Source organism: Glandiceps talaboti, chromosome 22 (genome assembly GCF_964340395.1).
Source record: "Glandiceps talaboti chromosome 22, keGlaTala1.1, whole genome shotgun sequence".
Lineage (NCBI taxonomy): Eukaryota > Metazoa > Hemichordata > Enteropneusta > Spengelidae > Glandiceps > Glandiceps talaboti.
The window spans coordinates 16,178,490-16,237,821 of NC_135570.1; the positions used below are offsets into that span (position 1 = coordinate 16,178,490).

At 36.5% G+C, this 59,332-nt stretch overlaps 2 protein-coding genes and 1 long non-coding RNA gene across 3 annotated transcripts; 1 reads left to right on the plus strand and 2 right to left on the minus strand.

Moving 5' to 3' along the window:
• Window positions 1-4,949: 4,949 nt before the first annotated feature.
• On the plus strand, window positions 4,950-8,746 carry LOC144452091 (fatty acid hydroxylase domain-containing protein 2-like). Its single transcript, XM_078143104.1, has 5 exons — window positions 4,950-5,055; window positions 5,694-5,815; window positions 6,391-6,596; window positions 7,780-8,052; window positions 8,563-8,746. The coding sequence occupies exons 1-5, from the start codon at window positions 4,950-4,952 to the stop codon at window positions 8,726-8,728; spliced, it is 873 nt and encodes a 290-aa protein (XP_077999230.1). The 3' UTR covers window positions 8,729-8,746.
• A 2,625-nt stretch (window positions 8,747-11,371) lies between these two features.
• Window positions 11,372-43,965, minus strand: LOC144452111 (ATP-binding cassette sub-family C member 5-like). The gene is made up of 23 exons (XM_078143128.1): window positions 43,819-43,965; window positions 39,952-40,099; window positions 39,485-39,715; window positions 37,661-37,834; window positions 36,052-36,199; window positions 32,892-33,040; window positions 32,426-32,533; window positions 30,997-31,230; window positions 30,071-30,340; window positions 29,481-29,684; window positions 28,806-29,205; window positions 28,268-28,455; window positions 27,376-27,525; window positions 26,200-26,329; window positions 25,599-25,881; window positions 24,520-24,706; window positions 23,936-24,025; window positions 23,619-23,808; window positions 22,805-22,964; window positions 22,344-22,422; window positions 13,930-14,043; window positions 13,016-13,180; window positions 11,372-11,611 (listed from the first exon to the last, which is right to left on the minus strand). Exons 1-23 carry the CDS (start codon window positions 43,872-43,874, stop codon window positions 11,510-11,512), a joined length of 3,960 nt encoding a protein of 1,319 aa, XP_077999254.1. The 5' UTR covers window positions 43,875-43,965; the 3' UTR covers window positions 11,372-11,509.
• Window positions 43,966-45,430: 1,465 nt separating this feature from the next.
• Window positions 45,431-50,298, minus strand: LOC144452092 (uncharacterized). Its single transcript, XR_013482332.1, has 2 exons — window positions 50,273-50,298; window positions 45,431-45,691 (listed from the first exon to the last, which is right to left on the minus strand). It is a non-coding gene; the product is annotated as an uncharacterized LOC144452092 (long non-coding RNA).
• Window positions 50,299-59,332: the final 9,034 nt, after the last annotated feature.

A 59,332-nucleotide genomic window follows, 5' to 3' on the forward strand; every position in this document is an offset into this window, starting at 1 on the left:
ACTTGTAGATGGAGTAGGCCAAAGAAGCGACTGGATTATGGCAATGTCCCTTTGCTTCCTGTTTCTTGCAGAAGTTTCCCATGTCGATAGATAGATAGATAGATAGATAGATAGATAGATAGATAGATAGATAGATAGATAGATAGATAGATAGATAGATAGATAGATAGATAGATAGATAGATAGAATAAGATAGATAGATAGATTGATGGATGGATGGATGGATGGATGGATGGATGGATGGATGGATTGATTGATTGATTGATTGATTGATTGATTGATTGATTGATTGATTGATTGATTGATTGATTGATTGATTGATTGATTGATTGATCGATCGATCGATCGATCGTTTATTTGGCAAATAAATGTAAACATATAAAATGCAACGTATCTTTGCCAGAATAACTCGACAACTTATTTCCATTGTGGTTCTCTTTGTATATACATAAAAAACGCACGAAGGGGTTATTGTAACGATGGAATACACTTCACAAATATTAATGATATTGACGATAGAAAATTGTCAAGACTGCAAATGAATGAATGAGACAGAAATTAAGAGTATTGGGTAAAGGAACTTAAATTATTTCAAACTCACAACCCGGAGAAGTGCGAATTTGTGATTGCTTCGGAAATATTGATGGATTGTGTTTTTAATTCCTTTCATTTCCATTAAAATAACAAAGTTACCATGAATCTGTAATTTCAGATTTGAAATTATTTGTTCAAGCATTCGAGCATATTATTATGAACAATACCGCGTCATAGATATACATATTCATTTGGTACATGTAGTCGGAAATCAAACAATGCATGATTTAATCTACAAATTGAGTTGGTTAGAATCATGCAGGGCTGGAGGTTTTGCTACGCGTATCGCATATCTTAATTCTGTTGTGTCATGAATTCGGTTTACTACGGAAGAGCGCAAACTGACGGAGACAGCTAGGCCTGGACACGGAGCTTCGATATTCTCCGAGGCTACTTATAAAATGGTTAGTTTAAGGTTGTATGTAGTCTGTGTTATTCCCCACAAAGTTCGAGAATCTCGGTACCGGGCCTGTTGTTAAATTGGAAAGAGTTTGTGGAGAGAATGAGATCTGTGGGGAGAATTAACGATTAATATTAGAGGTCGGTGTGGCAGTGAGTGACCATACAGTAGTGAATACAGCGACGATCCCTATTTGTTACAGTTGTACCACAACTCTGCGGTTAATAAGGTTGCACATATGTTTTTGGCCCGTGGGGGGGGGGGGGGGGGGCAACTGCCATAGACGACAATATTATTTCACAAATCGAATTGTAACTAAATGGAATTCCCTGCCAAATCATGTTGTGACCGCACCCTCTGTACACTCATTTGAACAGCGCCTGGATAAGTTCTGGTCTACCCAGGAAATCAAGTATGACTACAAAGAGAAAATCACTACAAGTACAATTGGAATACCAGGACTTCAACAACCAGATCTGGACATAGAGGCCTAGAGGCCTGCGCCCAGTATACAACCTAAATCAAATCAAAAATCAAATCAATATGGGATGGGTCCGCTGGAATGGTGTAGATTTTTGTGTTCATAGGGTGGTTTGAGAAAGGGTATACATTTTTTTACTTTCTGGGCTCAACGTGGAAGATTTTGGAAAAACCTGCTGAACTGGACCTACAGATTTTACTTCAATTTTGGCTCAGAATATTTTGATAATTTTCAAAATTATGCTTTCAATTGTTAAAAGTGTTTTATCTATTCCATTGTACGAAATTCACCCATATATAGTATCTAAATTTACAGTTGGTATGAGGAAGGGTCTCGTTTCATAGGTCTGTTGTATTAGATTCAATCCAACAGTTTGAGCCTAGAGGTCTCAGCGGAACACGTACACCCACGCGTATCATTAGTAGATTTGGCCCCCGAGGTTTGGCGTCCTTACAAAAAAAGTTTGACACCAAGATTCAAATGTTTCACGGTATTTCAAGCACCATGTAACTCCCGAGATACACCATGGTTTGATATGTTTTATCATACTGATTTATTCATCTTTCTGACCCTTACTGCTCAGTGCAGCTATCATGGTAAAGCGTAGTGGTTCTCGAGCACCTAGTCATTTGTGCACGCCAAGGGGGGGGGGGGGGCACACAATGGAATACTTAGTAGGCCTAGGACCATTGCGTTTTACAACGCAACCCCTGTACTTTCAAATCTATGAATTCACCAGGTACTTTTAACCAGATTCCCCACCAAATTATGTTTTTTCCAGTGCACGTTTTTCCTCTTTTTACCTGGATTACACAAAATCACTGATGTAAAAGAGAAGACATTGTAACAACCAATTCAAAATGTATGAATTTAAAATATTGATAAATTGTCTGCGCCTATCACTCTTTCAAAGTTACCTTCTTGTCAGTGCTGTAGCTATGGTAACTGTTATAATCATCACAATCTATATCTATACTAGTGAAAAAAACATTGCCAGGATCGTTTAGTGCGAGGTCCGTGTCACTAATAAAGCTCTACTAGCTGTAACTAAACATATTTTTTTGAAAATGTTTTGTTAGATACAATAACTTACTTGTGATATCGTACACACTGAACAGCTACTGTATTGAATCACCCTTTGTTGAACTCATTTTTTGTAGTTGTTTACATGATAAATCAAATGAATTGATTTTGGGTCTGTACCCAAAAATCAGCGCCCTCAACAGCAGTCACAATTTAAACTGTTATTGCAATATATGTCGATAACATTTTTCAGTGAAAAGATTGTAATTGTTTGATCGAAAAGTCATACTACAGTTACAAACTGATGCAGTTTTAACAAGTTGACAGATTCAGATTCAAGCTCTCCCTCAAGCTTTAAACTTGTCACTACACTACCTTTGGATAATATTGACCACTACACTACCTATGGATAATATTGACCACTACACTACCTTTGGATAACATTGACCACTACACTACCTTTGGATAATATTTACCACTACACTACCTATGGATAATATTGACTACTACACTACCTATGGATAATATTGACCACTACACTACCTATGGATAACAGTGACCACTAATTAACAGATACAATGTTTTATAACCAAATGTTAGTGGAATATATCTGTGCTTTTTTGATGAAAGGGTATCCCAGTTGAAGCTAGTGCAGGTTTATACATGTACAGAGTGTAGTAGCGTTTAATTTTTTCGGTTCAAATTACGTTTTTCATGTGATTATGACTTCATAATTTGTTGTGCCTTCAATCAAACATTTGATGAAACTTTGATAGTATAACAATACAATACTAAACTCCCTGTGTTACTTTTATCCAATATACCCAGATTATATATAATGTGTGTGTGTGTGTGTGTGTGTGTGTGTGTGTGTGTGTGTGAACATTGACCCTGAAATTGTGGTTAGGCCTACTTCGACTTGAGGAACATGTGGTTCTCTTTTGCACAGCCCAAATACAGTACATACGTGAATCCACTTATTAAGATCTTGCTACTTTGCCAAAAGGGACTAAAACACACCACCACCACCACCACCACCACCACCACCACCACCACCACCACCACCAACAACAACAACAACAACAACAACAACAACCAACACCACCACCACCACCACCGCAACAACAACAACAACAACAACAACAACAACAACAACAACAACACATATGGCTTTGAATAGAGTGACTGAAGCTGTTCGTGCAAAAAAATGTTCATACACGATTTTTCAGTGGACGGGCAATTTCCCCTGCTTGGCCAGTGGGAGGGGAAAAATGAACCGGTCTTTCAGTGGGCAACATATATTTCAGCTGTAAGATATGGGGAAAGGAGAAGGCAGTGGGCAAAGCAGGCAGATTTCAATATTTTTTCAGGAAGTTAGTGAACAAATTTTACTATTTTATTTTATAGGAAGCTCTCTACATCATATACATAAGATACAGAGAGAGAGCTTCTAAAGATAGTAACATCAAGACAAGTCTCTGGATATGGTGTAGAAAACTTCTTGTGATAGTAACACCAATACAAATCTCTTGGTGTAGATAGCTTCTTGAGATAGTGACACCGAGACATGTTTCTGGGTGAAAAAAACTTCTTGAGATAGTAACACCAAGGCAAGTCTCTGGGTTAGAGAGCTTCTTGAGATAGTAGCACCAAGACAAGACTCTAGACTAGAGAGCTTCTTGAGATAGTTACACCAAGACAAGTCTCTGGGTTAGAGAGCTTCTTGAGATAGTAACACGAAGACAAGTCTCTGGGTATAGAGAGCTTCTTGAGATAGTAACACCAAGGCAAGTCTCTGGGTTTAGAGAGCTTCTTGAGATAGTTACACCAAGACAAGTCTCTGGGTTAGAGAGCTTCTTGAGATAGTTACACCAAGACAAGTCTCTGGGTTAGAGAGCTTCTTGAGATAGTAACACCAAGACAAGTCTCTGGGTTAGAGAGCTTCTTGAGATAGTAACACGAAGACAAGTCTCTGGGTATAGAGAGCTTCTTGAGATAGTAACACCAACACAAGTCTCTGGATTTAGAGAGTGCTAGCTTCTTGAGATAATATTAGTAACACCAAAACAAGTATCAGGGTTTAGAGAGCTTCTTGAGATAGTTACACCAGACAAGTCCGACTATGGGCTAGTGCAGAGAGCTTCTTGCCACAGTGACAAGTCTCTGGGTTATTTTTAATGCAGTGATTAGTAATATATATCACTAAATTATACAGATTAGACGGCTTCACTGCATACATTCTATGTACTCAGTGACCGACTTAAGAAAGGTCATACTATTTATAAATATTGACCTCGATAGTTAGGTTATCGCAATCAGCTGACTTTACACTGAACGGTGTACCTTGGGGGCGTAGTACAACAAAATAAACCAAGTTGAAGCTGTACCGTTTCGACGACAAACTTTATCTCAAACGTAACGGTGTAAACATATAGGCAAACTCTAGTAGTGATGGATGGAATTGACGGCAATATAACACAACCACGATATATAGAATTTGTCTGGAGTAAGATATATCGTTTATTTGGTGAAAATGACTTGTTAATGTTCTCAGTTGGTAAGTATGGAATAGGGGTGGGTATAGTAATCTTCTCTAGGTACACTTACGTATATAGAAAACGTTTTACAACCAACTGTCACTGACCTGGCGTTCTGTCACTCGTCTCCATGATCGTGTACGTGTGGTGAATAGAAATGGGGGTTTCAGGTGAAAAATGAATAGTCTATCCTAGACCAGTGAATATGGTGTTATGAGACATATCTTAGAAATACTAAACACAGGGAGTGGAAGAAATTGAATACAGGTTTCAGTCGAATTAAAAATAGCCATGGCAGGTCATAACACTTTATATCGGCGATAGTCTAGTGATATCTTTCATCGAATCGAACTATGTTGGCATTCAGACTAGATCAGCGACTACTCAAAATATGTCCAATGCAAACATTCAGCAGAGCTACGTGAAAGATGTCGACAACAACATAATACAACAGTGGCTTTTGTTAACATATCTATATCATCACAATTCATTGGTAACCGGACGGTACCAAACGCAGGTTAGGTCAGGTACAGGTACAGGTAAGGTACAGGTCAGGTCAGGTCAGGTAAGGTAGTGACAGAATGTTATTTTAGTATTGGTAACATAATTAAGTTTACATTAATACAATGCGTCGTTGCTCTCATTAAATTCCTCATAGGAACGTGGCTTGTTGCCATGACTACATATTGGGTGACTAATCTAGGCTTACTTTACATTGACTTGACGGGAAGACCGACGTTTCTCTCCCAGTACAAAGTACAAGGTGATAAAAATACACCAGTAAGTATTAGTTATATATCTATTTCCAGCTCTTAGTATGTCAATGTGAAATGTGAACTAACCTACAGTGTAATCTGGCAGTACTTGAATAGCTTACAAATGTCCGAGTCTGATTCACTAATGGGACATGATGTTGTCAACACAAAGATAGACACAATTCAATTCCAGACTAACAAAAAATAGAGACACACAGCACACAGCGGGATCCTTTTACCAAATCATCACGTTCTCATCGAAAAGTGAGAAAGCATTGCTATTAGAAATAGGCTGTGATCGACTGGATGATATTAATGGCTTCATTTGTTTACTTTACAAATGAAAACCAGCATGGCAACTTGTCAACTTGTGCATCCCACTGTGTACAGTACCTATATAATTGTTGAAGTGTGTGTGTGTGTGTGTGTGTGTGTGTGTGTGTGTGTGTGTGTGTGTGTGTGTGTGTGTGTGATTTTGAAATAATCAAATTTTATTTATGACTGGATTATCAACACCACTATGATATCAAGTAACTATGTTTGTACTTTGAAATCTAATTTATTGAATTTTGAATTCCCAAAACATATTTTATTTTGTAGCTGGATCCATCACTGCTACCAAAGGTCTTAAAGATATCATTTACAAATATTATGTTGATTACACCTATTGCCTCCTACGGATGGTACTTGGCATGTCAGTGGCGTGGTAGTAACTGTGGTTATAATATTCCTTCCAACTCAAGAATACTTCTTGACATCATCGTCGCGGTACTATGTGATGAAATTTTATTTTATTACTCCCATCGGTAAGGCACATATAAACGAACTCACACATTTCAAATCATAACAGAGTTTGTTATTAAATGTATTCCTTCATCCGTATCAACTATTTATCTCTCTCTCTCTCTCTCTCTCTCTCTCTCTCTCTCTCTCTCTCTCTCTCTCTCTCTCACACACACACACACACACACATACATACATACATACACACATACATACATACATACATACATTAAATTACTGCCTGGTGTATATAACACCAAGATCAAGTTCCTTTTACTTCAAACTCCACTAGCTGTAACCGGAGTATCATTTTGGATCAGAAAATCAACAACATATTCATGGTAAATGGTTGAAATACCAATAATTAGACTTTGTACATATAATTAGAATTCGATTATATTCATCAGTATTGCAGTGACAGATCGAAATCGTGATTGCATAGGGTCGCTGGTTTTTGGGTGCGGACCCCAAAATCAACTTTAATTTAATTTGATTGGATGTAATTTACCATATTATGTGTACAGCTACTTACACAAATATGTTTACCACAGGTCATTCTATTCAGGGTGTGCTCTATTACGAGAAAGACGTGATTAGACGAAAAAAAAATGATTGTGTTTCCGGTAGCGGCCTCAGAAAATAGGGTAGTAAGGTCGGGAGTTTGATTTATTTCATTTCATTTTATTTTATTTTTCTTCACCTTTTACTTGTTTTTATTTTGAAAAAAATATTGCTTGGAACCAACCAACTAACTGAAAGGTCGGTCAGAATACCCCTTCTGTGATACTTGGATGAAATATGTACATGACATGACTGGGGAAAGAAAACAGATGTACATGAAGGTGAAGAAGACAAAGAATTTCTTATCTTCTTGTTTTAAATGTTCAAAAAATGTTTAGGGTCAGTGGCTTAAACTAGGGTCGGTTATCGGAAACACAATCTTTTTGTTATATCTGTTATATCTAACAAAGTGGTTTCAAAAACAGTTCCAGTTGAAACTAGAGTAGCTTTAGTTCATGCGTATTGTTTGCATCCTTTAATGGAGTGGTGTGATTTGGATGTTTCAGAAAAAAAGGACAGTCCCAAGTTAACTTCAGTAATATTTCCAAAACATGGTACGTTGAAAATAGTTTTACACATTCATTCATTTTCCTATCATTTTAATAGACTAAGTACATTATTTGTTGTTATCTCTTCAATGTATAGTCTTCTTCACCATCCATACCTGTATAAAAGGATTCACAAGAAACACCACGAATGGACAGCTCCGATTGGATTGGTGTGTATTTACGCTCATCCTGTCGAGTTTATAGCATCAAATTCGATCCCTCTGTTTGTTGGTCCGTTTATCATGAAGTCTCACCTCCTCAGTGCATGGCTGTGGATAGGCATAGCTTTATTTGCAACCAGTATTCACCATTCAGGATATCACTTGCCGTTCACATTGTCCCCTGAATATCACGACTTCCATCACGCTAAGTAAGTACGTACGTACATGTATGCTCATAGGGAAATGGCAAACATATATTGTTATACTAGGAGTGTCTTTCCAACCAAATTGCGGATTTTCTTGACTTGATCGTGTTTGATCTTCATTGAAATGACGTAATTTCGTTCAAAGTACATTTAAAATATGTGTTTCATGATGAGAACATTCATCGTAACGGATCAGATTTATACTTCAAAGTTTGTGATTGTACAGACTTTTTATATACATCATTTTATTCTTTGTTCTTGCAGATCTTTGATTACATTGAATGTAATATAATCATCAAATCATTTTTAATCCCAAGAAACCTTTTGATAACTTGCATTGACTTTTAGCAATTTGAAATGCACTACAACAAAAATACTTAATCATCTCGAGTATATACTATATAAACAAAGTGTGAATGTAAGGCTTTATCATTATATAATATTTGCCAGTCAAGAACGACGAATTGGTTTTGATATACTAATATACATTCACTCATTCTTTTGTCATTCCAGGTTTCACTACAACTTCGGTTTCTTGGGATTCTTGGATTGGTTTCACGGCACAGATACGTTGTTTCGGAATAGTACAGCTTCTAAACGACACAGAGTTTTGTTCAGTTTCACTCCTCTTTCTGTCAGCATTTCCGATGAAAATGATGTCGTAAAGAAATTAGAGTGACATTTGACCTACTACTACCAAACAGGACAGACGTTCAAAATGATTACGACACGTTTGTACAAGGACTCTTGATTTTCGGACACATTTCCAAGATTCAGATTAAGCTGTGCAACAATGTCTTATCTTGCCATAAACAGAGCACCCTGGCTATTGTATGTCATTGTAGTATTTACATATTCATAATTTTTTTTAAATCATGTTTACAAACAATATATATAATAACAATTTGTGTAGATTGTCAGGTGTTATTGTTGGTGGCGCTGTAACCACATATGTTTGCGGTCTCATGACAACGGTCACAAAATGACCACCACAAACGCCATATCTCGCAACCAGTCAAGCGAATTTTACATACATGTATATGGGTATATGTTAACTGAATTTAGAATACTAAGTATTGGCTGCAAGACCATTCAATGAGAGCAGAAAAAAACGACCGTGAATCCGTTGCCAACTAACTAGCCAAGTCTGAAAAGGACCGTATGGGGTGGGTGTTTATTTGAGATTTTTTAGAATTAACAAAATGACTGTGTTTCATCTTAAGAAACAATGTTAAACATTGACAAGTCCGTGTTTGTAACTCAATTTTGTACAAATTATTTAGAAATTATTTGACTGTCCGTTTTGCTAAGTTGTAGCAGACAATTAATCTTGTTGGTTACCATTTGGAAAGTAAACAATTAGCCCCATAAAACTCATTGAGACCATGTGTGGTCATTTTAGTGTCAGTTTACCTTGTTGTCTAGCTTCTTAGCTCAAACTTCATTAATTACTAGTATCACATCATACATGCACACAGTGTTTTACACAACAACATTCTTCACACAGTTCATTTATAGTTCAATTTTTTTTATGATTTTGATAATGGTAAATTGATAAACAAATTAAACTTCCTTTACGTTGTAATTATTTAATAACAAAATAAAAAAAAGAAAACACTAGTGTCAACTTTTAGTGAAACGTTTACAACTTCAGCTTTTAATACTACTCTGATGTCCAGTCATCATAAAACAACAAACTTTACAACATGTATTGACAACTCCCAACTTTAACTTTAAAGTCCAGTGACAACATTGCAAGACTATAATAAAACATTTCTTGTATATACTTTGCATGCAACTACAACTTGTTCATGTATTGACAATGTATACTACTTTGAAGTTAGCCATCATAACAAAGAGTTACTAACACATATTTTACATGCCATGTTTACATCTAAGTCATTTCTAGTCCTGTTTCTCTGGATAATCTAATTTATCGGGTTGCGCCACTTGTACAGAATTTCGACTCCAATTTCTCTTTGATAGGGTTGTTCCTTGCATTTGAAAAATCAGTTCCTCGCTGATTTGCACTGTTAAAGTCTGCAATTCTTGTTCCGAATGTTTGACTTGCAATCCAAGGTTTTTCGGGGACATTTCCTTTGCAATATTTCTGTAGCATGGCTTTGTCAGTTGTCAATACTTGGAAAACATATAGTTGCATGCAAAGTTTTAGTCTTGATTCCAACTATGGTTTCTAAACCCTAACCTGTGAGTGGACCTTTACATGTAATGGTAACAATACTGTATAGGAACTAGATTAGTAAAGTTTATATCAGTAACGTTTTTATATAGTCTTGTTGTCACTCGACTATGATGTATGAGTTGTCAATACATGATGTAAAGTTTGTTGTTTTATGATTGGACATCAGAGCAGTATTAAAGTTGAAGTTGTAAAAGTTTCACTATTAAAAGTTGATACTAGTATTTTCTAGTAATGTGATAGTAAATAATGACAACACAAAAGTTGAAGTTGTTAGTCGTTACGGCTGATTTGACAAAATAAAGAACAAAAATGAAGGTTAGCCTCCCAGTTTACTTCATTTGTGGAAGTGTGTACAGTATATGACTTGCAGATTTACGATCTTATCTCAGTTGATCTTATCACAAGCATTCAATGGGTTTGCTTGAATGAATAGACAAGTTTATACTGTACAAGGAGTTTTCTGCTTGTCCTTGACTACTGTAAGTCTTGCTTTCTTTTCAGAGATATATGCTCATCAATTTTGTGTTTGAATGAGTCCATGTAAATACCTGCAAATTATAACTATGAAAAATGCACATATTTAAAGTAGAATTACTTACGATTGTAGAAGCTATATCATTAAAAAAATACATGGGACTAGTATTTTCATACAAGGTGACTACTAAGTGTGTGCACTCTGGTGATATTATGTACCTCTAAGTTTTAGTGTAACTTCAACAATGTCTGTCACTGTTGTAGCAAATGTTGAGACAAAGTTGGAAACCAAGTCTAGTAATCTAACAGTATATATGTAAACATTTATTTTTGTTCCTTATTTTGTTAAATCAGGTGTAATCGTTTTAAAAAAAAATTGAACTATAAATGAACTTTATGAAGTATTTTGTTGTGTAAAACACTGTGTGTGCATGTGTGATGTGATACTAGTAATTAGTGAAGTTTGAGTTCACAGCTAGACAACAAGGTGAACTGACACTAAAATGACCACACATGGTCTCAATGAGTTTTATGGGGCTAATTATTTACTTTCCAACTGATAACCAACAAGATTAATTGTCTGCTGCAACTTAGCAAAACGGACAGTCAAATAATTTCTACAGTATATTATTATGGTTATAACACTTATGCTATGATAACGTAGAGCTATGTGAGACAAAACTTATAAAGAATATCCAAAACTGTCGTTAAAAAGTAATACATTTGTTTTATCAAAGTATAATCAGTATTTTGAAATTAGTCAAATTGTTCTTTCTGCATCACCTATGTCAAATATTGATTTGTCTTCTCAGATGCTGCCATCATTCTACTAAATTGTGAGTTCTGATTGGCTAGTAGAACAGATGGTGTATCAAACTCTACCACCTGTAATGAAAAATATAAATTGAAATATTTGACATGGTATTGATATTAAATTGAGGACAATTTCGTGATTATAAAAAATCTCTGTTTTCACTCATACGATACAACTAATAATACTTTTATAGCGAATAATATAAAGACTTGCAGGAATAAATGCGTTACAAATTTGTCTCCATTTTGAATGATTTAGGTTTTCGATGAAAAATTACTCTGGCATGATCAGTTATATTCTGCAAATAATTACAATAAGGACAAATAAGTACACTCTTTGTCATAAAAGCTTAGCATTTGGGTGTTTGAGACAGAATCCTGGTCATAAGAGCTTAGATTTGAGGATTTTATGCAAGAATTTCCTCTAAAATAGGACACATCAAAAGATGTTTCAGTCTGAGGCAACTTTTCAAAGCATTCCGCCTTGTACACTGTTACAACTTCGTGTGGTGTTTGAGACCACACAAACTTAACGTCAGCCTACTTGTTGCATACACGCATCAAATGCTAAGTATTTACGACCATCAAAATATGCATCAACGTGGATATACATAGCAGTCATCAGTCTACGCAAAAGCCATTTGGGTGAGGAAAATCCAGGGACATGGTAATGTATTTTAGCGACGAACATCCAGCACCCTGGTAGTGTATTCAGTGACGAACATCCAGCACCATGGTAGTCCTCCTTGCAGACGGTATAATACAAGAGACGATAATAACTATGAGGGTCATGGCAATTGTCAGAATCGAGTCCCAAATTACTCCGTCTGCAAGCAGGACTAACATGGTGTATTTCAGTGACGAACAACAACCAATCCAGCACTCTGGTACATGTATTTCAGTGACGAACATTCAACCTGATACGTGTATTTCAGTGACGAATGTCCAATCAGATGCGTGCATTCTTGTGCCTATTATTTTAACCTCAATACCCAATTTTAAATTGGATTTAAAATGGATGCAAGTATTATATAACCCATGCTGATTTAAGCTTACCTGTAAACGTAAAAGACACGCTACAGTGACTACACTATTTTGTCGTTCGTCCTTTCACGAGCAAGACGAGCGAAAATTCAAAAAATCAAAATGTTCGCATGGCAGAATTCGAGCGATTGCCACAGTACCCTGACAAATGTTTGTGCAAGTCGCAAACGAAATTCTTTTATACGGTAAAGAACATATCAAGATGAAGTGTTATCAGTCCGGTATGAGCAGCGAGTCTCACGAACAGGCGCATTGGATGTATGACGTATAGGACGTCGATTACTTTGACTTATCTGGCCATCCAAGTTGACCCAACTTTTGACTTCTAGTAAATAGTTGTCCTCAAATGCTGAATTCTTATGACTAGGTTTCAGTGTGTCTCAAACACCTCAATAAGATACGCCATCAGTAGATTAACGTAGTGTTTCTTACCTTCCCATCACCCATCACCAAAATCTTATCACAATTAAGAACAGTGTTGAGTCTGTGAGCAATTATCAACATGGTACAATCTTTGAAAGCATCTCTGATTGTCTGTTGTATCAGACTGTCTGTTTCTGTATCTACAGCAGCTGTAGCTTCATCTAATAACAGAATCTAGGAGAAAATGAAATATAAGTCAAGATTTGTTGGTGATTTTACTTTAATACCCATTCAAGGTTCAGTATACAGATTCTGTGCTTCTAGTAATTTTAATTTGTCATTCAGTATATACAAATACACGAATAATATACTTATATATAATCCCACGAAATCAATGTTAGTTTTACGTCATAATGCGCTGCATATGATTCAGTGGACTATTAAATACAAATCGAGCCGGTACTCCCCCCCCCCCCCGGCTGCCACGTCGATGATCTACATGGTTTTAGTTAGAATAAAAAATATCAAATGAAACTGAAAGTACCTCTACGTATCAGAGTCATGCCACCAAGGGATACATGTAACGTAACGTAACGTAACGTAACGTAACGTGTACATTTACGTTTTGAAATCACATAAAATTACGATAACTTGATCGTAGCGTAGGACTGGCATGAACACTCTAAACAGTTGAGAGAATTAGATCTGCCCTGTTTGACGTCTCACAGGTGAAGATTTGCACGTATTTATGTGATAAATAAGTATAAACGTATTAGTTAGCATTCAAGAATTAAATATAAAGCCTTTGCTTCGGGGATTTTCAAGATAGAGATTGTTGATGTTTACTAGAATGACTGCCAATCGCCTTCAGTTACAAAATAAATTGATGCCATCTATGATAATATATTAAACTATTCAATCTAGAAATAAAGACAATTTAAGGAAATATGCAACGTCAAAATGATATTAATATATTACATTACCTTGCTTCGTCTTAAGAGTGCCCTGGCCATACAGATCAACTGCCTCTCACCAACTGAAAAGTTTTCACCGTTCTCCACTACAGGAGATGCCAATTTACCCTCGAGTTCTACAATCTGTAGTATTTGATGAGAGAAAAAAAAGATTCACACTTCTGTCATCTAAAATTACAATGTTGTACCTAAATCATGACATCATAAGAGGTGAATTGACTTTATTCAGAGAGGATAAAATGAAGGGTAAAACAGTACCTAGAAAATAATTTATACCATATTGAGCTCTTCACACTTTGGGGCACAATAATATACATTCCTAAAGGATGACTGTAAATATTGGCCTGGTCTTGGTAGCATATGTTTGTGTTCATTCGGTGATTTCCATGCATTTGACTACAGTAACCCAAAACTTTGTGAATTATACTGCTAATTTGCTGTTACTAGGGGCGTGATCATGGCCGCTAGGCATATAAGTATTCATTTGTAAACCTGTCAAGGTCGTTTTTGCAGACAGATCAATCAATCAATCAATCAATCAATCAGTCAGTCAATCAATCAATCAATCAATCAATCAATCAATCAATCAATCAATCAATCAATCAATCAATCAATCAATCAACCAATCAATCAATCAATCAATCAATCAATCAATCAATCAATCAATCAATCAATCAATCAATCAATCAATCAATCAACCAACCAACCAACCAACCAACCAACCAACCAACCAACCAACCAACCAACCAACCAACCAACCAACCAACCAATCAATCAATCAATCAATCAAAAAAATTTACAGAGCGCCTGTACCCAATACGAAGTAGAGTTCAGAGGCGCTGTACAGTTATTATTGAAAATTTTCGCGAACAAGCATGTTTTAAGGTTCTTCCTGAAGGCATTGATTGTGAGTGTCTGTCATAGCTCCAGTGGCAATTTGTTCCAAAGATGTGGTGCGGCACATGAGAAAGCATGGCCACCAAAGGAATTACATCTGTAATTAGTTCAAACAATAAGTACTTGTGCGATGACCGAAGTGTGCAGAGATTATGCTTCTTACGGATAGTGTCTGAAAAGTAAGGCGGTGAAAGACCATGTAATATTTTACAGGTGGTCAGGAGAACTTTGTATAATCAATTCTGAATTGTACTGGCAACCAGTGCTGTTCCTTTAGTATTGATGCAATGAGTTGCTTTACCCATGTGATGATCCTGGCAGCTGTGTTCTGTGCATGTTGTAGTGGTTTGATGTGTTCATATGGTAGTCAGTAGAGAAGTGCATTGCCATAGTCAAGTTTGGAAGAAAGGATGGCTTGAATCAGATGCTGACAAGAGCTTTTACTGAGAAAGTGACGAATGTGACCAATTTTGCGGAGATGAAAGTAGATGGCGCGACAGGTTGCAGATATATGTTTTCTGTATGCATGATGAAAAGGATAACTCCTATATTCCTAGCCGAATCTGTTAATTGGATGTTACTAGACCCAATCGAGATTTGGTTGATTGGACATGGCAGGTGGCTGAACTTAGATCTTATCAGCAGCACTTCTGTTTTATCATCGTTCATTTTTAATTTATTACAGGTCATCCAGGATTTGATGTAGACTGAAGGTGAGGTGTCTAACGGTAAAAATGATAAGTACAAATGAATTACATCTGTCCAAGTGGTGAGATCTATATGTAGAAGAGTAAGGGACCGAGCACGGAACCTTGTGGTACACCAGATTCCAGAGCTTGGGATGCTGAAGAGACGATATTGAAAATTACTAATTGATGACAATTTCTTAGGTAACATGAGAGCATTGTAGAGGAATACCGGTAATGCCAAGGTTGGATAATGTGATGATCGATAGTGTCGAAAGCTGCGGAAAGGTCTAGTAGTACAGCATCAAAAGAGTTACATATGTCGTCATTAACTTTAAAGTAGTGTTATTTCTGTGCTATGAAATTTCCCTGTAAGCAGATTGCAGGGGTTCTAGAAGTGAATAGTGCATCAGATAAGAGTTCAGTTGTTGAGAGACGATCTTTTCTAGGACCTTTGAAAGAAATGGTAAGTTGGAGACTGCAGCTGGTCGATAATTGTTCAGATCATTGCAATCAAGGGATGATTTCTTTAATAATAGACTAACGACTGCATACTTGAATGAGTTTGGGACTATGCCCTGCTGAATTGATTATGTTGGTGAGATTCTGCACCGGTTTATGTACACACTGTGTCATTAATGAGGTCAGGATTTAGACAGTAATTGGATCTAGACAGCACGATTTAGACGATGATTGGATCTAGACAGCAGGATTTAGATGGTGATTGGATCTAGACAACAGGATTTAGATGGTGATTGGATCTAGACAGCAGGATTTAGACGATGATTGGATCTAGACAACAGGATTTAGACGATGATTGGATCTAGACAACAAGATTTAGACGGTGATTGCATCTAGACAACAGGATTTAGACGATGATTGGATCTAGACAACAGGATTTAGACGATGATTGGATCTAGACAACAAGATTTAGACGGTGATTGGATCTAGACAACAGGATTTAGACGGTGATTGCATCTAGACAGCAGGATTTAGATGGTGATTGGATCTAGACAACAGGATTTAGACGGTGATTGCATCTAGACAGCAGAATTTAGACGATGATTGGATCTAAACAGCAGGATTTAGACGATGATTGGATCTAGACAACAGGATTTAGACGGTGATTGGATCTAGACAACAGGATTTAGATGGTGATTGGATCTAGACAGCAGGATTTAGACGGTGATTGGATCTAGACAGCAGGATTTAGATGGTGATTGGATCTAAACAGCAGGATTTAGATGGTGATTGGATCTAGACAGCAGGATTTAGACGATGATTGGATCTAGACAACAGGATTTAGACGATGATTGGATCTAGACAACAGGATTTAGATGATGATTGGATCTAGACAGCAGGATTTAGATGGTGATTGGATCTAGACAACAGGATTTAGACGGTGATTGGATCTAGACAGCAGGATTTAGATGGTGATTGGATCTAAACAGCAGGATTTAGATGGTGATTGGATCTAGACAGCAGGATTTAGACGATGATTGGATCTAGACAACAGGATTTAGACGATGATTGGATCTAGACAACAGGATTTAGATGATGATTGGATCTAGACAGCAGGATTTAGACGGTGATTGGATCTAGACAGCAGGATTTAGATGGTGATTGGATCTAGACAACAGGATTTAGACGGTGATTGGATCTAGACAACAGGATTTAGACGGTGATTGGATCTAGACAGCAGGATTTAGACGATGATTGGATCTAGACAACAGGATTTAGACGATGATTGGATCTAGACAACAGGATTTAGATGATGATTGGATCTAGACAACAGGATTTAGATGGTGATTGGATCTAGACAGCAGGATTTAGACAGTGATTGGATCTAGACAGCAGGATTTAGACGATGATTGGATCTAGACAGCAGGATTTAGATGGTGATTGGATCTAGTCAGCAGGATTTAGATGGTGATTGGATCTAGACAACAGGATTTAGATGGTGATTGGATCTAGACAACAGGATTTAGATGGTGATTGGATCTAGACAACAGGATTTAGACGATGATTGGATCTAGACAGTAGGATTTAGACGATGATTGGATCTAGACAGCAGGATTTAGATGGTGATTGGATCTAGACAGCAGGATTTAGACGATGATTGGATCTAGACAGTAGGATTTAGACGGTGATTGGATCTAGACAACAGGATTTAGACGGTGATTGGATCTAGACAGCAGGATTTAGACGGTGATTGGATCTAGACAACAGGATTTAGACGGTGATTGGATCTAGACAGCAGGATTTAGACGGTGATTGGATCTAGACAGCAGGATTTAGATGATGATTGGATCTAGACAACAGGATTTAGACGATGATTGGATCTAGACAACAGGATTTAGACGATGATTGGATCTAGACAACAGGATTTAGACGATGATTGGATCTAGACAGCAGGATTTAGACGGTGATTGGATCTAGACAACAAGATTTAGACGGTGATTGGATCTAGACAGCAGGATTTAGACGGTGATTGGATCTAGACAGCAGGATTTAGACGATGATTGGATCTAGTCAGCAGGATTTAGATGGTGATTGGATCTAGACAACAGGATTTAGATGGTGATTGGATCTAGACAACAGGATTTAGATGGTGATTGGATCTAGTCAGCAGGATTTAGACGGTGATTGGATCTAAACAGCAGGATTTAGACAGTGATTGCATCTAGACAGCAGGATTTAGACGATGATTGGATCTAGACAACAGGATTTAGATGGTGATTGGATCTAGACAGCAGGATTTAGACGGTGATTGGATCTAGACAACAGGATTTAGATGGTGATTGGATCTAGACAGCAGGATTTAGACGGTGATTGGATCTAGACAACAGGATTTAGACAGTGATTGGATCTAGACAGCAGGATTTAGACGGTGATTGGATCTAGACAACAAGATTTAGACGGTAATTGGATCTAGACAGCAGGATTTAGACGATGATTGGATCTAGACAACAGGATTTAGACGATGATTGGATCTAGACAACAAGATTTAGACGGTGATTGGATCTAGACAACAGGATTTAGACGGTGATTGCATCTAGACAGCAGGATTTAGATGGTGATTGCATCTAGACAGCAGGATTTAGACGATGATTGGATCTAGACAACAGGATTTAGACGATGATTGGATCTAGACAACAAGATTTAGACGGTGATTGGATCTAGACAACAGGATTTAGACGGTGATTGGATCTAGACAACAGGATTTAGACGATGATTGGATCTAGACAACAGGATTTAGACGGTGATTGGATCTAGACAACAGGATTTAGATGGTGATTGGATCTAGACAGCAGGATTTAGACGGTGATTGGATCTAGACAGCAGGATTTAGATGGTGATTGGATCTAGACAGCAGGATTTAGACGATGATTGGATCTAGACAACAGGATTTAGATGGTGATTGGGTCTAGACAGCAGGATTTAGATGGTGTTTGGATCTAGACAGCAGGATTTAGATGGTGATTGGATCTAGACAACAGGATTTAGATGGTGATTGGATCTAGACAACAGGATTTAGATGGTGATTGGATCTAGACAGCAGGATTTAGATGGTGATTGGATCTAGACAGTAGGATTTAGACGGTGATTGGATCTAGACAACAGGATTTAGATGGTGATTGGATCTAGACAACAGGATTTAGATGGTGATTGGATCTAGACAACAGGATTTAGATGGTGATTGGATCTAGACAGCAGGATTTAGATGGTGATTGGATCTAGACAGTAGGATTTAGACGGTGATTGGATCTAGACAACAGGATTTAGATGGTGATTGCATCTAGACAACAGGATTTAGATGGTGATTGGATCTAGACAGCAGGATTTAGATGGTGATTGGATCTAGACAGTAGGATTTAGACGGTGATTGGATCTAGACAACAGGATTTAGATGGTGATTGGATCTAGACAACAGGATTTAGATGGTGATTGGATCTAGACAGCAGGATTTAGATGGTGATTGGATCTAGACAGTAGGATTTAGACGGTGATTGGATCTAGACAACAGGATTTAGATGGTGATTGGATCTAGACAACAGGATTTAGATGGTGATTGGATCTAGACAACAGGATTTAGATGGTGATTGGATCTAGACAGCAGGATTTAGATGGTGATTGGATCTAGACAGTAGGATTTAGACGGTGATTGGATCTAGACAACAGGATTTAGATGGTGATTGCATCTAGACAACAGGATTTAGATGGTGATTGGATCTAGACAGCAGGATTTAGATGGTGATTGGATCTAGACAGTAGGATTTAGACGGTGATTGGATCTAGACAACAGGATTTAGATGGTGATTGGATCTAGACAGCAGGATTTAGATGGTGATTGGATCTAGACAGCAGGATTTAGACGATGATTGGATCTAGACAACAGGATTTAGACGGTGATTGGATCTAGACAGCAGGATTTAGACGATGATTGGATCTAGACAGCAGGATTTAGACGGTGATTGGATCTAGACAACAGGATTTAGACGATGATTGGATCTAGACAGTAGGATTTAGATGGTGATTGGATCTAGACAGTAGGATTTAGACGGTGATTGGATCTAGACAGTAGGATTTAGACGGTGATTGGATCTAGACAACAGGATTTAGACGATGATTGGATCTAGACAGCAGGATTTAGATGGTGATTGGATCTAGACAGCAGGATTTAGATGGTGATTGGATCTAGACAGTAGGATTTAGACGGTGATTGGATCTAGACAGTAGGATTTAGACGGTGATTGGATCTAGACAGCAGGATTTAGACAATGATTGGATCTAGACAGTAGGATTTAGACGGTGATTGGATCTAGACAGTAGGATTTAGACGGTGATTGGATCTAGACAGTAGGATTTAGATGGTGATTGGATCTAGACAGTAGGATTTAGACGGTGATTGGATCTAGACAGCAGGATTTAGACAGTGATTGGATCTAGACAACAGGATTTAGACGGTGATTGGATCTAGACAGCAGGATTTAGACAGTGATTGCATCTAGACAACAGGATTTAGACGGTGATTGGATCTAGACAGCAGGATTTAGACGGTGATTGGATCTAGACAACAGGATTTAGACGGTGATTGGATCTAGACAACAGGATTTAGACGATGATTGGATCTAGACAGCAGGATTTAGACGATGATTGGATCTAGACAGCAGGATTTAGACGATGATTGGATCTAGACAGCAGGATTTAGATGGTGATTGGATCTAGACAGCAGGATTTAGACGGTGATTGGATATAGACAACAGGATTTAGACGGTGATTGGATCTAGACAGCAGGATTTAGACGATGATTGGATCTAGACAGCAGGATTTAGATGGTGATTGGATCTAGACAGCAGGATTTAGATGGTGATTGGATCTAGACAACAGGATTTAGACGGTGATTGGATCTAGACAACAGGATTTAGACGGTGATTGGATCTAGACAGCAGGATTTAGACGATGATTGGATCTAGACAGCAGGATTTAGATGGTGATTGGATCTAGACAACAGGATTTAGACGGTGATTGGATCTAGACAGCAGGATTTAGATGGTGATTGGATCTAGACAACAGGATTTAGACGATGATTGGATCTAGACAGCAGGATTTAGACGGTGATTGGATCTAGACAGCAGGATTTAGATGGTGATTGGATCTAGACAACAGGATTTAGACGATGATTGGATCTAGACAGCAGGATTTAGACGGTGATTGGATCTAGACAGCAGGATTTAGACGGTGATTGGATCTAGACAACAGGATTTAGACGGTGATTGGATCTAGACAACAGGATTTAGACGGTGATTGGATCTAGACAGCAGGATTTAGACGGTGATTGGATCTAGACAGCAGGATTTAGATGGTGATTGCATCTAGACAGCAGGATTTAAATGGTGATTGGATCTAGACAACAGGATTAAATTGGTGATTGGATCTAGTCAGCAGGATTTAGATGGTGATTGGATCTAGACAGCAGGATTTAGATGGTGATTGGATCTAGACAGCAGGATTTAGACGGTGATTTAGAGATGATTCTGGATATTTGATCAACACTGGCAGCTTGAAATTTATCGAATGTTGAATTGATCTTCATAACCATGTCAATGTTAGGAAGTTCTGCTTGACTCAAGTTTGAATGTATATTCTTGATCTTGCTGATAAGATAAACAGTAAATTGTTCGGCAAGGGCAGTCGTGAGTAGGTAGACTATTCTGAGGTGAAGTGCCTGAGAGTAAGCTAAAAATCCTCAATAATGATCTTTGGTCATTAGCAGATGTTGCTTGCCTGCTGTTATAGCCATGATCGTGGTGCTACACTAACGCGAAAAACAGACAATGCATGGTTGCTTAACCACATGACTGATTGAAAGTTTTTTTCATTTAAATCATAGGAGGGGATTCGTCCAAGATCTTTGGTCTGATACACTCATTCCTTAGGTGGGATGTAACTGGCATTTCAACCAATTGGTTCATGAATAAGAGGCATTGTGTACGCTTTACAATTTAAAGATGGCAGCCATAACGTGACTAATCAAAGACTTAAAAATATCCAGTCGACAGATTATTCAAGGTTAAGTTAGATCTATTCAATCCTCCATGAGTAGAAGATGAGTTTATCCGTTTTTCATCATAAATACGTGTGTAAATTACTAGTACCCATGAACATTCATGGCTGTTCAGTTACCAGTATAAATTCTTGCCATATTGTTATTGTCATAAGGTTTTTCGGTAGAACTGATGTGGCAGTTTTACTTTTAGATGTCGTGTTCACAGACACACAGACATAAACACACAAACAAAACTATAAAATAATCTCTCATGGAAGCTGAAAACTCACTGTATTTTTTAAGAAACATTTCTCGAGTGCAGTCCATATTTCTGAATCTGAGTACTGGTCAAAAGGATCCAAATTATATCTATAAATGGGAAATAGAGAAGTTATAACATGTTTTATTTTTCATTCTAAATAACATCTTTAGCCTGGGTTAATGTGATATTTCCGACATGCCGACCACAAATGAAATGTCAAGAAACTAATAATTCACATTAAAGTGCTTTAAATCGCTGTACATCATTTCAGAGTGTGGGGTATCAGACACGTGTAACTCTCTATTTGAAGGATTGAGAGACCTATTTTGGAAAAGACCTGTTCAGCAAAGAATCAATAACTAATATAAAGAGAACCCAACCGGAAATACTGATAGGAGGACTATTTTGCACTAGCTGTTGTATTTCAGGTTTGCTTCATAAAATTACTTAATACAAGATAAGTTAACTGTAAGTGTTAAATACATATACCTGATACTTCCAACAAACAATACTGGATCCTGAGGAATGACAGACAATCTTGACCTTAAGTCTTGTAATCCTATGGTACTGATGTCGATATCATCTATGTAGATTGATCCTGACATTGCCTCCACAAGACGAAATAGACTCACACCAATAGATGACTTCCCTTATAACAAATCAATTTTGGGGTGTTCGAATGTATTGACAAATACATTTACATTGATAAACATGCAGAATCATTAGATAAGGAAGAAGTATTCATAAAGGAATGAGAGTAGGACAGACAGACAGACAGACAGACAGACAGACAGACAGGCAGGCAGGCAGGCAGGCAGACAGACAGACAGACAGACAGACAGACAGACACAGACAGACAGACACAGACAGACAGACGAGTTGAGTTTGCTGTCATGGGGTTCCGTTGATTTAAATATCAATACACAAAACTATATATGACACAAATATTAACAACAAACATTTCAATTATAAAAAAAAACCGTTTTAACATCAAAAAAGTACATCTTGATATGTTACATGTTATTAAAACAATGTTTGACATCAATTGAATGTGTTTTCATGAATTTAATGTTTAATGTTTAATGTTTAATGTTTAATGTTTAAAATATTTTTTATTACCTTTCAAGCAAGATGAAAATCGCAATTATATGAAAAGTACTATTCAGTGATATGTCTGCAACTTATTTCTGAAAGTTTGTTTTGAATGGTTGAAGGTTTGAAGATTATGACGAAATATGGAGTATATTGTATGTGGTTTATTTTATGATTTTCACTACAGTCAGTATAAACGAGTCTTTCATACCTGCACCAGTCCTTCCCACAATTCCAATCTTCTCCATGGATTCCACTTTAAAATTTACACCTCTAAGAACCATGGGAAGATTGTTTCTGTAACTCATTTTTAAATTCTTGACTTGAAGTTTTCCTTTTTGTGGCCAGTGTTCTGGTGGTCTTTGGTCAAGCAATATTGGAGAAGCTTCTGGTTTTAAGTTCTGAGATAACAAATATGATATGAAATAGAAGGAGTAGTTATCTACTATTACTATAGGTTAATCATCCAATGAGATGAGGAGTCTTTACAACGAGAAATCAAAAGTAATTTGGTTCGGAATGTCGTACCTGTATATAATAATTGATTCTTTCCACCGATGTAAATCTGGCTTGAACATCTATAGTTAGTCGGACTGCATACTGAAAGAAGCCTACAAACTAAAACAAAGAAATGTAATAAATATGTATTCCTTCTATGGCTTATTGCACGGAAGTTGTAAATTGGCCTAATCAGTTAGCTTCAATACCAAAGAATTGAGACGTGCGATTTCCATAATATGAATGACTTTGACATTTGACCTTTGAGGTCAAGGTTAATTTGCATGTTGCAAAAAGAATGAGCGGCCATAAAGTTTGGATAGTTTGCCATACATAGTTTGTGATCAGAGCTTTTGATATTTAGCTAAGATTACGAGAATGCCTGAAGTAAATATATGTATGTCATTGAATGAAAAATACTCAACGAACATGGAAGTGGACATGAGCACACAAGCATAATACACATTTAGATTCTCCGGGAAGTGTAACTTAGGGCAAAACAAGTGTGAAGGCAATATGTAGTAAGATAGCTAGCAAGTATATCTTTATTGTCTTCAGAACTGCATATCTCTATTTAATAACACTGCGGAAATGCCCAAAATTATTAAACTTACACTTATCGCGTATGATAAGGCTATTCCAGCATATGAAGGCGGAATTTGTCCATGTGTTGATATTGTCAATATTGCTGTGAAAAATGCAGTACATATGGCTATGATATCTAAACGTATACCGACCCAACGACTACATAACGAGAATGTGTAGAAGGTCACTGTATTAGTGTCTAAAAGATCATTAAATCTGCAAGATACAAGTATATTTAAAAAGTAAGAATATAACAACCACACATTTAGCATACTGAATTCTCATTTGGCTTATATTCTGTCATAACTTCTTTGGTTGCAAACAACAACATATGCAATTATCATCTAAACCAATATCTCACCATTGTGCAAGGTTTGTTGAGTGCATTATACTATGAAGTTATTTAGAAGGATCACTGGTGGGCTTGCAAACACCAAATCACAAGTATATTTTTTTATAATTTTGGAACATAACTTTTCATAAACTTTTTGTTGTGAAATCACAAAACAAACATATATCAGATTTAAACTGAATGCCTCCCCTAAGAGCAAAGACTTTAGATTTTCATTCCTACACACAATTATTATTGGAATGCAACAGCACATATATGCGATCAGTTATGTTTGAAATATATACCAAATTTAATTGAATTTGAAAAGTAAATTTTAAAAATATAGATATATGACTATATACAACTAAAAGCTAAACATAATCGATTCTAGGCACTACTATAAAGAATATGTGCACGAAAGTTTGTTTCAATTGAGCCAGCCGTTTTTAAGAAAAAGATGACACAGGCAGGCAGGCAGACAGACAGACAGACAGACAGACAGACATAGACAGACACAGACTTTTCATTCCTAATATATAACCTTCCGTACGGAAGGTAAACATGAGCAATTCAAATACCTACCTATGCACGTATCTAAAATTGCTCGTTACACTGTCACCAAGGGGCCTGCGTGATGAATGCTCATGGTTTACTTTCATTTTTTAGTCAATACATGTATTGTACTCGATCTCGTCGCATATGGTGCTTGATGGACAGACTTTGCAATAATAGTATTCAGTTTGTTTACACCATGACATATTGATTGGAAATACTCACTTTTGTTCGAAATAATTTTGTTTGCTAAATGCTTGGATAACAGGTAGACCCTGCACTGTGGCTGTGATGTGTGATATCCATGGAGATCGACTGATGTTTTCAAGTCTCTTACAATCACGTACAGCATGGTGGAAGTACTTGTAGCAAAGGATGAAGAGAATAGCAAATGGTATACAAGCCAACAAGAACCAAGGGAAGACAATGATTATAGACAAGCAGTTGAAGAATATAATTGCCATATAGTCGAACATATTTTGCATCAATACACGTAACTGTACATCTACTGCAAGAGAAGGAAATGTAGGACGTTATGGTAAGTAATCTGGTAGACAATGGGACAATGCTGATTCATTTGTCTGGATTTTGCTTGTCATCTCATATAAAATGAGAACTCCTCTTTAACAACACATGTATCTTCATTCAATGTTATAAGACATTGGAAGTCTGGTGAAACCATTGAATTCATTTGAACCACACAATTGGGAATTAAGGACATCCACTATATCTGACGTAGCACTCGGAATCTACCAACTTAGATATCTATAACAATTTATCTACATGTCAACAATGTTTTCTACTGCCTTTGTTATTATATTCTCACCTTGATCTTGATCTTGAGAGAATCTATTCAAAATTCTACCTGATGGAGTTGTGTCAAAGAAACTCATTGGACTGTGAAACACTTGCAGGAAAACTTTGTCATGAAGTTTACTTGATGCCTGCAAAGAAACCTAAAGAAATTTGAAAACAGATAAAAAAATGTTAAGTGGCATGCAGCAGAAATTGATATCTAAATGTTGAAATAATGTTAACAACTGGCTTCGCATGCAATTTGCATAATTTCTTGTAGCCCAAACATTCTACAGTCAGGAAGGCCCCTGGAGTTCAGTTGTTGCTGGAGGTGTGGTATTTTGTAGCTTGGAGTAATTGTGTATAACATCACTTGCCCATTGCGACACCCATTCTTGTCTGTCTGTCTGTCTGTCTGTCTGTCTGTCTGTCTGTCTGTCTGTCTGTCTGTCTGTCTGTCTGTCTGTCTGTCTGTCTGTCTGTCTGTCTGTCCGTCCGTCCGTCCGTCCGTCCGTCCGTCCGTCCGTCCGTCCGTCTGTCTGTCTGTCTGAATGACTTAAACTCAAGTCTGACCGAAATTGATATCTAAATATTGAAATAATGTTAACAACTGGCTTCACATGCAATTTGCATAATGTCGTGTAGCCCAAACATATTAGAGTCAGGAAGGCCCCTGGAGTTCAGTTGTTGCTGGAGGTTTGGTCTTTGTAGCTTGGAGTAATTGGAGTAATAACTTGCCCACTGCGACACCCATTCTTGTTGTTATCTTAGCAATATACACCATCACTTTTGGTGTTGTAATAGGTCTGGTCTTGATTCCTGGGTATAATTTTGTTGATGCATTGGGCATAGCGTTATAGCTACTAGGCAAAAGTCACATCTGTAAAGACCTATTTTGCATACTAATGAAGTGATCATCTCAATTTGAACAATACTTACAATACTTGAATTATCATTTCGCTTTGAAAAATCTCACAACCGCTTGGTGAGTTTTAAGTTTATAGAAAGACAGACAGACAGACAGACAGACAGACAGCCAGACAGACAGACAGACAGACTGACAGACAAGGGCTTACCATACCTATACTATAGTACTACAGGAGTATAGTTCAGTTGTGCTAAAACACATTCACACAGGCCAATGATCATGTCGCCATATTCAGGCCTGCATTTTAGTTGTCACTTATTCTCCAGTCATGGTACTCACCGCAACATAGAATAAACATTTGAGAACTGTGAAAACGAGGACAGCAGCCAAAATACCAACATATACAGTCACAAAGTAAGACACATCTGTGTTCTCAGCAAGATTAACACTGACCAATGTTTCTGTATAATTAGTTGTTGAATTTGTAATCTGAAAAACGAGAACACACAATTGTTAAAAATCATGAATCAGCAATATCCAGACCATGCTGCTTGCTGAAATATTGGCTTTTTATTTTTAATTCTTTAGTTATTTAGTTAGTTATGTGTAGTTTTTATCATAAATTTTTATAAATTTGTATTCTTATTTTTTCATGAATATAATTCAACTTGATGAAATGTACCGTAATGCTTAAAATATGACCGAATCATATGCCCTTCAAAGCCTCCCTATTAATCATTTATATATATATATATATATATATATATATATATATATATATATATATATATATATATATATATATATATATATATATATATATATATATATATAACTCGGTGAGTATCAATCTGCTAACACAGTGCTCTATACCGCAGTGGCAGAGCGTAATAGTTATATATATATATATATATATATATATATATATATATATATATATATATATATATATATATATATATATATATATATATATACATACAGGTATGTACATATTCATTATACAGCTATGTACAAATTCAAAACAATCATTGAGAGTTAATCAGACAACATAATGTTGTGCTTACTGCACTCACTATATTATGATGACTATTGCATACATTGCTATCGAACAAATTAACTTGTTATAATCACATTAATGTCTTATATATCTTGGGGTAGGCATAACTATACTCGTGATAAGATATTTTTGTAGGTAATCTACAGATGTAGTGTTCAATTTCTTCCTTACCTGCAGAGTACCCTGAGTAATCCAATATCCCAACCACCAACTCGTTGCAGTAATGCATCCACCACTTGCTAGAAATAGGAATAACACTACAAAAGCAATACCATAACCTCCAGCTTCATTAATGTAACAATGATATGTCTTCCAGCTGACATCTCCTTCTCTCTTTTCTTCCTCAGTCATTAATCTCCCTTTAAACAGAATTATCATATATGAAATTAAATTTTTTGACTGATCTTTTTAAGGACTAACATTGATGAACTAAATATGGTATCTCAAGGGTTAAGATATTCCATTGATGTACTGTTAAGTAAGTTCTAGGCCCAATCATTTGTAAGCGTAGTGTAGTATCTGTCTATCTGCCTATTTGTTTGTTTGTTTGTTTGTTTGTTTGTTTGTTTGTTTGTTTGTCTGTCTGTCTGTCTGTCTGTCTGACTGTCTGAAATAATGTGTACAAATACTTATACTGATCTGAAACTTCGATATAATATATTATCTAGATAAATTATTTATGTACAGATTGAAAAATGACAAATCTCACCATCAACGGTTCCGTGAGTGTTGATCACTGCATTGTGGTCTTCATTTACGATACTCGCTCTGCTTTCTAAAGAGATTGCACTGTTGTATTTCTCTCTATACTGGTTATCGAGATCACTCATACTTCTGGTGACATTTTCATTACTATTGCCAAGGTCAATTGGTGTATGAACTAGGCTGTTTTTGCACACTGAGGACTCTGGATGACTATACATGTTGAGACTCTCATCACAATCCTTCTGTGAGCAAATGTCATCACTGTTGTCAAATATTTCATCACCATGGAAGGTTTCAATCAAAGTAGCATACTGTCCACCTGACTTCATCAACTCATTGTGATGGCCATTTTCTACAATTCTTCCATCTTTCATCACAAGGATACGATCACAACCACTGAGATACTGGAAATATAAAACATAAAACATTCTTATAAAAGTCTTAACTGAGCCAAGAAAAAAGAAGGTAACGACAGGGCTCCCATTAATTCATGTTTCTAGAAGCTTGACTGTAATCTAGTAAGGTACTGTGTCTGGGCTGCCCTGTAAAAACCTGGGGTTGTTGTTGTTGTTGGATAATGTTTGTTTGTTTGTTTGTTTCAAAGTGTGATATTTACAATCACAAACAAAATTATACCAGTTTTTTGTTAATCAAACACGAAACCCTCACAGCGTCTTACCTGTAACTGATGTGTTATAAACAACACACTTTTCCCAGAAAGGCCACCTTTGATATAGATATCAAAGATATGTCTTCCAACACGTGTATCCACAGCACTCAAAGGATCATCTAAGAGGTAAATGTCACGATTGGCATAAAGGGCTCTGGCAAGACTAACTCTCTGCTTCTGCCCACCACTGAGGTTGATGCCTCTCTCTCCAATCTGTAGTTCATTAATTGAATATATTAATATTGAATATGTATACTGGTGATACAAATTGTATCATACAACCTATTCTATGGAGTATGACGATGCAAAATGTATCCACCAAGCCATCCATGAGTGCGTGTGTGTGTGTGTGTGTGTGTGTGTGTGTGTGTATATATATATATATATATATATATATATATATATATATATATATATATATATATATATATATATATATATATATATATATATATATATATTATATTTGGGTGTATGTATTTATTTTATTAGTCATCCTGTTTATTTATTTATTTTAGGCATTGATTCCTTTCATTTCGTTTCTTTACTTTTTTATGAATTGATACCTTAATTAAATGTGTGTACAATAAACTACACACCTCTGTTTCATCACCGGAAGGTAGTTTATCTATATCTTCATGTAGACATGTAGCAAACACAGCGTCTTCGTACATCTTTTTGTCATAACAATTTCCAAATAAGATATTTTCCTTCAAAGTAGTGTTGGTGATCCATGCCTGTTGTGATACATAGGCTATAGAACCATCAATGGCGACTTCACCTGATATCAATTGTGTCTGAGCCAATATGGCTGAAATCAGGGATGACTTGCCACTGCCAACACTACCACAAATTCCAATTAATTGACCCTAAGTGAAAAAAATATAACGTTACTTATTATATTTCGTAAATAGTTTCGTAAATTTATCAATTACAATAAAAAAATGAATACCCAATTCTCGTCCATATGGCCACTTTCAATTATAATGCACTTTCACATGATTTTGGGTACATCAAAGAATGCTCCCACACTAATTTCCATGCAAGTGTGCAATAATGTTTTTTTGTATTGCACTGCACTGCAAATACTATGCGTGCTGATGTAATTTATCACAGATAAAATTGCTGATTTACTTGGTCGTTTCTACAATTTGCAGAATTATGATACAGAAGCTAAAACTACTCAATCATTAACAACACAATGACCACACAAATAAAAACTATTACGATAAGCTTGGTGCTAAAATGTTAATTGAGTAATTTATTGCGCAAGTACGGGAATTGGGCCAACAGGCTGTCAATCATCAAGGGGCGGGGGGAGCAACTAGCACTTAACATAAATGACCCCGGTAATGGCAAGAGGCCGCGATGCATTTTTACAGCATTGATACGTTTGTCGAATGCCAAAGCGATTATTTCAATGACGCTAACAATGTAATAAATGTGAACATAATTACACCAGAACACTGTCCATAAGGCTATTATGTAGCTTTGCATATCACACGATATCACTTCTTATGATTACCTTTTTCAGCCTTAAATTGATATCAAAGAGAATTGGAACACCGTTACTAATTTCACTGTCTTCCTCAACTCTCTCTGTCATCATCCTTTCTTCTTCCATCGATTTCTTCTCCTCTTTTTTATGTTCCTTCTCCTGTTTATCCCATGCAAAGGTAGCCATGGTGATTTCTACTGCTACATCATCATCGAATGGCTTACTTTCATAAAGCTGCAATTCCTCCATTAATAGAAGATTCTGTATGAGAAATTCATACTACGTATCAGGCAGTTCCTTAAACTTATGAATATCATTTGAACAATCTGTATATACAAATACCCCATGCTTGTGGGTTGCATTAGGCAAACACAAAAAAACCTGAATATTTGTTTGACAGGAATTCAGAAAATAGGATTTTATTTTACTTTACATTTTACCTACAGTAAGGGGAGGTTATGTTATGCGTCAGTCTGTCTGTCTGTCTGTCTGTCTGTCTGTCTGTATGTCTGTATGTCTGTCTGCCTGTCTGTCTGTCTGCCTGCCTGCCTGCCTGTCAGCATGCATGTATGTATGTATGTATGTATGTATGTATGTATGTATGTATGTATGTATGTATGTATGTATGTCTGTATGTATGTATGTATGTATGTATGTCTGTATGTATGTATGTATGTATGTATGTATGTATGTATGTATGTATGTATGTATGTATGTACGAGATAGTTACGATTCTTGTGTCCGGTCAGATGGAGATGTTCCACACAGTGATCACCAAGACAACGTACAGTCTCTCACCCATCACTTCTCTTATACACATGCATAATGGTTACACAGGAGTAAATATTGCTCGGTTCATATGTTTGTAGATCAACATAAACAACACATATAGTAAATAGTTTCAAACTCGTAGAATAGAGTGCTCGATGCTTGGGTAAGCAGGGCGGGAATAATCAAAGTAATGTTCGACCACTGCCTAACTGAAAAACTTTGCATCCTCAATGCCGACAAACAAACACTTCTCAACAAAAAATCTGAACTCATCTCAAAGTGCCGACACGAAAACAAGTTCTACATAGCGAACTTCAAAAGTAACATCACCTGACAAATCTGAGGACCCCTTGTATGCATAGAAACAATACACAATTAACTTTCAATAAATTCTTTCACACCTTACACATATAAACACAGTAACACAACGAGTGGCTGCCAGTTGTCTGATGATCGCTTTGAGCGTGAAACTCGGAGTAACAACTAAGCACCTCAAGTTCCAACCAACATTATTTTGATTATATATATATATATATATATATATATATATATATATATATATATATATATATATTGTTCCAGAAAATGCTAAATTAATTCACACATACACACACATGCGCGCCGTAAAAATACACAGATTGTTTTATTTGTATTTTAAATGTTTTGCTAAATCAAGTATACTTACTTTGAGGCGATCAGCAGCAACAAAACTTTCAGCTAATTTTTTAATAACAACTGGTAACAATAATAACACGATCCTTGTCATTCCAAACAGAGCAATCACAGTATATGCCTAATAACAAATACAAGAAACCTAATTATTGCACATATCCTCGAATGCTATTTTTGTCACAGGAGGCCAACATCAAAACAAATGTAAACATTTTCCTTCTTTAAAACAATTTATAAATGTATTTATAATCACATGATCTATAGAGATCTATAGGGTCTTAGTTTATTATGTAATATTATCATACTTATCATAATTATCATACTCTTGTGAGACAAACTAAGAGCATTTGTATCCACTAGTATATAGTTAGTTTTGAATCACAAAAATAGCGTGCGTCACCCGTTTGGGACTAAAACTATGAGTTGCTTTCACTGAAAAGACCACAAAGTAGTGTTGTGTTTATCAATTTTGTACTTGCCATGGCTGGAGTGAGGTCATTTCCCATGTAAATGTAGATACTAAATGTTAAAATAACTGCTCCAACTTGAAACAACGGATTCCAAGATTCATTTACGCTTTGAATGACACCTGCTTTTTGCAATAATTTTTTCTCTTTTTTTCTTATACCTACAAAACAAAACATGGTCAAATCGTGTAGATAATATGTAACTTTACATTAAAAATGCTATGATGGTAGAGATCTACCAAAATACACGAGTTTAAACCAATATGCCATTGTTACTTTGTGAACAATTTCTCAAGGACACAGTGCATGTAGCATTGAAGCCAATTGTTCCAGAAAATGCTAAATTAATTCACACATACACACACATGCGCGCCGTAAAAATACACAGATTAATACGATACCTGTGCACAGACATTTTAAACCCAAGTTACACTAGTGATGTATCATCAAGGAACACACTGCACAACACATCTGCTATGTGGAGTAGGTACAGACACAAGCTCAGGATCGGAGGACTATGCAGCATAGCCTCAAAACCAACTCCCTACACCAATTTCCACTTCCGGTCGAATGTTTCGAGACTATGCTGCGATCGGTGCCATATTGGATTTATCACATAAACATCCGCATTTTTTCTGTTGTACGATAATCTACAACATACTTATACAATTTCAGAAGAATAAATAGTAGCTCGCATAGCGGCTCAATGACTTGAACGCATGTGCGTCCTATATACTATGAGGTGGTTTTACCCAAGGATGCATTGCGGCGCAACGACTATGCATGCGCGTTCTATATTCTATACGCATTCTCCAAGCAGAGGGCGGTATCTACAATATCATCGAGAGGCAGCCAGTTACAAAGGAATCTACCCTGCACAAGCTTATGGGCTTTGTCTAGTTATGATATCATTGATATAATATAATGACTGGGGTTCATTTACTATCTCTGCAATTAGTAAACTTCAGGCTGCTCAAGAAGTAGTACCACATATATATACATTATGAAGTGACACCTCAAAATTTAGAAAATGGCGGCGAAGCAGTTTTGATGAATAGTGAGTTTCAGTCAATTTTTTTTCTGTCAAAATTTTGAGTAAAAGGATGCCTAATCAATCATGTAATAAATTAGAGATAGTGAAAATGAACCAGGTTAATTACTAGCTTAGTTGTATGCAAACAAACTTTACATAGCAGACTTTTTCTGAGTCTATTGCTTTTATCAAATAAATATCTGCACTGGCCCCTGTTTTTATTGGTTCACTTAGTCTGTTTCACTTTTGTCATTGTGGGGTGACGGGAAAGGATGATGTCTTTCAGATAAATAAATATCCACACTTACATAGCTACAACTTATTTAGTGCTGACACTGACTAGGCAAGTTTGAAATAAATATACAAATAGAAAAAAATAAACACATGGTTTAGAAAATATTTGTTACTCTACCGTACTTCATTCAGAAAGAAAAGAACGACTTTCTTATTATTATATGATTATGATAATCAGAAATTGATGAGTGTCAGACAGTAATTAATCTGCAAAATAATAACTGCACTGTTTGAGGTAATCTGAAACGAATGTCTATTTTTAAAGTTTAGTACGTGTTTGTTCCTTTCACTGTGCAATGTTCAAAAGATAGAAATGGAATTTTAAAAAATGGTTCGTTACAATAGAGTTACTATGTTGTGGTGCGAAATGTATGATTAATTGATGGCGACCGTTATTTCAGAAAATGTGCTTTTTGAGTTTTGCGATAATAACAGTGATAACGAACATAACGACCGAAAATTACAGTTCCGACATTCAAGTGGTTTTTTTTTCATCTTCCTCAGTTTGCCTTCGCCTCAATTCCCCGGGGTGGTACTAGTGGCCAGCTCTGGTAGGGGTGTATGACCAGTGCCGGAAACCCCAGGCCCCATTTTAGACCCACTTTCCAAAATCAATACCTCATTTTAGACCATTTCATTTAAAAGACGAAAGTTTAGACCTAAATGCATTTTCTTTAGGAAGCAACATTTTGGGGCAATTGATGACACATTTATGATTTTGTAAAGGACAATGGAACACATTTTAGACCAAAGGGGTAGCAAACGCAGCAGAAAGGGCAGCACATATAATTATACTCAAATAAGGGGAGTAGCCCCAACCCCTCAATACACTACACGTCACTTCAAATATGTATACACCGTGCACCGCCGCCTTATTTCTTGATACATTATATTCTATAAGTGGAATGAGGCAATTGACCTCTCATGTATCCTAATACTATGAATTGGGGAATTGTGTTGCTTCTACTTTTTGCATTTATTTGTATTGATGGAATGAAATTGTGATTGGTATGGAACACCACTAAAGATAAATCAAACCATTTTTTCTCATCATACCTTCTAAAACAAACTTGTTGTTCGCGAATATCAGTCATAGCGATACAACGGTGAATCATGTTCAGATCCGACTGTTTATCTCGGCCATTCAGTTGAATTTATTAATATTGTAAATGTACAACAAACAGTATTGCTATGAGGGGTGCAAATTAACTGGGAAATAAAACCAGTGTACGAAACAAATACATACCCATCTTTATAGAAACGGGGCGGCTATGATGTAAAATCCTAATCAACATCCATTCGCCATGTGGTTTCTCAGACTTCAGCCAACTTCGATAAAATTTGGTGAATTGGCACTGCCCGAACTAAAATAAATTGTCTCGATGTGGCTACTGTGACACAGCATCTTTGCCTCGGTGGCAGTGGAACAATAAAGAACTCTCAAATTATGAATAGTATTTTTCAGCGATCGCTACGTTTTTCCTATGACAACAAAACGTGCAAAACTTTCGAATTTGTCGTAGTAGCAACAGTAACTAAGGGGGGGGCGTGGCATCGAACGAAGTTGAAGTTCCATCGCAAGCAGCCAATCAGAAATCAAATATGGCTCCCACTGGTGGCAGTGATAGATTATGGGATATCGCTGCTTAGGAGTATGGTACAGAAAGACGTGATATTTTTATATAATACTGGTGTCAGATTCTCGCAGTGTTATATAGACGCGACTTCCTAGCGTTCTGTAAAGATCTTATTTTGATATGTGAAACAAGATGCCAGGTGTGTTGCTTAATACATTGTCAGTAGAACATTGCACATGTTCACATAAAATTATATCAGAGAACAAACCTGTTATTTTGCTGGCAAATGGTTTTTCCCATGCATACATCTTTATTAGCTTGACACAGGTGATCATTTCATTGATCATACGAACTCTCTTGTCTGTTATTTTAATCGTCCTTATTCTGAAATACGTCACAAACTTGGATGAAATGACCTGAAAGAGTGACACATTTATTTCAAATACATTAGAAAACATAAAATAGAAATCATAACAAAATGGTGTCAACGACAGCAAGGAGCGCTAACATTAACACCTGCAAATAACGCAGTCAAGTATAATCCATACATAATGTTGGGATAAATTCCCTGTTATGACATACATAACCAGATTTAAACTGAATGCCTACGGTAATTAGGGCAAAATGATAGATTTTTGGACCTATGTACATTGTTGGAATACTTAATTCCACCAGATTTAAACTGAATACCTCCCGCAAGGGCAAAACCGTAAACTTTTGGGCATACACACATTGTTAGAATGCAAAATGCTGCACTATAGCCATTATACATGCTGAACCACTTAATTGGAAAAATAATGATGAAATTGTATGAAGTTTGAAGCCTACATAATTATCATATTGCCTAATTATCAAAGAAACATTAATTATGCAAATTAACCATTTAGTTTATAAGTTACATTATCATGCTTTAAATGCTACATGCATGTCTTTACCATACTAAATACATGTACTAAATTATCTGACATTTAAAACGTTGCATTATATTGCCCAATTATCAAAATGAATTTGAAGTATGCATATGCACTTTGTCATGTTATCGTATGTACCAAATTATATTGAATTTGAGGTATGCATTCTAAAGATATAGGCTAATTACTAAAACCCATTAATTATGCAAATAACTAATATCATTGGATGTTTACCAGAATCTAATTAGTTGTTGCCATTAGTAAATGGAAGATGTGTAGCAAGTTTCATCAGAATCGATGTTGTAGTTTTTGAGATATCGTGTCCACAGACACAGACACACACACAGACACACACACACACACACACAGACTGACAAAAGCATAACATTACTCTCCTTTACGGCACATAAAAATCAGCACTTGATGCCCTTGAGTAACACCAGATAGCAAAATTGTCTCGTATCTCATCAAGCACACACACATTTAGACTGGTACCAATCCCTTGCGAGATTGTGTTTGTCAAATAATCTTTAAATGTTTTAAATCTTATTCATTTCAAATTTTAGGAACATGTGGTCATAGGCCCCTATCATATTTTTTTAATAGCCTCCCAAGGGTCTTAAGGGTTGCAAAATATCTGACCACATTTAACGTCCCAAAATATGAATCGAATAACAAAATCAAAACATTTAAAGATTATAAGACAAAATATCTACCAAGGGGCTGGTACCAGTCTCTGTCAGTCTCGAGGTCTTGCCCATTGATTACAACACACACACACACACACACACACACACACACACACACACACACACACACACACACACACACACGTCACATCTGATTATAAAACATACAGCAACATATTAACTATGGAAGGGATTCTTTCATCAACAGCAAGTTTTGTATATTTTAAATATACTTCCTTTAAAAAAGCACTACACAAGATGAAAGATTATTTAATACCTGTAATGGATAGGATACCAAAAATAAAGTACTGCCAGCCAAAGCCGCAGGTCCAAGGATATAAGTAGCACAAGAAATACTTAACAGTGTCAAGACAAATCCGCCAATAAGGAGAGTAACCATCATACACGTTTCGAAGAGGCGCATACTATCATTTGTCGACAGATTAACGATCTGAAAAGAAAATAGAGTAAGACAAATTAAATTCTGGACTTCATCACCTTGTCAGTCTCCTTGAATGGACACTATACAGTATAAAGCCAAGATGTGATTGCATTACACCAGCCAACATCAATATCGGTTGATTTGCATTGCAAAACAAGTATGACTATGATCAAGTGTTAAAAGTGTAGACTCAAATGAAATATAATATAAAACTGTGCATCTGCTTGGAAAACGAGAGGAAATTATATTCCCAAAGTAGTCCCAACACAGGAAGCTAAGGATCCTTGTTAAAACAAACAAACAAACAAACAAACAAACAAACCAGCAAACAAACTTAATATATGTATATGAAAAACTAACTAGCCAAACAAAATCCGTGATATTGGTGTGGTCTATGTTAGGCATATTTGGATCAATGTTTTGAATGTTTTATTCATTTGAGTACACATAACTGTTATCACCTATGTTATGGACACTCATTTTACTGGTGCTACGACTAGTACTGTATTCGTAGTTGCTAGGGCTTTCAGTACGTTGTATAAACTTACAAAGTGAAATTCCCTCGCTTACGACATAACTTCTTCCCCTTCATAGGAAACTTCACAAGGGCAGTGTTGGGATTTGTGATAGATAGTATTTTGGTTTATTTTGTCCATAGTCGTAATTGATCTAATACTGAATGAAAGAACACTACTAATGTAATGTGACGGCGGGCCCTTGCAGTTCTATGTCTTATAATGATATCTGATATCTGTGTACTTCAACAAATAGTGACAGCACTGACACGAATGATGTGAAAGTGAAACAGAAAAATGGAAACGAATTTCGAAAATCTGTGTTTTTGTTAAACCGTAGTTCTGTTACTGTACCAGTGGATATGCTGGGACACGGTGTTACTTTCAGTCATGAACATGATAGTGCTGATCAATCATGATCAATTGTCTTAAAATGACATCTGCGCAAAAATGGGGTTCAGCACATTTATATACTTGTAAGGCATAATTATGTCAATATGTGTTGACCGACATCTTCAACTAGAAACCTTTGGAAATACTCCACATCATGGAACATAAAAATAACACCAACGTATACTCTGTCGTCGTATTTTGACCATTTATACATTTATACATCGGATGGAAATATCTCAACAACATTTCAGACTGATCTACCCAATATTGATTGCACTAATATCTACTTTTTCAACCAAAATTAGCTTGGACAACCCCTCCATGTTTACCTGCAATTTGCTCTGCATTTTCTTTAGATCACGCACGCACGCACGTGCACACAGACACACAGACACACACACACACACACACACACACACACACACACACACACACTTCTCCATGCCTACGGCACTCCTAATCCGCCCAATTTTAATTGCACTAATATCTACTTTTTCAACCAAAATTAGCTTTTGTCATCCCCTACATGTTTACCTGCAATTTGCCCTGCATTTCCTTTAGATACTTTACACCCGCGCACACGCACACGCACACACACACACACACACACACACACACACACACACACACACACACACACACACATACACACACTTCTTCATGCCTGCAACACTGAACTCTATTGAGTTCAACTGCCTTAAAAATCTCTTTACAAATTAAAAATGTTTCTCGAGATTTACAATGTGCATACCTCTCCAACTGTCTTGTCTTGAACATTTCGAAGTTTGAGAATCTTTTTGGAAATTAAGGCTATCATTCCACTTCGAACTCTTATCCCGTATGTAACTCCTGTCATCCATTGCGTATTGGATGCTACAGCTGTAATCGCCTGTGACGTTAATAATGCAACACATAACCATAGTGCATATTGCAAGTTCTTCTCTTCACCCTGGACATATACCAATAAAGCATGTACTATCACCTGAAAACAAAGGAGACATGATTGTGTAAGAGTTTCAAATACAAATCTTCAAATTTGCTTTATTTCAATGTTGAAGTATATATGAAATAAACTTTAGTGGTATTGTATAGGCAAGACTTGATCTTAGGAAATAACAATAGATAAGGCAGGGTAAGGAATTATGAAATTACAAAGTGTCTGCATTATGAAAACACTGGTTTGATTATGATAATTTCATTGTAGGTCAAGGTACTTACTGTACTTATCACACAGAAAACATCATAGCAGAGAAGACACACTAGAGAAAGAAATAGTTGAGTTTTGGAAAATTTTGCAAACACAGTCATCATAGAGGCTTTTTCTTTTCCATTCTTCTGAAGCTCTTTCTTCCACAGCTTGTCCATTCTAGAAGTAAAATAGAAAGGTCAAACATTGTGGCAGTTAAATGCTATCTTGGCCTCAATAGCTATTGGATACATCAAAAGAAGTTTGTATACTTCATCTCTCTTATCAGTGCAACATCATTTAACTAACCAAATTTAATGCCTTCCGTATGGCTAGTCAGAGTTAGACTGAATGCCTTCCGTATGGGTGTCAGATTAAAACTGAATGCCTTCCGTAAGGGTGTCAAATTTAAACTGAATGCCTTCTGTAAGGGTACTCAGATTTAAACTGTATGCCTTCCGTAAGTGTAGCCTTGAGTTTTTTGTTCCTACACAATAATTGCAGGAATGCAAAACAATTGGCTATAATACATGATGCACCCCTCAATTAACAAAAAGGTGTGCCAAACTATAAGAACTTTGTGATATCCATCTAAGTATGAAATGGAACAGGTGTAATGGTTTTTGAAATGAAATTATTCAAATTTGAAGCGATACACATACATACATACATACATACATACATACATACATACATTTACGCATGCATACAGTACAAATATTAGGATTGCTTATTGGTATCATTTGAACATAATGAACTTTTGTTTAGAGAGTGCATTCTTTTGATGGATTCATTGTATTATCTATATCAAATCTGAATAATACATTAAAATTCCAAACTTGGAAAAGAAAGTAGAAAGCTGCATAAACCGGAGTTAAATGCAGCGCTTTCTAGTTTTGCAACAAATCTGAAAATAAAGAGAATTTACCGCACGACATGAGAGTGTTAATATATACAATGGAATCATGGGAAAAGTATTAGTAGAATTACATGTATGTGACGTGACTTGATGCTGTGCGATCAGGTCAAATTAACGCAACTAACAATTTCACGATTCATGCAAAACATTTAGCTCTATATATGTGAGTTTTCGCACCACTTTAGACAAAATGCCCTGACCAGAAACAATTATTCTTTTTTGTGGCCTACAGATCTAATTCCCGAAAATATGCAAATCACTTATTAAAATTAAAGGCTACATCAATAATATTTTAGGTCAGATACGCATTGGTATTGCAAATGTATGTACCAAATTATATTGAAATTTGAAGTGTGTATTCTTAATAAAATATAGCCTAATTACCGAACACAATTAATTACATAAATTGTTCATTAATATTCATAGTATGTTTACCAAATCCTAATCATTTCTTGCCATTACCCTACAGAACACGTGAACCAAATTTCGTTTTAATTGAGCCCGTTGTTTTTAGGAAATAGTGATGAAGACACAGACAGACTTTTCATCCCTAATAATAAAACCTTCCTTACAGAAGGTAACCAGATTTAAACTGAATGCCTTCCAAAAGGAATTTCATGATTTATGCAAGAACTTTAGCTCTATATCTGTGATTCGTCAAGTCCCAATGAAAGTTAGTTGTCAAAAATGTTGTTGAAATACCCGCCAAGCCTCCTATTCTCAGCACAGGAAAGCTTGCCATCATCGACTTCACTCGGCTTCAATGATCCCCTACATACCCGGGATATGGCATGTGTGTGTTGAACTTCCTTCTGTCCCACCCCGAGTTTACACATTCCTTTTTAATAATCACTATGGGAAAATTGTCAAGATTTTGTTCAGTGGCACACCCTCACTGTACACTAACTATATATAGAGTTCAATGTATAGGTCACCATTATTGATACATTGTCGCGAAATTTTCTTCGTAGGCTAGGCGAGGCTTGGTCTATTTTCCATATTTTGACCACACACATTTGGGTATAAATTATAGATTATTACACTTGATAAATATGTGAGAGGGTATTTATATCCTGAGATACAGAGCTAGATAAATGATTATGTATTACTACTGATCTTCGCACACAGCTGATAGACCAAGTAATAACACCCGAATCACTCTCATATCTCATATCTGACTCAACTTCTGTATGTACGTACCAGGATCACACTTGAACTTTAAAGGGAATTAGCTCAGACTACACAGTTTGTGTGTAAATGTACACTCGAGACGAAGGCAAGCACCCAGCATAGTGCCTCGTTCATTGACTTCCCGCGAAGCCAAATCCTCTAGCCAAAATTGAAGTGCCTGTCCGTCCCCATGCAGTGTGCTTTATTGTGACGTCCTTAAAGTCTAATATACATAACGCATGGCCAATGGCCAAATAATTAATGCACTCCATATAGAGTTTTCATGGGCGTTATAATGCCCTAAAAGTAATTTTAAAACATTGATGAATGATCACTATGAATCCTAGATATTTATGAAATGCAGACCGTCGTCTCATGTATTCGAGTATGCTTGGAATCCTGTGTGGTCTAAATCCGATATCCTTGAGACAGTCTATTGACCTTTCAGTCAAACTAGGACATGCGATGTTGTTAAAATATTAAGTTTACTGAAATATAAATATGTCATCTGTGACATATGTACAAGCCTTGCAACAAACAGCAGTAGCTTGTTATCAAGAGAAATCGGAAAACAACACTGTAAAAAGGAGACGGTTCAAGGTCAATATAATTCTTCCTAAACTCTAATCGAAAATCTAAAAAGACACGATTTCTCTTTATTCATCTGCGCATTAGTGTGTGAAATTTGAAAATGATAAGTCCATATTTTACGAAATTGAAATAATGATAAATATTTCACCTGTTTGTGAACTCCGCGCTCATTGTAAACCTATTTTAAGGCCATGAAAAAAAATTGTTTTCTGGTGAGTTTGAATTACATAAATACCCTGCCTTGGTCTTCTTTTTTCTCGTGTTTGTCCAGCCAATGCAGAGTGCAGATCCAAGGGAAACACAAAATAAGGTTGGTACGAAACCCCTGAAAACAGAGTCTTTCTCAGTGTAGAGCACGAGTATCAGGTAGCGTCATATTGAGCGTCAGATAGCCTCAGATCCGAATACACCCGACGGCAGTGAAGCAGAATCCTTCCCTGTAGTCTCAACGGTATTATTCAGGTTTGAGTACGTTGGGTGTCTTCGTATCTGAGGCCATCTGACGCTCAATATAACATTCATAAGATAACGCTACCTGAATATGAATCTGAATCTGATGCTAACTTTATACTCGTTCCATCAATTAATCTTTATCTTATGAATGTTATGAACATAATATTGAGCGTCAGATAGCCTCAGATCCGAATACACCCGACGGCAGTGAAGCAGAATCCTTCCCCGCAGTCTCAAAGGTATTATTACAGGTTTGAGTCTGTCGGGTGTCTTCGGATCTGAGGCCATCTGATGCTCAATATAACGTTCATAAGATAACGCTACCTGAATCTGAATCTGAATCTGAATCTGATGACAACTTTATACTCATTCGATCGATTAATTACTCAAATTGGTCATTAATATTTATCAGATTATTATCAAAACCTAATCAGTTCTTGCCATTACCCTACAGAACATGTCTATGAAATTTCGTTTGAATTGATGCAGCCGTTGTTTCGGAATGGTGATACAGACACACACGCACAGACACACAGATTTCATCGCTATATTAAAACCTTCCTTACGGAAGGTAAAAATGGCGAGGTGATTTATGACTCTAACACCAAAGCATGCATATACAAATGTATGGTGAGGGTATGTATTTGCACTGGGGGTATAAGCCCACAAAAAGTTAACTAAATGATATTTGTCCTTTCAATGGTATCATATTCTAACTTCCAACCCCTTTCTACTAATTAATACATTCATTCATTCATTCACTGACCTTGTAGATGTGTATTCTGCTGACTCATTCTTAGCACATTTCCACAGGTCATCCATTTTCAACCCATGTTTGTAAGCTTTGTTCACCAGAGGAGTTAACCAGGTCAAGAAAATATATGAAAGGGTGCCCACACTTCCAATCGGTAGACTTCCATGTTTACTGAGAAAAGGTATAAAACAAAATAGCGCCAATGGCGGGGTAGCACAACTGTACAGTTTTTGAAAATGTTTATCTGCATGCTGATCCATTCTAGGTATAGGCGTTAACTTGCTGAAAGATTATCCAGTTGCCTATCCAGCACTATTGTTATCTTTGCAATATACGCGATCATTTGGCTGTTGCTATGGACAGGGTCATGTTGCTAGACATATTTGCATACATTTTTTGAATGTTTGTCAACTTGCATATGAATCTCTGATGTTATCTTTGTAATATACATCAACATATGGCTGTTGTTATGGGCGTGGTCTTGTTGCTAGGTATATTTGCATACATTTTTTGAATGTTTATTCATTTGTCCATTAATCCCTGTTGTTATCTTTGCAATATATGTGATCATTTAGCTGTTGCTATGGACGTGGTCTTGTTGCTAGGCATATTTACATACACTTTCTGAATGTTTGTTCAATTGTCTAAAACTACCTGTTGTTATCTTTGTGAAATACATCACAGTTTGGCTGTTGCTATGGTCGGTTCATGGTTACTCAGGATATTTACATACATTCATTTGAATGTTTACTCACTTGCCTGCCAGATGATGTTATTTTAGCAAAATATACTGGCCTTTGGTCATGGTTGTCCGGGCTAAATGTGTCAAAATGTTTTGAACAAAATGCAGAATAACACTTCTAGAAACATCTCACCAAGTCTCATTGACCAAGTACTTTTTAAAAAATTTTTGACTGAAATTCACATTTTTACACCTAATTTGCATATCGCTGATGAGATCATTATATTGCATTTTCTTCATTTAAACAGCCCCAGATGCCCCCCCCCCTCGTTAAATTTCAGCCCAATCTGCCCAGTAGTTTTAGAGTTAAAGATTTTTGACCAAAAAGACACGTTTTAGTCCTAATTTACATGTTACTGATGGAATCATTATGTCACAAACAGATCTTAGTCTACCCACCCCTTATAACATTCCCACCAAATTTCAGACCACTCTGGGTTTTTTTAAACCAAAAATGCATCCAAATCAAATCACTAGACATCAAAAGTAAAGTCTGCACCAAATGCCAAGGCAATTAATCGAGCTGGCATTTTTTGAGTTTAAGTCCTCCACATACACACACGCACACACACACACACACACACACACACACACACACACACACACACACACACAGACTGACAGACAGACAGACGGGCAGACAGACAGACAGACAGACAGACAGACAGACAGACAGACACCTCACCATGCCTATAACACTACTGAACCTTATCAGTTCAGTTGTGCTAATTAGAGAAAGGGATCCTGGACAGATTGTGAGGATGTGTATTCTTCGTATCTATTAAGGGAGGATTCAGTAATTGCAAGGGTGGGGAGACGGCAGGGGAAATCAAGCCCGGACTGTGGCATTAAAAGTGACTCTCAATTATTTTGAGGATTCGCTTACCTTGTATTTCCTCTATTAATCTTGGAATCACTTTTTCCTGACTGCCCAAGATGAATGCCACCTCCTGGTGGTGATGCTGATAAATCAAAGTCATGACATTGAAGTGCCTCAGCATAAGAATATGTTCTAGCTCCTACTCCAGAATATTCAATTTCTTCAGGACGAGGTGTAGAATCATTTTGATCAATGATATCCCCATCACTAGTCTGACTAGATGACTTGTTATTCTTATTCGTAGCCTTGTCAGTCATGTTTGCCTAAACACAAATGCATTAAAATTAGGGTACATTTACACATAATATAGAATGCACTGTTTAGTCTTGTTTATACTTTGTTTAAATTGAATCAAGCCTATTTTGAGTTCAAACCCAGGAAAAAAGTGGAGTGTCACCGACTACTGCGTTACGTTTTGGGAAAATAAACGATTTTTGATTTTTCAGAAAAAGAGATGATGATATGAACCCTAATTTTAATATTTTGAAAGGACCAGGAACAAACTGTCATATAAGAGAACTTGGAAAGATTTGAAAACTTCGATTATCAGGAAATGTGATATGTTAGGGGCATTCTATATCAAACTTGCAGTGCTTTTCGAATTAAATATCACATTATAGATAGCAATGCATATATTATATGTACGTCGTTGTTGTTCTAAACAAACAAACAAACAAACAAGCTATAGGATTTAGCGCAAGATATTCATGTTGCTAAAGAACATATAAAGAATATATAAACTCAATATATGTAATATGTCAATACTGGAGTAAACAGTGCTCAAGACATATGTATGTAGAGTGGTATAAATAACACAGTATCAAGTAAGATACACAGGAGCCGTTACACAGTGTTTCACGCTGTTGTGATCATCAGACGACTAATGAAATAATTCTAGTTCTATGAAGTTCCAATTTCAAAGTTCGAAATTTCCATTTCACGTGATATGGGTACCACAGTGGAAGTTGGTCAGTACATATCTATTTTGATGTCGGCACTTTGATATTAATTTGGAACGTTTATTTTAATAAATGTGTGCCGGGATTTATCTCGCAAATTCACAAACCAGTCGATTACTGATGTTGAATTACGCCATTGGTTTACTCCTGTTGATGATCTGATATTATCTTTAATTCTGTCTAGAATTCTCTTGCTTACTAGACCCATTTCACTCTTTGTTGGATTAATCAATCTACAGGTTGGAGTTTTGACAACATTTTCCTTGTGGTCTTTCAAGGTTATGAAGGCCTGTTTTTTTGCCATAATTTCCATTCTGTCGCCAAGATTTAGCTCAATTGCTATGCGTTTCACTTCAGAATTGATATCATTGTACGAACTCTTATTTGCTATTTTGTATGTCTTTGTGAAGTTTTCTCGGAGCAGTTTATCATATTGTTCTTTGTCTACCTGGTAGAAATTCCTTGCCTTGTCAGCAGGGATGAGCATTTTTCCTGATTTCTTAATTGCCTTGATATCTGTTTTGAGCTTATGTTGGAAAGTGTCAATTGCCTGTCTGAATTTGATGTTTTCCATCATCTTCAGCATATCTTCCTCTAAGGGTTTCATACAGCCAATCTGGGGAGGGCATTTCTTTGTCCTGAATCCGTACTTCTCTTCCTTGGGGAGTTCAATGTCACATTCTTCCTTCTTTGAAGGCTTGTATATTATCCCGATCGACGACAGTGCTCGACTGATTAACAGGAGCGTGTATAAATTCAGTATATGTAATATGTCAGTACTGGAGTAAACAGTGTTCAATACATATGGACGTAGCAGAGCGGTATTAATAACACTATGAAGTAAGATACACAAGAGTCGGACAACACTAGTCTTTCAAAACACGTCATACAAACAATCCATCACTAATAAGAGATACCACAGCTGTACTGAGCTATCAAAACATGTCTGGAACTTAAGGGCCAGCGGCCAAGAGTACAACTGTACTATACCTGGTCAGTCATCACACATGCAACTTCTTATTCAAATGTGTCGAAGCAGTGTGACCTCTGCGTGGCAAAAAAGCTATGTATCATATATACTGACAAAACAAAGTGGAATGTAATCAGCTGATCAGAAGTTCATACTTTTTTATCAGACACTATTGGGAGACTCGTCGGCACATGACAAAGACAAGACTACTCGACCTTTTAGTTGTACATAGAGATTATTGATCATGTATGTCCAGTTGTCTATACGTGTAAATCATCATACCACTGTGCACAGCATGCTCTGTTGAAAATTACCTTGAGTACACGATTTGAATAGAATATTGCATTTCGAGAGTGTATTTGTCGAATTCGTTTCAGTGATGCGGTAACACGGCAACCACGTACAGTTAGAGCCCTTGCCTGTCGCCTACTTGGAATTCACATCAAATATGTTTCTTATCGGATCTTTATCATGACGTTTGCTTGTGGCGACATTATTTTTACAGCGACATCCAGGGTTGTCACACGAAATTAGGGACCGGTCAGTTTCTTCGGCCGGGGGTGGATTGGGCGTGGGGGGGTGTCACCCTGTTTTTGAAATTGGCAGTAGGGGAGGGTCATGCTGTTTTCAAAATTGTGGATAGGGGGGTCATTGTGTTTTGGATTGTGATGGAAGAAAAAAATCCTTTTTCTACGATGGCATATAGCCTTTCTGAAATGTGGTACATGTAAATATTTGTTCTTCTCCCTGTTTCTTACATGAATTCTTTAATATTACTTATTAGTTCAAGCATAACTATAAATATACATATACATGTATTACCTGGCTACCACACTAGTTACAGAACATGTCATGTAAATGCTTGGCTGTTTCACAATCAGTGCTTCACTTATATTGCACTTTGGGGCAAAAGTGAACATGAAGGTTTCGTAATGGTAATCTTCATATAGGTTATAAAAAAAGGTAATCTAAAATGTTCCCTACTCGTCACTATGAACTTGTCAGAAGGGATTAATACACTTTCTATTTCCGACACTACATGTTATTGACACTACAAATCACCACCTCATCAGATTCCAGTTTCTATTATACACTAGGTATGACCACCTAAAGTTCTCTAACATACCGGTGACTTTACAATACATGCAATATTGATGTCACTATACCAATGTTACGGGGCCATTTGTATGTGACATGGGAAACTCATTTAAAACTTATATTTGCGTTAGCTATTCGAAGCTTGGAAATATTACCTCAAAGGCTATGAATAACCTAAACATTGCCTTAATAGAAGCAAAAAACTGCAGATCTGCCAGGGGGAAAACCCCCAAGGACTCCCTCACCCCCAGAGGTCACTCATGCATTCAACTAACAATCAGATGCACCAACAACCTTTTACTGTCATAATGGCATTAAACTTTTCTTAAATATTTTCACCCAATTCTAATTTGAGAGGATAATGTCTTTTTAAAGATGTGAAATGTTTGCCAAGGTAGTCTAAAATTGCCTTTAACTCCAAATCTCCCCTACCAATGATACTATCAGTAGATGTGCTGACCTTTACTACATGTATATAATGATGCCATTTTACTGTTTAAGAACATATTTCAACCCTATGTAAGTTTGTTTCTGATACTTGATGGTGCTGTCTTGTAATGCATGGATTGAGTTATTGCTTGAAAGGGTCTGAATAGCCTAAAAATTGGCTTTAACAGTAAAATTCCTCCAGGGCTTCTAGAGGGAGACCCCATTGGATCCCCCACATGAGATGGACATATCCCAGTCTCAAGCTCTTCCCCTCTTACTGTCAAGATGCTGTCAAAGTATATTTCAAAAGTATTTCAACCCTGTGTAGTTGCTTTTTACATGTTGGTGCTGTCTTGCAAAGCTTGGAAATTATTGTCTGAAATGGTCTGAATAGTCTCAAAATTGACTTTTCAGAGTAAAAAACCTCCAGGACTTCTAAGGTGAGACCCCCTAGGACCCCCCCCCCCCCACTACATGAGGTGTACACATCCCAGTCTCAAGCTCTTCACCCTACTTCTTACTGTCAGGATGCTATCAAACTTAATATTTCAGAAGTATTTTTTTCTTTTTACATGTTGGTGCTGTCTTGTAAAGCTTGGAAATTATTGTCTGAAAGGGCCCGAATAGTCTCAAAATTGACTTTTCAGAGTAAAAACCTCTAGAGCTTCTAGGGGGAGACCTAGGATCTAGGACTCCCCCCCATAAGAGATATACATATTCCCTGCTCAAGTTTTCCCCTACCTTTCACTGTCAAGATGCTATTAAACTCTTTTTTGAATATATTTACCCTGTGGTCAATAATTATAATTATGATAGTGCTATCCTGGGATCTTATAAAGTAGATGCAAGACAGTCAAGCAGTCCACGTTCATAAAATACCTGTCATGTGAATATTATATATATATATATATATATATATATATATATATATATATATATATATATATATATATATATATATATATATATATATATATATATATATATATATATATATATATATATGGGGGGGTCATCATGTTCTAGAATTAAGTGATGGGGGGGGGTCAGCCTGTTTTTGGTTTTACAGATGGGGGGGGGGGGGCTGAAGAAACTGACGGTCCCTTATTATTGGCAACGTCGCAGAAAAACAACAACACGTTAATGTACTATGTGCATTGCATTGCGCGAGCGTATGCGCAGTTGGTTTTTTTTATACCTATCGTTTATACCTACCTACTCCTGTGTCTTCATTAAGCTTCCGTACTTGTGGGCTAATATTCTATTCCAGAAAAGGATGAAAATGTTCTATTCTAAGATAATCATAATACAAAATAATGACGGAAATCTTCCGATGTAATCACCGGTGACGAAGTTTCTTGAAAGAAACCCCGAGATCACATATTTACCTGTCACTCAGTACAAGTAGGTCTCGTCTACCCACTCTCACAACCCAAGGGATTATATCCCAATACTCAGTTCTCATTGTCCCGTTCAAACATGGAGTAGTTCCAGGCCAGAATCACTAAAAATGGCGATTGTCACACCCATTCTCAAGAAATCGTCACTTAATTCTGACATGTACGAGAACCTTTGACCCATTCTATAGAGTAACGACATTGACGACATAATGTGTGAAGGTAACGTAGTGTAAAATCGGAACACGTACTGTCGTCAGAAACTTGATTACTAAAGTACTACATTATGTAATTATTCCACACAACTACCTTACTCACCGATCATGCATTATCTGCAGTTTAACCTTGTACAGTCAGCTACACATAAACCCACATGAGTTATGACCCCTGATAGTGATACACTAGATAGATATAGCCGGCTACAGGCACTCGAATCAATCTGTATTGTGTTTTTAGGCTGCTTTCACAAACACTTGTGTGTGGGGGGGGGGGGGGTCGGTCGGAAGATTTTTTGTCAAACTCGTAATTTTTTAAAGTAGCCATAGCCCAAAATGTTTAAGTACCCCCCCCCCCTCTTCCTGGATCAAAAAAAATGAAGTACCCCCCTTCCACTTTAAATAGCAGATCAATTTGTTATACAATACACGCATGCATACATACACACATACACACACACACACACACACACACATATACATACATACATACATACATACATACATACATACATACATACATGCATACATACATACATACATACATACATACATACATACATACATACATACCGGTACATACTGATCATATTACCATCCAAGCACCCTGCCTGTAAAACAATGTCTACCAAGACATTTTCTTTGCAAAAATTACAACAATGCGTTTTACTGTTTCTGTCCCTTTGGCACGTACTGAGATATTTGGGAACTTTTTTATTTCAAAATAATCTATCAGAGGCTAAAAAAAGAAATGTTTCTGGTCAGACCTTTCTTCACAAAATGATGCGGGGACGCGGTCCCCCCCCCCCCATATATTGATTGTTCATATTTTGTTTGTTCATATATATACTACAAATTCTTCCGTCATTGAGGGCCTGGAAGAATTTGTCACCGAGTGATTTGCTGTCGTAATCCCATCCTAGGTTCTGCCCCTGTAACATCGTACCATATCATTGTGCAGCTTGAAACGTGCGTTTGGTCTCTCATGTTGTCGTTGTTTTGGCCATGTTTTTTTTCTTGCACCACTCATCAAGAATTGAAATGTATTTTGCACTTGTACTGGCCTAGATTCTTTCTGCTGCTCACCAGCTAAATTAAAGATGACATATTTTCCAAACTCGATGACAGTCGAAACTGTTACTGATATCGGTATTGTCTGAAACTGGGCTGACATGGAAGTACTCACACTACTTTCTACGGGAAAGTCGGCATATTCCGGATCCTATCACCAGTATTCAGAACACCCCTGCTCAAATCATGGAAGAGCCTAAGTAAAGACGTGCCTGGCGATACGTCGGCAAGGCCAAAAGGCCGTAAGATCTTTGACCCACACGTTTTGAACTGAGATTTTATAGCATGTCAATACACTTGTACAGTATACAGCTAGCTATTGTCAGTCAGCCATCATGCTGGGTGATACTTATACCCTGCAGTAAATATTCCCTAGCAACTTTGCGCGATATCTGCATATGCTTGGATATTATATGACTTTTCACCTGTGTGGATTCTTTTACGTATGGTCAAATGTACTTGCTGACTAAAAGTCTCACCACGCGCTTCACATTTGTATGGCTTTTCACCTGTGTGGATTCTTTTATGTTTGGTCACATATACTTCCTGTTCCCCTTACAGAATAATCACTGAAAGAATAAATACATTTAATTTCATTGATTGATTAATTAATTGTTGAATAAAATAGTACCCACACAAGTGTTTCCAAAAGTTACATACTAAAATTCAAATTGGGTAAAAACACTGCTAAGGATGTCAATGCCACTTTGTTAGTATGAATGTAAGTACTTCTGATAAAATCATACAGTTCATGGCAAAGTTATACAATAAATGTAATAATTTTTATAATAAGTTCATTGCACCTCCAGAGACATACAATGTTTGGGAACATGGTTGAAAAATTGTTTTAAAAACACAAACAATAGAGATGAAAATACCACCAATGGTGTTGTAGCACAACTGTCGTTTTTAAAAATCTTTACCCACATCAGCTGATCCGTGCTAGATATAGGTGTTCACTTGCCGAATGGCTATCCAGTTGCCTATCCAACCTTGTTGTTATCTTTACAAGATATGTGATCATTTGGCTGTTGCTATATGGGCATGGTCTTGTTGCTAGACAAATTTGCATGTTGCAAATGTTAATGTTGGGTGCATTTCAATTATCTTTTCACTCAGAATATTGAGTTCAGTTTGTGTGCCACGGAATAGCATGAATATGACATCTCTGAAACATGTCCAAAGTGACATTTTATCCATGTATGTTTCAATAATGTGACACTCAAGTTTGCGGAATGCGATGTCAGCTATCTATGGAGAAGCTGGTGAGCCCAAACTACAACCACATGTTTGTTTGTAGACATCTACAAACAGAGGCTACTTGAGGAAAACCACCGTTTGTATTTTCTCTTGGATTTATTTCTAATTTACCAAGGTCTTTAAGGTGTGTTTCGTGTTTTTGTCTTGAAAATTTTCTTCTATCCATATTGGGAGATTATTCTCAAGACTTTACTTGTTGAAACTATAGTTTAGTGGTTTGGTAGTTCTCTTTTTGGAGGATGTGGTGGCCCTGAAAAGGGCCGTTAGTAATAAAGGGAAGGGGATTCCTTACACTATCAATATTACATAAGTGTATGACATTGTGTTTACCATATAACCAACTGTGGGTTGTTAGATCAAGTTTGTTAATAAGTTGAAGCATTTTCCAAGTTTGGTTCAAACTTGATTATTTTGTTTGGTAATAATAAATTGGTTTAAAGGTCAGTTAGCCAAGTGATCAGTTAGCTACTCATGGATTTTTTACCGGCCAGCTATCTTAAATAGAAGCATGGATTGTTAACTGCTACTTATTGCTACAGAACAAGTTAGTTGTGAACCTGTGACATGTAGGTATAGTTATGAACCGTACATTACAAAATTGGTAACCGAGAAAAAAATTCCATTAATTCTACATATGGAAAAAATAATTTGCTGCAGGACTGACAATAGAAAAACATGTGGTCTACCATCCTAGTGCGTGTAACAATCTTAGCTGTGTTTTGGGCACATTGTAAGCGCTGTAACTGACCATCAAGCAAGCCTTATCTTAAAACATTGCAATATTCCAGCTTTGAAGATAGAACAACATTGACGAGGCCCGCGAGGGTGGCATAGGAATTCTGAGACAAGTATTTTCTGATACGTCCAATTTTGCGAAGGAAGAGAATGATATACATTGAGACTGAGAAAAGGGCATATAATTATAATTGCGACCAACCATACATCTTGGAGTGTCTCGTCCAAGATCTACAAACCAACCTGAGACCATGTGAATGTACCAATGTACTACCAATGCCATGTGTAATACTACTTTTCCATATGCGCCCAGCACACTACAGTTCGCGATTTCAGTCAAGTCAATTTTGACACTGCATAACGAGCACTAACAGTATCGGATCAGACGGGTGATTGTCTCTCCTGTCAATCAGTAACAATGATAAACCTCCTACTTTCGATCGCTAAAAAGTCAAAAGTAACAATTTTGAACAGATGCGGGTGCGGCCAGAAACATCATACACGCCGCCAAAAACGGACGAATATAAAGTTAGTCTCAGATTCACTTTGAAGGGTAATGAATATGAGGCCAGTCTCGATATATTGAGCCTCAGTATCAGTCGCATATTCGAAAAATCACGATAACGTCTGAAAAAAATAACGCCAATGGCATTGTAGCACAACTATACTAAAACGGTCCAACAGAACTTGTTGAAATAAATGTTGGCCTAACACTTTAGAATTACAATTATCTTGAACATGGTATAAACAATATATTATCAAAAATCTACTTCTTTAAAATATGAATACATAATACAGTATATATATATATATATATATATATATATATATATATATATATATATATATATATATATATATATATATATATATATATATATATATATATATATATATATATAGGCCGCCTACTCTAACACAACAAAAAGGTGCAACCTGTGTCTTACGGAGAAGATGTTTATCATCAGTGCAAATAAATTGGGGCTCCTCGATAAACGATCAGAACTGATTTCAAAGTGCCGCCATGAAAACAAATACATTCTATCATTCCACCATGTCACTCCTCAACGCGCATCACATCCGGGTACCAGTTCTTCTGCGAGTTCGAATTCTATCACTTGAATTTCCGTTAGTCGTCTGAAGATCGCATTCAAGCGTGAAACTCTGAGTAACGGCTCTGTACCATAACTTGTGTATTTTGTGTAAATACAGCTCTATTTCTCAGTATTGAGCGCTTTTCCTTCAGTTTATGACTTACCTCTTACACTGAATTAGTGTATTATATATATATATATATATATATATATATATATATATATATATATATATATATATATATATATATATATATATATATATATATATATTATCCATTGACTGTGTCAGCGACTGTAGAATAAAAGAGATATAAAGCGTCAAATGAAAATGAAGGAATCCCCGAGTGTTACGTTTTTGTAACAAATCACGATAACTACTCATAAAATAAAGAGGTGTTAATTAACACTATTGCAGTCGAATGTTGGGTCTGACTACAAACGTGTACTGTCTAAGACATTGAAATATCAGACGACGTGGTTAGCTGTTAGACCAGTAATTACAAGGGATGAGGGCAGAGTGCAGTAAGGTCGTATCTGCTATGCAATTGTATAGACAGATACGACCTTACTGCACTGACGCGACGGAGGGGGGGGGGGTCACTATTAAATCGCTTTAGAAAATGGAATTGGGGAGGATCCATTTCACTTGTATTCATTGTATTATCCAACTTTGGATTATTTTGTTATTGTCATATCCCACCACTGTCACCATTTTCAAGTCCCACTGCTGCAACATCTCAACACTGTTACTATTGTACTGTAATTATATCAGAACATAACAGTCAAATCGCTGTTGATAACCATGCAGTGAATTAATTGTTAGATGTGATGGGTAGAGGAGTGGGTCTCACAGGAGTAAACCTGAATGTAACTAGTTTGGTATTGTATATATTGGGGATAATCGGTGTGAAGGAGATACTGACCGCAGTACCGACAATGTTGGGAATGTATGCATCTTTGGAAGTTCTGGCCTACGGTCAATTAGATCCAGCACAGGTAAAGATACATATTCACTCAAACTAACTGAGGTGTAGTGGTAAACAATCAACGGTTTTTTTAATCTATCAATGCGGTGGCAGCGGTGAAATCATGTCCTTACCATTGAGTAAATCCCTCTAATGTACCGTCATGTCTGAATTGCTCCAAGGGATTTTCATTTCATGCAGATGAATACACACAAAAATTCAACATCACTTTCTACAGAAATGCATTTAGTTCGGACGACGGGAAAGGGCTCTGTTGCACTCGGGTCTGTGAGTTAGACACGGCTGAGATAAATCATCGAGTTTGTAGAACACTCACCCTGAGTTTAGGGGTGAAAGAAAACAAACCTTTCCCTACATATCAAAAACATGGTTTGACACAGTCTCCCTGTGGCGTAGTGCTTAGGGACCGGACAGAATTTACGGCAGGGGGGGCCCCTGGGGAGAAATTATCTCTGACTTGGTTTTTTTTCCTGCCCCCCCCCATCCACTGTGACCAAAATTTCACAGCCCCCCCCCCTTTCAAAAGTATAAAAATTTCATGCCCCCCCCCCAAAAAAAAAAGAAAAAAGAAGAAGAAAAAAGTGCACAATATCCTGCCCCCTACAATAACTAAAAAGAGTACAATTTTTTTTGTTACTGTAGCACAACTGTAATATTTCTTTTGGTACTACTATTATGTTACTATTTCAGCCCAAACAACTTAGTAGTTGTAGAGGAAGTTTTTTAGAAAACAAAACAAAATAAAACATTTTGACCATACATGTAATCATACACATGTGGTATAATCTTGTTTATTTCCCAACTAGACACCATAAGTAGTCATCACTTAATACCAAGGCATTTGATGTGGTGGTTTTAACTGTCATTCACTGATACATACACAGAAACACAGACACAGAGTAAACACACATTTGTGAAAAACTGTAGTGGGGACATTTGTGGGGAATATCTAAGGACATCACATCACCTACATAGTGTATTCAAATATCTATTTATACTCATAACACAATAACTATCTAATGTCAGACATTTGTGATGTCATGAAGTGCTAGCAAACTAATATGTGAGTCTGAGAGTGAAACTCAAGAATAGTGTCAAGGAAAGAAATAAAACACCTATCTAAATTAATCTGGCCAGACGTTTTTGTATTTACATTTTTCACCAAAAGGTCGCTTTTTAATCACATAAATTACAGGTCCTATGCCAGTATATTACCATATATATATATATATATATATATATATATATATATATATATATATATATATATATATATATATATATATATATATGGTAATATACTAATATATATAATATATATATATATATATATATATATATATATATATATATATATATATATATATATATATATATATATATATATATATATATATATATAGTTTTACGCTCTGCCACTGCGGTATAGAGCACTGTCTTAGCATATTGATACTCACCGAGTTATATATATATATATATATATATATATATATAATATATATATATATATATATAATATATATATATATATATAATATTTAGCATAGGACCTGTAATTTATATATAATATATATATATATATATATATATATATATATATATATATATATATATATATATATATATATATATGTATCCTTGATGGTAATTACACACTGAACCTGTTTCCACAGTGCTAAAATGTATGTATGTATGTATGTATGTATACATATGTGTGTGTGTAAGTGTGTGTGTGTGAACAACTTGGAGTATATAAGAGTAATTCAGGGTGTATCAAATTAATCTTGAGTAGTGTTTATATGCTTCACTAAATAGGTACATACAAACGTACACACTTCCATTTTAATACATAAATGAAAGTGTAGAAATTCAATATTAAAGGCGATATCAAGTGCTATCTCATGCAATGCTAAATTTTCTAACATATTAATTTTTTTCAATGACAAAATATTTCGCGGCCCCCCCCCCCTTTCAAACCATGAGAATTTTCATGGCCCCCCTTCAAGCCTCCCATTTTTTTCATGCCCCCCCCCCAATTTCTCCCCAGCCCCCCCCCCCTGCCGTAAATTCTGTCCAGTCCCTTAGTGCTCAGGATTAGCCGTAATGGGTTCGAATCCGCCACAGACATGGGAGTTTTCTTTCCCCCCCCCCCCCCAACTCAGGGTAAGTGTTGTACAGAGTCGATGATTTGTCTGTATCACGAAACAAGTCGAATATTCAAGCCTGAATTTGTAACTGAACTGCACCGCCATAGAGGAAATTATGATGTGAATATAATAAACGATCGAACAAACGCCAAAGACGATCGAACATCACGTGATCGAATAAAAGTCGCTCACACCACAGCACGCGTGTATTATCGCTCCTAGGAAACCAATGTTATGCGCACAATGATGCGCGTAAAGTTTTGTTTCCGTATACATTCGAACTTCGTTGACGAAACATTGTATACTGCATCCAAGCTAATCAAATACGTTAAAAATCGCATATTAATTCTTCGAAAGCAGTCAATCATGATGTCATTTCCTAGTATTCCTCCCCAGTATCCTGCAGGTAAGTTTTTATAATGTAACTTTAAAACTGAGTACATCGGAAGAGGTCTTTCTTTGACCTCTACATCGAAAGATTTACTGATAAAAGATGATAAATCGATCTACAATTATATGTACACCGTGTCATAAATATGACACTGTTTCCATCCTCTGGAATTTTTGTTTTATGTGGGTTAGTGAAATTCAACATAATATCGATTTAAAGATTACGCTGTCTTGTAACTTCTTTATTTACGTACCATCATATATTCTGACTTTAGCATAATTCCCTCGACTAGCTTTTCCACATCACAACTTTACTCTCAGGCCAGATGAATTGAATACGGACCCAGTTCCGATTCCATCACTGAGTGGCGGTAAATCACGGTGGATATTGTAAGCACATCTGGCCAATCCCACTGTGTATATCAGATGTACTAGACGATGATTGATAGTGATATCATCTTTCGCAATTTAACCCCTTTATTTTACCACCATGCGTCTTTATACAGTCTTCTAATTGTAATCTCACTTTGAAAAGTAGTCTTCAAGGTATCATAAATTTTGCTGTACGAATTCAATGTGGCCTTAAAAAATCAGACCATGTAACACTTGCCAGAAATTCTCTAAATTGGCCAACTATTCAGGAAAGACACGATCAACACTTCAAAAATATTGTCAGTAAATGTGTAAGCAAAAAAGTACCACTCTATTTATCTGATCTTGTCACCAAAAACTCAACAATACACCAATACAATACTCGGACCAAATACCACATTCCAAAGGCACACAGTCGTTCTTTCAAATACCGCTCATGTATTTCCGCAAATACGACTACTTAGTAATCACTTAGTTTTTAATGTCTTAAACCGTTTTTAACTTCATAATTCTAGCATCTCTCGTGTTTTACTTTTTATAACTTTTATTTTATCTTTGTACTCTGCCCTGTAAATTTTGTTACTCTCCCATATTTTTAAATTATGTGTCTTTGTATTTTAACGTATGTTTTGTATTTTTATATTCAATGCATGAAAATCCATTTATGGATGCATTGACCTAGAGTAATAAATCAAATCAAATCAAATCAAATCAAACCAATCCCTTATGTGTGATACGTTCTTTGTATCCCTTACAACCATGAAAAGTAACACATAGG

Bases quoted from the DNA above. Each gene is read 5' to 3' on its own strand.
- LOC144452091 (XM_078143104.1), top strand. From the start codon at position 4,950: ATGGATGGAATTGACGGCAATATAACACAACCACGATATATAGAATTT. The intron at 5,056-5,693 runs GTAAGTATGGAA...AATTCCTCATAG, and splicing joins CTTGTTAATGTTCTCAGTTG to GAACGTGGCTTGTTGCCATG. The intron at 8,053-8,562 runs GTAAGTACGTAC...TTGTCATTCCAG, and splicing joins CACGACTTCCATCACGCTAA to GTTTCACTACAACTTCGGTT.
- LOC144452111 (XM_078143128.1), bottom strand. From the start codon at position 43,874: ATGGATGACCTGTGGAAATGTGCTAAGAATGAGTCAGCAGAATACACA. The intron at 40,100-43,818 runs GTCAGTGAATGA...TTTTACTTCTAG, and splicing joins GCAGAATACACATCTACAAG to AATGGACAAGCTGTGGAAGA. The intron at 29,206-29,480 runs GTAAGACGCTGT...TTATATTTCCAG, and splicing joins TTATAACACATCAGTTACAG to TATCTCAGTGGTTGTGATCG.